The 54,298-nt window shown below is 32.0% G+C and overlaps 2 protein-coding genes across 2 annotated transcripts; one reads left to right on the forward strand and one right to left on the reverse strand.

The window, feature by feature from the left end:
- Positions 1 to 5,490: 5,490 nt before the first annotated feature.
- LOC127719336 (uncharacterized) lies at positions 5,491 to 12,691 on the forward strand. The gene is made up of 4 exons (XM_052225402.1): positions 5,491 to 5,542; positions 6,610 to 7,002; positions 7,517 to 7,629; positions 8,911 to 12,691. The coding sequence occupies exons 2-4, from the start codon at positions 6,610 to 6,612 to the stop codon at positions 10,874 to 10,876; spliced, it is 2,472 nt and encodes an 823-aa protein (XP_052081362.1). The 5' UTR covers positions 5,491 to 5,542; the 3' UTR covers positions 10,877 to 12,691.
- Positions 12,692 to 14,180: 1,489 nt separating this feature from the next.
- LOC127720745 (sialin-like) lies at positions 14,181 to 53,481 on the reverse strand. The gene is made up of 11 exons (XM_052227500.1): positions 53,451 to 53,481; positions 52,872 to 53,020; positions 47,771 to 48,004; positions 46,804 to 46,891; positions 27,587 to 27,682; positions 24,560 to 24,690; positions 24,094 to 24,243; positions 23,359 to 23,491; positions 21,906 to 22,080; positions 19,072 to 19,162; positions 14,181 to 14,870 (listed from the first exon to the last, which is right to left on the reverse strand). Exons 1-11 carry the CDS (start codon positions 53,479 to 53,481, stop codon positions 14,199 to 14,201), a joined length of 1,950 nt encoding a protein of 649 aa, XP_052083460.1. The 3' UTR covers positions 14,181 to 14,198.
- Between the last annotated feature and the right edge of the window lie 817 nt (positions 53,482 to 54,298).

Consider the following 54,298-nt stretch of genomic DNA (forward strand, 5'->3'; position numbering starts at 1 on the left):
AGGAGTGACTGTAATTTACTGAGAGTGATTATGCCCTCAATAGGGAGGACGGTGGAATGACTAATTTAATTCGGTGTTATACGAGGAAAAGAGGACGGTGGAATGACTAATATAATTCGGTGTTATACGGGGAAAAGAGGACGGTGGAATGACTGATATAGTTCGGTGTTATACGAGGAAAAGAGGACGATGGAATGACTAATATAATTCGGTGTTATACGAGGAAAAGAGGACGGCGTAATGACTAATATAATTCGATGTTATACGAGGAAAAGAGGACGGCGGAATGACTAATATAATTCGGTGTTATACGAGGAAAAGAGGACGGTGGAATGACTAATATAATTATAATTGAATAGATCCGTGGTCTTCTGAGACGGTGAACTTACTTATGATGGCGCAAGTACATCATTCGTAAGGGAGATTTACCACTTGGGACCCCTCTTTCAATAATTTTTGTTTGTATTTGTATGTAGCAACCCTATCAAGGAAATCTTGATAGGAAACTCAAGCTTCGGAATATCGCATCAGCTGGGAGATATATAATCCATATGCAGCTGCAGCTTGTTTTGTTTGTACTTCGTGTCTTTTTGTGTTTTCGTTATGAATTATAAGCATTATTAAGTATTCTGATCACTTTGCAACATATTCATCATAAATCACATTCATCAATAAAACAAATTGAAACCATCAAACATTGATTATTTTCTTAAATGCTGAGATTTTACTTTTATGTGGTCTAAACCGTGGTGACTATACAATTCAATGTTTTTATAATGGCTTTGCTGTCCATATCTGTTTTGATTCGGGCTTGGCAACTTCTAGGGGGTACATCTAAACGAGTGTCTGCGTTTTTTCAATACATTAGATATCCTACAGGTCATGAAAAATTTACAGACGTATTTCATCCTCTTTTTGTCTCCGAATGAAATGTCAATTTTATCACCTCGAACATTGGTTCTCAGACATGTATGAGAAATGAGTATGAAATCACTTACATCCCCAATTTGAGGGGTTGGTGCAAATGAAATTCCACTCGATGGCGAAAATGAAATGCACCCAAGTAAACCACTAGACTCTTAGTATACTGTACAGTTATTTATTTAATAACTTTGATGTTAATTCTTGATATAAATGCACTTTTATTAAAATTGATGAATTTATTTAAAAGTTTGACACTCAAAAAAAAAATTCATTTTGATTATTATCAACAAATTTGATGAAACACTTTATGCAACATTTTGTTCAGTTTATTGTCTGTGTTTTTAAGTTCATAAAGTACGTACGTTTATATTTCAATGTGAAACAAAACTAAATACGAGCAAATAAATTGAAATTCCATGTAATTATAAAAAAAATATTATAGAGAAAGAAAACATAAATATATTAAAATACATGATAGACCAATGGGTGAATATTTCTATTTATTTAGAAACAAAGAGATGTTGTATGATTGATTACAATGGACCAAATATAAAGACCAAAGGACAGGGGGTCTGGACAATTATATATTCAATTTCCTTTTTACTTCAAGAATCAATGATTTCAACTATCTGTTCCGGACTAATGAATTTATGTACATAAAAAGATAGGATTTCCTATTGTTCTCAGGGGGCCTATGTGGACAAGTGGTCGAATTATTTAATACTGTATCACTAGCTTGTCAACACTGAGGTTGTGAGTTCAAACCGCACGTGGCCGGTTTCTTGATTCCAGTCTTTACTAGTATTATGAGTGTCAGTTTTTCTGCCACAGGTCAGTAGATCTCTACGGGAACTCCGGCTTCCTCCGTCAAAAAAAAAACCTGACTGTCACGAAATAGCTTACAGTGCTGAATGTGGCGTTCAACACAAATCAATCAATCAATCAGTCTAAACTTCGATAACGTGCACGCAATCATTCGAATTGTATTCGGTTGCACGGCAAGAAAACGTAAGATATCTCATACAACAAATAACTCACTTTGCAAGAAAACGTAAGATATCTCATACAACAAATAACTCACTTTGCAAGAAAACGTAAGATATCTCATACAACAAATAACTCACTTTGCAAGAAAACGTAAGATATCTCATACAACAAATAACTCACTTTGCAAGAAAACGTAAGATATCTCATACAACAAATAACTCACTTTTCATTGATTCGTAAAAGTGTTTCGCCTATCGCAAATTCCCCTATTATATCATATAAAACACATTTTTGAAAACATTATCAAAAACTAATTTGAAGTCTGATTTTGATAAATTTTGCAATATTAAATTCATAAACATGTACAGTTTTTATGTTTATTAAATATTTTTATGACATGTCATTACTTAGAAATCATTATCTGTATACAAATATTGAAATTAAGTCTAATATTTTTCTATATGGCCATGTGATTTTTTCATGCAGAAATTTATATTTGTCTTTCTCAAAAGTGAGTTTCCTAAAAATATAAATTATAAACATATTTCATAGTTTTCAGACGAGACTGTAGACATTTCTGCATTTAATGATAAAAAAATCATCCAATTCGGACAAGATCTTCAACAAATTAAAAACGTGATTTTGAATATATAGTGAGTTTTTAAATGGTGAAACAATTTTGACCGTTATTCTACATTGATTTCTACCGAAATTCATGCCCGTTACTTTACGTTGATGTTTACCAGAATACATGCCCGTTACTTTACGTTGATGTTTACCAGAATACATGCCCGTAACTTTACGTTGATGTTTACCAGAATACATGCCCGTTACTTTACGTCGATGTTTACCGGAATACATGCCCGTTACTTCACGTTGATGTTTACCGGAATATATGCCCGTTACTTCACGTTGATGTTTACCGGAATACATGCCCGTTACTTTACGTTGATGTTTACCGGAATACATGCCCGTTACTTTACGTTGATGTTTACCAGAATACATGCCCGTTACTTTACGTTGATGTTTATCAGAATACATGCCCGTTACTTTACGTTGATGTTTACCGGAATACATGCCCGTTACTTTACGTTGATGTTTACCGGAATACATGCCCGTTACTTTACGTTGATGTTTACCGGAATACATGCTCGTTACTTTACGTTGATTTTCATCAGAAAACATGCCCGTTACTTTACGTTGATGTTTACCAGAATACATGCCCGTTACTTTACGTTGATGTTTACCAGAATACATGCCCGTTACTTTACGTTGATTTTCATCAGAAAACATGCCCGTTACTTTACGTTGATTTAAACCAGATTACTTGGTCATTGCTTTACTTTGATTTTTATCAGAATATATGCCCGTTACTTTACTTTACTTTTTTTCATTATTAATTTCTTTTATTTGAACATGAACATTATAGTTTTATAATTATTTTTATACATAATATTTTAATTCTTGGAAGGAATAATATATTTCTTAGACAAAGTGAATACAACTGTTTTATAGACAATCATCAATTGATCCATAAACTATAATCGACAAACAATATATTTCTTTCTGTCATTGTTGAATTAACTTTCGGGTTTTGGTGCCGAAGCTTACAGACCGTTATCTATTGAAAAACAATCAACACAGAATCATGGAGCACGTGCAACATAAGTTAACAATAAGATGTATGTTTCATTATAATACGTTATTCTGATTGGCTACACTGCAATCTCGCGTTATTCCTTAATCAACTTCATTACACAATAAAATTTATCATTCATGATGACGCGAGGTCCCACAATAAAGTGCACAGGTAAATTAAATAAAAACTTGATAAAAATCGTGTTTTCATGATCCTAGCTAAAAATGTAATTATAAGTATTGAATGCTTCTTTTTGTAACTTCATAGGGTTGTAAAAGCGTTGACCGTGCGCACATTTTTAGAATGAAGCGCTTCCGCGCTTCATACAAAATGTACTTCGGTCAACGCTTTTACACCCCAATGAAGTAACAAAAAGAAGCATTCATTTTCTTAAGAAGATGTTTGTTTCTATTCATATCTTCCATGCGTTCCCATTTGTTAATTAAACTTTGTCATAACAGGTGTTAAATTATTTGGTTTATCCTGCAATCAGCAAAAACTACTGTACAAATAACAGGTACATGAATAAATATTTGCTTTATTTGTACTTGTACAAAGTCTCAGGTTACTCTGCTTCCACGCTGAGCAAACGGTAATGGGAATATTTCTATTTGGGTGACAGTTCATTTTGGGGTCCTGTTCGTGGTCCGCGTTTAAAGTCCGTCAATTTCTTTGAGAAAAATCATCGACAACTTTATGGATTTAAACAACTAAACCGTAAAATGCCGGTGTAAATTACAGACTAAAAACAATATATGTACATTGTCGGAAAATATAAAAATTTATTTGTTTTCGCTACAAAACAGGAGAAAAGCTCTGCGAGCCTCGTTGTTCTTCCTGTTTCTAAAGCTCGTACAAATAAATTTTATATTTCCTGACAATGCACATATATTGTATAAGTCTTAATTGTTTGACTTCAAAATCTATTAATCCAATCTTCTTTCCACCTTTTTTTTTTACCTTTTCTGTCATCACGGTTTTTCCTCGCACTGCATACGGAAAAGCTGTCGGCGAATTAGAGTACGGAAAATCAATAATTAAATAGCAGTACATTTATGAAGATTTGGATAAAATAGAGGATTTTCTTAAAAAGAAAGTCTATGTTTACGTGTTTTTTTAGTAAAACTTAGTCTTTGAGATTTGAAGTGTCATATGACTTCATACCGCCCACTTTCTACAGCCACACCCCTTATCTTTATATAAAACTGATTAATTACCAATCTATATTTCATCATTCTTTCATATATTGCATGAGTTAATTTGAGATTTATATTGAATATTTTGTAAATCTTTCCAATCATCAAATACTTCTTTCCAAAATGGATTTTCAGCTTTTGATACGGACCAAGAAATTGCATTTTCCAAATATTCAAGTTTTCTGAAAAGAGAAATAGTTTATGATAGAATTTGGGAAACTTCATCAGTTACTAATTAGATAGTTGAATAATAAAACAGGTCACTATATTTCAAATCTTAACTTAAATAGTAGCTGTTATCGGACAACCTTGACTTACTCGTCATTCTATATGTTTTATTGATGTCAAATTAAAGATAAAACACATTTATACGACATTTTGTCTCACATATATATATATATGTTACTTGCCTTTAAATAGATAAAGTGTCCGCATGTTTATCAACAACACAATAAGGAACTAAAACTCCTTAATGTAAAATATTAAAATAAACAAACAAACGATTTCATTTGTTTATTTTTCAAATGTACTTAATTTCTTGAATTTTAGTGTAAAATAAAAATTTTGTTATTAAAATCTTGTATTTCATTTTTACCGTTAAAATTCGTGAGCTAGTGCTTGACGTGATGTATTGTACAATTGATTCTGTGGCCAAACAAAAAGCCTCAAATTGACAAAGTGTTTGACTGACGTCATACAAAATAGGTTTGTTTCCTGGTTATATAAATAGACATTGTACATGAAAGGTGTATAAAACCGCTAGAGACGTACCTGATACAATTATATACTTAAAAAGGTAAGAGAAAGTAGCTTATTGTGTTTATATTTTCGGTTATAAGGAAACTCAAGAAGAACATTTAAATATTTATGATTTAAAAATAATAATTAAGAACTAGTCAAATGTAAAATACAACAACAACAAAATTTAACATTAACGTGAAATTACTCTTTAATAAAAACAAAATTTTGTCATTGGTGAAAATATTAATTAAGAATAAGTCAAATAAAGAAAACAGACCCCCCCCCCCCCAAAAAAAAAAAAAAAAAACTAAAAAAAGTAAAAGTTCGCGTGAAATTACTTGGTATTAAAAATAATATTGTAATGGTAAAACTATTTTCATAACAGTTTTATGTCTCCTTATTGGGTGTAAATTATAATGCTGTAAAAATATAACTTGGCAAGCAATTTTTGCCAAAGCCATACATTGCTATTTCATTTAATTTTACACGTGTTTCAACATAAAGACTGGTTGAAGTGTTTAACGCATGACGATAAGGATTATTGAGATTTTGATACACATATGAAAGTTTTATTTGACTACAAATATATCATTACAAAATATAGTCATATGATTAAGTGACTATGTAAATAAAATTACAAAAACAATTATGAACGAGAGAGTCTTTACGTACAAAAACATCTTCAGTATTCAGTCTAGAAATATTGACTTATGGTCAATTGACCGTTTCAGAATCTAAAGGACAATGGTCATTTCATTTTTCGTACCCCTAAAAGAAAATAACGTTACGTTATTGGTTTAATTTCCATTGTTTATAGATATAAGAAGATGTGGTATGAGTGCCAATGAGACAACTCTCCATCCAAGTCAAAATTTATAAAAGTAAACCATTATAGGTCACAGTACGGTCTTCAACACGAAGCCTTGGCTCACACCGAACAGTAAGATATAAAGGGCCCCAAAAAATTACTAGCGTAAAACCATTCAAACGGGAAAACCAACGGTCTAATCTATATAAAAAACGAGAAACGAGAAACACTTATGAACCACATCAACAAACGACAACTACTGAACATTAGTACGTTTCAAACCAATCACAGCAATTGTATTATTTTGTTTTCAGATGTCATTTCTATTTGGAAGTATTTGTATAATACTATTAAGTGCTACAGTAAATGGCCTCATTGAGGACCGGCCTATGCCAAGCTTATTATATGAATGTTTCTTCAACCAAACTAGCAAATATGATATAACTACAAAACCGTCTTACTCTGTGTTCACACATTGTCGAAATTACTACTGGACAAAAACAGCCTCTGACAGATATAGTATCAATATAGATCCAAGTGTCTTTACTTATGTGGAAAGATTAGAAAATAATAATCTGTTTAACAACAGACAGAAGAGACAGACTCGAGGACCATTCCAGAGAAGGATCAGGAAAGAAATTAGAGCTTTATCAGATACAGAGAGACAGGCATTTTTCAATGCTGTTGTACAACTGAAACTTGATACTGTATGTTATAATTGTTTTTACTTCCCTTAATTCCCTGCACATTAATTGATATCTGTTGTCATTCAAACATTTTATCGGAAGGGAAACAGCAGAATTTCATCATTTTGAAAAGGTACCTTAAAATCAATTTTAAAGAGACGAATTAATGACAAAAATACAATCAAAAAGATAAACTGGCAACAAAATGTCATATGTCAGCCTCAGAAGTATCCTTTAATGCGAAACACCAGTACTATGAACTTTACATCATTAAATGTTATGATGACAAAAATACAATCAAAAAGATAAGCTGGCAACAAAATGTCATATGTCAGCCTCAGAGGTATCCTTTAAACACCAGTACTATGAACTATACATCATTAAATGTTATGATTTAGTTATTTGTGTCCTAAATACAAATAAATCCGAAAGAAAAGACAACACACAAAATATATCTGAAGAACTCTTAATTGATACTGATATTTTGAGAAATCGTTTTTGATATGTCAATTAAAAACTGCGCCTTATATTACAGAGTGTTCGACCTAATATATACGACGCCATCGGGGGTCTACATTCAGCTAATGCAGTACAAGGGGCACATTTTGGACCTAATTTCCTTGGATGGCATAGATATTTCTTATATATGTAAGTATAGTCATCTTTCACTCCAATTCACGATACCGTACTTTGAACTTTGAAGCTTTCTTCTGAAAATCTTTAATACTCAGTTTACTATACACAATTTCAAAATCAAAAAATCTGTCAAACTATTGTGAATAAGCAATGTAATTATCAGCCAATGAGACAGCAACAACACAACACGAAAACGAAAGAAATCCATAGATAAACGGGACTAGGGTTGTCAGTTTTCCTGACGAAGGTCGATGGTTCTCACCATGTACGACTCCTACCTCCACTAACAAAAAGTGGCTGTCATGACATCGTAAAGAGCTTGAAGTAGCGTTTAAGCTAATTTACCAACAAACAAACTCAATGAAAGTCAATATAAGTACTAAAAGGGCAGATCTTGTGCCATCATGGCATCGAACATAAATTTTTCAAAATACTATTATTTTAGCAATATTTCTATTTATTTAGTATTATACCATTTTCCCCTGTGTACAGTTTCCTGTTGTTTTTTGTAAGTGATTTGAAAATTTAGATTTTAGTTACTTCCATTATCTTAATTTCATTTGTCCTAATTTAATTTTTATGTGTCATTGGTTATAAGTTCAGTAACATGAACGTGTTTTTAATCATTGATGAATTTGGGAGTTTGGAATTTTAGATTGAAACAATATCCATACCTCTCGTTATTTTGATGGAAAACACTTTGAGAATAATATTCCGAATAAGTTGGGCCGAAATTCATACGCTACAATTTAATAATGCTGTGGTTTATCAAAAAAAATTTCCAACTGATTAGTATATATACATAGGAGATATGGTATGAGGTATGAATACTAATTAAACAAACTATCTCCAATCATTTTCTTATGATTTTTAACTGCGTCATATACATTAATATGGCACAGTGACATACTTAAACTTCAAGGCTAAACAAATAACAAGGCGTTCACCTATAGGATTTTAATTGTTGTGTTTTGACCAGTTTGTGTATCTAAAATTTAGAAAAATTAAATAAAAACTTGCTAGTTGATAAACATATTATTCTGCCACACTTTAAAAAGATCTTGAACAAAGACATTGTAAAAAATAGACATTTTCCATAGAAAAAACAGAGTTTGTCAAATCGTATAGTTACTAAGATATTTTAGATTAAATAGTCAGAACAAAAATATGTTAAATATAATGCTATCTTTGTAATACATAAAATGTGACATCATTTGTCTTACACGATACTGTACTAGAGAATCAAATCCCCAAAGATCCAAATGATATATGATCTTGTTTATTTAATTGAAGATTTGAAGAAGCCTTGAGGACCAAAGATCCAAATGTTGCTCTACCATATTGGGATAGTACAAAGGACTTTAACATGCAGCTTGACGACCCTATTGACTCAATTGTCTGGACGGCCATGTTTTTTGGAAATGGTGATGGAATTGTAGATACTGGACCATTTGCAAACTGGAGAGATCCGACAGAGGCTTTCTTGCAGAGAAACATTGGAAGTCCTGGTTCCCTAATGACACCAGAAGGGATACAGGCCGTTTTGTCTCAAAGGTTCCATAGAGATATATTACAACCGACATCGGGAGCTAATAATGACCTGGAAGGTCACCATAACAACGTTCATGCTTGGATAAATGGTCACATGGGTGGGTTAACAACTAGTGCGTTTGACCCAGTATTTTTTCTACATCATTGCTATATTGATTACGTATGGGAACTTTTTAGAAGACAACAATTTCAACAAGGTCTTAATCCACAATTTGATTACCCAAACACTGGAGTTGACGGTCATTGGCCCTGGTCAAGAATGGTAAATTTAGGAAGAATACGTAATGTTGATGGGTATCATAATGCATTTATGAGGATATATGAATACGAAAGGTCTCCTGCGTGCCCTTCTTGCGGGGGATCACCATTTTTAGAATGTGATTCAACACGACAAGTATGCGTGTCAGTTTCGTCGAGAGCATTCCGAACGACTGGTCCACAATTACCTACCGGAAATTCATTTGGAGCACCAGTTGCATCTATGATGAGAAGCAACGAAAGAATGGCATTTAGCAATGACCCTCAAGAAAAGACACTTGACGTACAGCAAAAGTTTATACCTTCAAAAATAGATCCAAGGACGATTGAAAAACAAGTTAACAGAGTCAAACGTGCAGTATATAACCCAGAACTAGCAGCAGCAAAAGCCGAAATGTTACAATCAGCGGGTAACCATGGTAGGGTAGGCATGTCAGAGAGTAGCATTTCAGTTAGAACTCCTTTTGGTAGAATTAAAACATCAGTGTCAGATGTCAGTGGTACATCTCCAGGATTTAATCATTTAAATGGCGGAAACATTTTTACAGATCCCATTTCTTCCCAAAATAGTAGAAATTATTTTAGCGATGTGAGATCACCTGTTGGTGGTTCGAACATCGAAGGTATACATTCTAACACTGGTCAATCACAGCCAAAAACAGTTTTGTCAACTTCGGAAATGAAGGGATTACCAACAATTGCTAAGAGAAGAGGTTCAGCTTCCGGTACAAACGCCTTTAACATTCTGATAGACAATGAAGATATAGTAGAAAAAAGTAGATTTATCGATTTGCCTATTCAGAATACCTTTGTAATGGATGGGATCCCTGATGTTGGTCGATGGGCTTTCACTCCGGTAAGAATTATACACAAACGTCCACCTGGTTCGTCTTTTGACTGTAAAATCATAAAAAATGGCCGCATTTCGGAAGGCGCCGACTTTTATTCTCCGTCTAATTATCTAAATCTTCAACAGCAATTAGGAACTGGGACACCAGCAACGTATCCTAAAGCAATGAGATCTGGTTCTGGAGCATCGAAAATTTTTGTTCAAGCGGATGGTGTTTCATACGAAGGAAAGTATACTGATTATGCAATCGTAGATGAAAGACAGCCTATATCTGAGACTGTAACATATGTAGCAATTAAACATCCAAAACTAGGATTAAGTCAATCATTTATCACAGCATATGACGCAAACGGACGAATCTGTCAACCACGTTGTTTGATTTCAGGATCAAACCCACCACGCTATAAGATCTGTTCAGGGCTGATTTCCGTTACTGATTCCTTGCCAAAAATGTACGGAGATACATACGGTGATGCAGTAATGAACAGGTATTCATTTGACAGTCAACATTGTCCAACAAACAAAGATGATGATATATTTTTGACATTTTACTGTGATTATGAAAACCAGTGGCCATGGGTTGGATATCCACATCTGTAAAATATCTTTCAAGTGAAAAGGGATGAAGTGAGCTTTTACGTTACTATCCAAAATGGTAGACAAGGATTAGTATTTGCGATTTGCTTTACATCGTGTCCCCTATTTCTTGAAGTAAACACCAAGTGGAGCTGTTTGGCTGAAACTTAAAGCATGAATTACCTTCATTTACGGTACCAGTTAAAATCTACAAAACAGGTCAACCAGCTGTTAAAGATGACTTCTCAAATCACCAAATAAATTCCTTTCAACTTTATTCATTACTTTTATTACAATACAATTGGACAACCCTCTAGGTGTTGATCCATGCTTTAAACATACTACTTCTATTTAACTCATGTCATATTTTGTGTATAAGTTGACATTCAATATACTTTGTATAAGTTGACCTTCAATATAATTTCATATTTTTGTATAAGTTGAAATTCAATATATTTTCATATTTTGTATTGTTTTATTGTCTATTGAAAAGAGTGGATTACAAAGCAACTAGACGACACAAGAAAATCAAAAGAATTTCTTGATTTCATATACAAGCTCACAAGAGCTAGTGTTATCTATGACTAAAAATAGCAACGATCAACATTCAATCTATCTAGCCGTGGATCAGTTTAAAAAATAAACTGACGCAGTTACTAAATTAAATTATATAAATGCTTAAGAGTGTAATTTTGACACGCCAAATAATTGTTATATATATTCACGCAATATTTCGCTAAACAAATTAGCTTCATCAGGCGCGTGCAGCCATTCAAATAAAATCGAATGATGTTAAGAAATGTTTGAAGTTTATCGTACATGCCCTTTAAATATATATATTTGCAGCTTATAGTACATTGCGTTTAATAGATCAACACAAATACTTGTGTTAGTCAAATAGTATGAAGTTCAAGATTTATTCCTTTGTTTTTTTAAACTGTTTTTTATCTCTCTCATTCAGTCCGTCAGTTTCAAGAGTACGTAGCTGATACACCCCAAAACTCTCTATCTGTTTTCTACTTTGAGTGTCCCAAATTTTCAAATGAATGTCCTGTTCTTAAGCCTGAGGTGTCTCGTAATTGGGCAATTTTCCTTTGGTATAAAATGACCGGTGATTGTTTAGTCTGATGTGGAATTTATACTACGGGCGCGCCTGATGAAGCTAATTTGTTTAGCGAAATATTGCGTGAATATATAAAATATAACAACTATTTTAATAACGCTCATAAGCATGTTAAAGTTACATTCTTAGGCATGTATATATATAAATCTCTCAAATTGAGGTAAATAACAAAAGCTCTCTAAAAAATCCGGAGCTTTCAATCGGTCATGCCGGTCTTCTTCAGCGGAACTTTATTGTAGGACCGACATGATGGTCGAAAGCACCGAATTATTTTAAAGAGTTTTTGTTAATATATTTATTATATACTTTCTTTGATGTAATCTGGAACAGGATTCATGGGAACCTCGTATTATTGAGAATGCCATTTTAGAATGAATAGTTTTTTTTAATATTGTTACGATATATGTTTGATTTAGCTATGGATCTCGTTCCCAATGCATGGTATGAATAATTATTCTTTTTTTGTTTTATTTAACAACAATATTGCACTTTCGATTAACATGTAGTTTACTAGAACAGCCATACCAGCAAAGGTGCCTTATAATCAGTAAAGATATAGATATTTCATAAGACATTAATCATTAATTTCATTGAAATTCCATCATGTTATGTTTTTATAAATCATTATGTAAATTGTATTTAGTTTTTAATTTATTTATTATTAATTCATGTATTACACTAATGAAAAATTGAAATAAACCAGGAATGAATCCTAATTAGATATAACAAACGTGATCATGAATGGTTAATTATTCGTACATTATACCACATTTGTGTGAAAGAAATGACATATTTGATAGGCCACAATAAAAAATAAAGATCGATTGGTGCAGACACGAATAAATAAGAGCTACTGGCATGCTTATTAACTAGTAGTCAAGTGTTTACAAGAATACAATCTATCTTTCATACATTTTCATCAACAAAAAATAATTTGATGTGGCCTAACTTACAGCTGTAACAGCGCCCATAAATGTCATTGATTATTATCATGTCGATCTTTAATATCAAAATGATAAATGTTTTTATCAGGTGTTAAAAAATGAAAGATTTATAGTCAGCGTGTACATACTTTGGCGGAATAAGTCTGGGTAATACGACGACGAACTAATATTATTTATCATGCCGTTATAGAGTTCAATGTTCTTCCTGCCCTTCCCTCCATGTATGTTCTTTAATAAACCTTATATTAGCCGAGATCAAAGAAGGATGGTGATTAGTTTAGTCCGTAACAAATTCATATGCCTTTTTTCATAGGTCAGGAGCCTTGTTTTCATGTGCCTGTCAGGAGGCTCGTTGGGTAATTTTTCTCTCATTTACTCGAGTAATTCTTTGTTGGAGACTTTGACCTTAGTTGCAAATCTATATTAGTCTCTATTTGATTCACATCTTTTTTTCGACTCAGGGCGATATGGAGTTTAGGAGTTTGTATTGACAGATGTCTATTGTTAAATATTGTAATATGCTTCTCTCTAGATATCTCCAATTAATATGCATTGTTAGATTGCTGTCTAATTGACGTATGCTTTACATCTCCCTAGTTTTTAACAATTGAGGATAAAATTCCCAGAAACTACCAAAGCCCTGCCATCACGATCAGCATCAAAATTTCAACATGCCAGAATGTCAAAGTTAATTTTCTCATCGGCTTGTGTTTGTCTTTAAATTATCAGTCTCATAATCAACGTACTTAATCTTAATGTGGCCATGCGTCTCTTAAAAAAAAATCATTTACTCCTAGATTCAACTGTTGAACTTCTTTCTCTCTTTCTATCAATCGTGCCCTTTTGTTCATATTTCCGCCAAGAAGACATAGCTTCAGTTTTAACATGATATTAATGATGCATCATAGTTCCTACTTGTTGCATAAACATTGCAACAGCAATGAAACCAGTTAAACTGGACTGCGTGCTTGTTCTGGATAGGCTCTTGTTGCTTTCTTACTCACAAAACGATTTATGTATTAGACCTTTAAGATTGTACCCGATGATAGTTATTCTAGAACATGTCATACACAATGAAACTATATCACAGGTAATATTATCCAAAACAAACAAAAAATAATTGAGACAACGATCCGAAAACCTAAGGTTACAGAAATAAAAGTTATTCTTTCTCAAACTAATTAAAAATATTATATTGGATGAGTTTAGTTTTTATTTATTTTAATATCAAAATAAACCATTACACATATTTAGCTTTATGAATTAAGTAACGTGGCTACTATAACCGGGTACTTTTGATGACGTCATTTCTGTTTGGAATGTTTTCGATGACTTCATTTCTGTTTGGAATGTATAGTTTCAGATGTTTTCTATTTAGCAAAGTTTGCGTTCCATTACTATCAGACATTTGGATTGATGACTCATGATGAAATGAGCTTTTATTTCGAATTTCAAATGCTGATTTATCATCAATTTTGATAGGTATTTCAATTTCAACAAATTTTTCTTCTTTGTAAACAATACCGGAAGTATCCAACGGTATCATGTCCTCAATTGTTGGATAATTATTCATAATTGCAAGGTTGGAATCTTGACCTTTTTCATGGTTTGAAATATTTTTTTTTTCATCGTCTTCGGTTGTAAAATTGTGGTTGTCAATACCAATGGTTTCGTCCTTCAATTTGTCTTCTGATTCTAGAGACGCACACCTAGTTTGGTGTGTATTTTCTTGTAATCTTATTCTTATAATGTCATCCTCCATTCTATATCCCTCGTAATTTATACTAGATTGGGATGCGTTCCGAGATGACTGAGGTGTTTTTATTTTGATTTCCTGGTCCTGTGCCCAGGATTGCTCCTCGCCTTGAGCAAAACAGTCAAACAGAATAGTGCCTACAATACCAACTCCGGCACATATAATGAAAACAATCTGCCATTCTTCTTTTGTTCCCTGAAATATGAATGAGTTTGAAAGAGAGGCGAAAGATATCAAAGGGACATTCAAATTCATAAATCGAAAATAAACTAAAAACGTGAAGCTATTAATGATATCCACTTTTAGATAAATAGTTATAAGATACAAGTCTGTGAGATATTTGAACTCTTCCTGTGCGTTTAATCTTTAATCTTGATTTATTTTTATTCAAGCCAGATTTGGCAAATATACAAAATGAATAATGGCTTGTAAGATCATGTTAGTACTGATTAGATTTGTAAAACAACCTTACCACAATTTGCATCAATATATGAATAATAAACACATAAACACTGAATTTTGGCAAATTAAAATGAAATGCTGAGATTTAGAAGTGTGTGCACCGCGGTATTTTGCACTGATGGCAATGAGTAAAATGTAGATCGTATTACATAGTTTGGAAATTTCTTTACCGAAAAAAGGAGGATATTAACCCCTATATTGCAGTGTCTGAACAGAACATGCAATTTGTGAACCGGAATACACATGTGTCGCACACTATTGCTTCTACATAATACCGTATCTCTCTATAGGATCTGTTGTTTCGTTTATAGTTCAGAATATTGTTTAAGTAACCTCGTGTCTTATTTTATGCACGATCATTCGTAAACGCTCATTAATTATTCGGTACGTATACATCCTCGGTTTTCAAAGTATTGGCTTTGAGCGTTCCTAATGAGGCGGAATCCAGAAAAGCGCATCGGACGCAGACAATTTTTAAAGTGCGCCTTTTGAAATTTAATTATGATGAAGGAACGAGCAAAGTTGATTGGTGATGATGCAGAAGTAGCATCAATATATATTATTAGCATGATCTTTTATAGGCTTTATGACAGAAACGTGAATATGCTTTCCAACGAAAGTTGGCTGTTCTGATAGCATTTACAAATACAATAGTTTGATAAATATTTTATGAAAAAAAACTGTAAAAAAATAACAAATTTATATTCAGAACTTGGGAATAGCATATACATCAGCAATACAAAACATCAGTCGAACCAGGACTGAAAACACAATTGTAAAAAGAATATTTAAAGACAAGCACATTATCTACAGTGAACCAAACACTATAAAAAGCTAGTGGCAAGAAACAATCAAATGACAAGAACCATGACTGAAAACACAATTGTAAAAAGAATATTTAAAGACAAGCAAATTATCTACAGTGAACCAAACACTATAAAAAGCTAGTGGCAAGACACAATCAAATGATAAGACACCAGATCATATCATCAATGATGGATACAAGATGAGATTGTAGCTACCAAAAAAAATTAAACATATCCGTGGTCCGTGGTCACTATGATATTTCAACAATGATCAACCATATAATGATGGCGTCCGTAAAGCATTCTAACAGATGACTTCAACTTTATCGTTTAGAAAATTGGTCATGTGACCTCCTTGAAAGCAGGAAATATCTATACAGGAAATCATTATCGAAAAACAAAAAAAGTGACTTTGACATCTACACTATATAGAAAAGGAATATTGGTAATGAGAAAATGATAATAATTTTTGAGGCAATGGTAAGACCTCATCGTCGATATCTAGCAGTAAAAACTCACAAAAGATATCAGGCATATCATTTTGTACTACAGACTCGCGTTTCGTCTGCACAAGACTCAGCAGTGGCATTCGGTCCCAAAAGTTGGAAAATCTTATCAATTACGAAATAGAAAACCCAAATTCCAAAAGATATGCCCTTTTTGGCAAAGAAATGTCTGAGTGTTTCGATTGCTTCAATACTTTATGGACAGTACATTTACAGGGACGTTTTGGTGACAACACATCAACAAGTAATAAACCAAATAAAGGCAACAGTAGTATACCGCTGTTCGAAATTCATAAATCGATTGAGAAAAAAACAAATCCGGGTTACAAACTAAAACTGAGGGAAACACATCAAATATAAGAGGAGAACTCAGTATTTGCCATTTAGGATACTGAGATCACGTCCTAGTTTTGGTGGGGTTCATGTTTCTCAGTCTTTAGTGTTCTATGTTGTGTTTTGTTTACTGTTGTTTGTCTTTTGGTCTTTTTCGTTTTTTACAATGGCGTTCAAAGAATCCTACTAGTTGTAAAATCGAATCAATTAATAAGCTTATGATTATTGAAAACTCCAAAGCGTTGTGCCAAATATATTCCTAGGCGGAAGAACAACCTTAGTGAAAACACAATGTAAAAATGCAGAAAATGCATTGAACAGAATCAATAAATTGAAAAGTTTTACTTTCAATTGTTAAGTATGTTGATAGCATCTTTATCTATACTACTGAAGGAAGAGACCGATTTCATTGAGCCGCAACTCCTCTGAAACCATACAAAGTCGGAAATATTTGTGATATGACGTATAAATGTTGTTTTCTTCTTCTCTTAGTAAATTCCTCCTTTCTCGGAGCACCCGTGTTACTCTAAAAAAAATACTACAAACTCGCACCACTGAAAAAATGTTTTAAATCATCAGAGAGTTCTAGATTGTCTTCTTCTTCTCTGAAATATTTCCTCTGTTCTTGGAACACCCGTATCACACAGAGACAGAACTTGACTCTCATCTTTCGAAAAAAAAAAAAAATACTACAAACTAGCACCACTGAGAAATGTTTTAATCATCAGTGTTCTAGGTTGTCATCTTCTTCTCTGAGTTATTTCCTCCGTTCTACGAGCACCTGTGTAACACCGAGACAGAAGCTACTGACTGGACATTCAAACTCCTATGGAAAAAGAACTGACAAACTAATAAAACTATCAACATAATGCATCAGTGCATAAAAACAGTTTGAGAAACACGAACCCAAGCTGTGTATCACCATAAACATTTCAAGTAGTCTTCAAGCCGCGCTCGCGCGGGTTTTTCTTCTAGTATTGTTAAAGTTAGAGGATAATGGTATCTTTATATCGTATAATAGTATATTTATCTTTATTAAACTTACTGTCTTTATTATCATATAAGTGACTAAAGGAGCGACCAAGGCGGCTATCGTTGCGAAAAGCATTGTAAGACCATTAATTACGCCAGCAAATCTGTATTAAATTAAAGGAGGCAGTAATGAATCTAACTATTTGAATAATTGATAAACAATTTATTTAGTGGATTCTTAGATTCTTTTCAGAGTGACATAAAAAAAGAAGAAAGATGCGATAGGGGCATTTGAAAATAACATGTCCAAAAGTCCAACATACAACACCAACATTACATATACACGTCATATAGGCTATTTCTCTAATCATGTCTTTCACAGTAAAAGATTGTCAATTTCGCACGCCCTTATGACGTCATTTACCAGATAGAAGGCGCGCCAGTATCTCTGCACTATTAAAGTTTCAAGCATTTTCAAAATCGTCATTCTGTGGATAGTCTAGAAATAATTCATGTTCCGTAAGTACGTAATCTGAATTCTCATACAACTGAAGGGCCGGAGGATGACCAACTAATTAGATTTTAATTTCCATGATATTTGGAGCAGTATAGCATCAAACTTTTTCACCCGTTCGCTCATCATGTGTTAGAAGTGACGATGCCTACATTTTGGTCACGTGGTGATAGAAGTCACTTGACAGATTCAACTAACTACCCTATCTCGGAACTGGCGTATTGAATCAACCCACAGTGACAAACATATTCATATAAATGTTTTCAAGTCATGACAAATGACAGCCATTTATCAAACTATAGAACATAAAGAGAACAAATGTAATCAAAGGGAGATAATTTTAACAAGGAGAGATAAATATAAACAAGTATCCTGCATCGGGTCGCCTTAGAAATTGATTTAAGCATATCATTAACAGAGATGAAATAAAACTTTTCTTATGTTTTCCCTGATCAAGGATGTTATGTTAACAAGATATTCGAATATAGCTGTTCATTTTCTACCTTTTACAATTTCTAAATCATCGTTTATGGTTTTAAAGCTGTAAAATCGACAATGTATGGCAAAGTACCACATAGATTTGAATAAACAAATGAAATCACGAAAGCTTCCCAAAAGGATAATGGTCAACCTTCTATTAGGAAAAAACTAGTTATATGTATCATCGAAGAATGATCTTGGTATACACATACTAATGAGATGTAAAATCAAGACATCAAATTTTATTTTATTTACAGAATCATTGACTTCTCCTAGCAATTTACCTTAATCCTCACTAATCTATTACGTCTAATAAAACTTACATTTTTGACAATAGCAGTAGTTATCAATGGAGATACAAGTGAAGCTAATGATGCACATGTCATAGTCATACCATTGAGTACTCCCGCATATCTGAAGAAAATACCAACATAAACCCATAAAACAAAGCAATGGAGATACAAGCGAAGCTAGCGATGCACATGTCATAGTCATACCATTGAGTACTCCCGTATATCTGAAGAAAATACCACAATAAACCCATAAAACAAAGCAATGGAGATATAAGTGAAGCTATCGATGCACATGTTATTTTCATACCATTGTATACTCCCGCATATCTGAAGAAAATACCAACATAAACCGATAAAACAAAGCAATGGAGATACAAGTGAAGCTATCGATGCACATGTTACAGTCATACCATTGAGTACTCCCGTATATCTGAAGAAAATACCACAATAAACCCATAAAATAAAGCAATGGAGATACAAATGAAGCTAGCGATGCACATGTCATAGTCATACCATTGAGTACTCCTGCATATCTGAAGAAAATACCACAATAAACCCATAAAACAAAGCAATGGAGATTCAAGTGGAGCTATACCACAATAAACTCATAAACAAATGGTTCATACGAAATATTCTAATAACGAGCAAGCAAGTGTGTATAAAGAAAATCCCCAAAATAATCAGATAAACAAAAGTAATTTAATGATGTTCTTAACTCGAAGACTCATTCTCAAATCTACAAATCTACAAACCAACAGGGAAATAAACCTTCGTCAATCGCATGAGTTCTAAATAGACATACACCCGTTACATCGACAGTATAAGCATCTCCTATGTATGCACTACCCGACAATCTGGGGAGAATGCACACTACAGATAAACACCATCTTACAGTGTTTATATTTCACAACTCGTTCGCTATGCCCGTGTCTGTTGTGACGTTTTTTATTTTGATTTTTTGTACATAGATTAGGCCGTTAGCTTTCTCGTTTGAATTGTTTTACATTGTCATTTCGGGGCCTTTTATAGCTGACTGTGCGGTATGGGCTTTGCTCATTGTTGAAGGCCGTACGGTGACCTATAGTTGTTAATTTCTGTGTCATTTGGTCTCTTGTGGAGAGTTGTCTTATTGGCAATCATACCACATCTTCTTTTTTATTTATACATAATTTACATTTTATAGTTAAAGCAAGAGGATCCATGAGATCTGAGGAAATATGCCAGCAGGAAACGATAAACACCATGCAAAAGTATCCTGCATATCTGATGAAAACAATATCAAAAAGGTCTTAAAAGTTATTCCGAAAAACATTGCGTTTTATTGTATCTCATTCAATCATTCATAGAAAAAAGTGAAATACATGTTAAGGTGGTACCCAACACCTTGACTAATATTAATTTGGCTCGTTTAATTTTCATAAAATTTGGACAAAATGTTTACTTTGACCCTTTGACAAAAATATAAAAATTTCAAAAAATTTGAACCAACCACTTTATCAGAAAAATTTCATTGGTTATATAGCAGTTTGACAAACACTAATTTTGATCATTGAGAAGCTTAATATTTCTTAACAATACAACGTAATTAAAACGTTTAGCTGATTTTTACAGAGTTATCTCCCTGTGGTGTTAGGTACCACCTTAAACGAACATTACTAAAGAAAAATATACAGTTTATTCACAGATACGGAGTTATGCAAGTAATAAAAGAGGTACAATATTGAATTCTGGATATCCTGTTGGTAATTTCACCTCTCTTTTACAATGGGACAATCAATACCACAAAGAAAAACAGATAGCACTATGACCAAAAGAATGTGTTGACGACTTGGGAAAACTGTAAAATTTGAATCATTTGTTTATAGGTTTTTGCTGATACTGTTCTTCAGATACGACTGTCTACTTTTGGTTTCACTGTAACATGTAAATAACTTGTATATAGGTTTTTGCTGGTATTGTTTTTCAGGTACGATTGTCTACCCCTGGTATGACTTTAACATGTAAGTCACTTGCTTTGAAATGTCTGTCCTAATTCAGGAACCGTATCAGTGATTTCCTTATCTCACACTGTTTTGTTGCTATTACTAGAAATTTAGTAGTGATCGTCAACTGATTGAATTCTAATATATCAATACATGTAAATTGTTATTTTAACACAATATTCAGAAATATTTTATGACATCGTTTCTGTAGAAAACAACCAAAAAGTAATTCGTATAAATACAATTATCCAATAACGATAAAAATGTCGTTACAGGTACATGTAGTTAAATTGCTGACCGTGTCATCTAAGAAAGTTTATCAAGATATCAGCCTTATAAAAACACATAACGATAGATTCGTCGTTAAAAACTCACATATGACATTTGATTCATGAACAATTGGAAAGACAAGACAAGTTCGAATTTTAAAATTAAACATTCCAAAATATCTTTATCTAATCTGGATTAGGACATATCTGTCTAGGAGTAGAATACCAATTAATGTTTAGAACGAATTTTGCATTGATATAAGCGAATATCTTCTAATGTTGGATATTAATTACTACCGGAATCTTAAGTATGCAAAATTTAATATGAATTAAGGATTTATATGTATCAATGTTCAGATTTAGTTTGTAACCCGGATTTGTTTTTTTCTCAATCGATTTATGAATTTCGAACAGCGGTATACTACTGTTGTCTTTACTTTTCCTTGACGTTCTTGTCATACTAAGCTTAATACTTATTCTGCTTTGTATAAACAATATACAATAAAATACAGGCATAAGCATACAGATACTTAATGGGCAAATTTGAAGCTTTATCTTTGGTTAGTATCAAACATACTTTGCCCGTTCTAAGAATGTTATTATTTTATCTTACCTTGGAGCAATATCAAGATGATTTGCCCTGAATCCAGAACTCGATGCACCCTGGACAAACCAGTAGAGTATTAATATAACAACTGCTAGCTCTCTCTGAGTATAATCTAAAAAGCTTAATCCAATAAGGAATGGAGCAGACAAAAACATACCTGAAACAGAGATGGAGCAGTACACTGTTTTTTTTTGTGTGTGACAGATTTGTAATAGTCTCTTACTTAATAATTTTAAACGATTTACTGCGTTATAAAGTAAGACGAGACACAGAAGATACCAAAGGGCTGTTCAAACTCATAAGTCAAGAACAAACTATTTTGTAAACTGTTGTTTATCTTTTGTTCGTTTTTTTCGTTTTTTTGCCATGGCATTGTGGTTTCCTTTTGAACTTTTGAGTTTGAATATCCCTATGTTAATTCCCGCCTGTCTTTTATGATAATATACCTTAATAAAAGGTTTGAACCTTAGAATGAACTTATTTTATGGTCCTATACTAATACATTTTCATGTTCAATTAACCATAAACCGTAGTTTTGTATCTAATATCAAAAGTACACACCAAATAAGCATGTGCAAGTCTCAATTTCATGATAAACAATTTTAGCCAACACCTTTCAACTGATACGGGACGGACAGTTTTTAAGTTAAGCCAATTGCTACTGATTTTACAGTTTGTTCTTATATAGTGCTGTTATACCACTGTAAAGGGTCAGGGGAGGGTTGAGCGCTCACCAACATGTTTATCCCCACCACATTCTTTATTTGCCTGTCTCAAGTTCAGTGAGTGTCGATGGTTCGTGTCTGTCGTATGTGGTTTTCGTAAATGTTTTGGTAATAAATTTGGCCGTTAATTTTCTCAATTGAATTGCATCACTTTTTCATGTCGGGGCCTTTTATAGTCGACTAAACGGAATGGGTTTTTCTCAATGTTGAAGGCCGTACGGTTGCCAATAATTGCTTTCATTCCTTTCATTTGAACTCAGGTGGACAGTTGTCTCATTGGCAATCATACCACATCTCCTTAGATCTCATATCGCGAAGCATAAACACAATGTATGCATTTTTGTCATTAAACATGGTATTATTAATGACGCAATGCCATATCTTGGGTAAGATTTCGTCAGGCTGAAATATAAGTTAGTATTTGCTAACTACACATAAGAACTCATCAAGGATACCAGGCTGATAATTTGGTTTGCCGACGCGCGCTTCGTCAACATAATACTCATTAGTGTGACTCGAATCAAAACAGTTGCAAAGTCAAATATTAAAAGGTAAAGAGCATTAATAACCGTAAATTCAGAAAATTTGCCAAATGCAGCTAAGGCAATCGAAACATGGGATAGAATAACCAGTTTAGACTAATAGGCTGGTGATGCCCTCGAGGACGAAACGTCCACCAGGAGTGTCTACGTTTTAAAGATAACATTAATTAAAGTACGAAACAAAAATCTTACCTATACTTTGAAACAGAATTCTAATACTTCGTGTCGATATTAATCCTGTCACATAAAATTTATCTGCAAAATACCCACTCACCATTGTCCCTAACAACCGACCAATAAACGGTACAGATGAAACAACTCCATTCTGTAAATAAAAACTTTGTAATATGGATTCAAACATTTAGCTATGTGAATATTACAGTATTTCATTTCATGTAAGATGTTTGCTCCATAAAAGAGACAACCAATTCCAAAAGTGATCAGTAAAACGTATTGTATTGTCGAAATAATATATGACAGCTGATTTTTATATGGCACAATTCCCCAGACTAGTACAAAAAATATTTCTGTTAGTAGAGTAGACCAAAATATATCGTTAACACGCATGTGATTAAAAAAAAATTTTAGGTCAGGAAAAAAGGCTCAAAAGTATGTTTGCGTTTAGTAATTTGTATAATTATACTTAAGAAAGTAAGCGATGGTAACATTAGTTATTAAGCCATATGTGAGCACTTTTAATATTTACCATTTCCAGAGGATTCACTAGTGTAAGCATGCATTTCAAAATATTAAGTTAAAAATAATTGTGTATATACAAACAGATACATAAGAGAATAAAATAAACTTTCAGTTTGTTTGTAATAGTGCTATCATTATTGAAGAAACCAGACTCTTTGAAGTATATCTGAACTAATTAAACCATCTTCTTTTATATGACGATATAGAACATTCTTATTAAAAACTCACCATGGTTGTGTCAAATTTCATTATGTCATTCATATATAACGGCAGAAAAGTTCCGAGTGTTGTGAAGATATATCCGAATGATATATGTGCAGACAGTATAGCCCAGAAGGCCGGTGAGGTCAGAATCTTCAACCATGGGGGGTCTGGCATCTAGATGAAAGGAGAAACATCTTTATCACAATACAGTCATGTAAAGTTGCTGTTTATTTTCTTTTTTCAGACCTCTATTTGGTTCTAAAGGTTTGTGCAATACATGGATCAGATTTTTTTCTATTTGCGTTTGGTGTATTTACGTAATACAAGAAATACAATTTCAGAACTGTTGATTCTTTAGTTTTCAACAACAATATTTTCCTGGCGTAATTAATCATAACTTAAAACTACATGTAACTGACTTTTGTGGTTACATTGCCGTTAAGCTTTAATTTGGTAAAACCACATAAAACGACCTTCAACTAGCTCTCACCTTGACATTTGCACTATCACGTCGCCCTCTGGTGATGTACGCTACCTCTGCTTTTGTCATATTTGGATGATCTTCAGGGTGATCGTAAACCACTTTAACCCATACTACCATTATCATGAGATTCAGTGCACCTGTCAATTATATAATTTAATACATAAGTAAACGTGTGTTATTCTATTTCGTCTACATGAAATAAAGGACGTACCATGCACAGAACAAGTTAGTAACAATGTATGTCTCCATTCTGATGAGGAATTTGCCTTATAAAACTCATCAAACCAGGCTTATAATTCGGCACGCAAGACGCGGATTTCGTCAACATTAGCTATTAGCCGCTCGAATCAAAACAGTTGGAAAGCTTGTATGTATATAATGAACCTGACATAACCAGTTATTTCATGTTTCTATCACAATAATACATTTAACTCCGATGTTGCCAAATACATTTCGTCGAAAATAAAATATACCAATCAAGTGCAAATTTTGTACATGAATCTCCTTTTCTGAAAGCATTCACGGACATATATATCTGGTGACCGCACAATAGTTGCCTGTAAAATTTTGGCCTATTACGTATCAAAACAATTTGACCTAGTCTCGAGTCCCATGACAGTGGTGTATCATTCAAAATCAGGAAAAGATAACTCTGTCAACGTAAGCATTCTCGCTTCATTTGCAGTTCATGATATTCCGTCGAGTTTTTCTCTTTGTTCTTGATTTAAGAATGTTGAACATCGGTAAACTTCTGTTGCCTCTTACTGACGATGAAAGTCTCCTGTCTTTATACTGATTCCTAAACTTCACAAAATTTCTTATAAAGAACAACATATAGCCGGGTCGTCATTATTCTCGACTAAACATCTTCCTAAAGTTCTTACCCCCATTATTACTACAGTCAAAGATGGCTTTCAGAAATAGTGTGATGAGGCATATTCAGCCAGTGATGTCAAAGATCAGATATGGAAAATTCTAAAGATCTACTGCAAAATCTTCAATCATAGTCTATACAATTTTGCAGCATTATCAAAACTTTTGTTTTCTATGCTTTACACTTCTATACAGACAACTTTGTGATATAATTACTTTTCTACAACTCTAATTTTATAATGAACCAATATATAGAAAGAGAGAATAATCTTTCAATTAACAGTTATAATTTTATTACTATGTTATCATCGTATAATTGATTATAATGTAATTGATTGCTAGATAGTGATGTTCACATTGGAATGACATTAGCTTGTTTGTTATTCATAGCATTTAAAACATTTGATATATTTTGGGCAACACAGTTCGACATCAAAAACAGCGCCTCATATATTTTCTATTGTATTTCATTCTTTCATAAACCTTAAATTAAGTTCATAACCTTGCTTCATAAGAAATTAACGAATATAATTGGGTATTCAATTTGTTCTATTGATGTTATTGGAAATCTGAGACACTGTTTGGGATAACTGGACAAAGAACTACATGTGCCAAAATCAGACATATTTGGGCACCCATCTAGGAGCTAATTTCAGTGTAAACTTCATTTTCATGTCAAACGTATGTGTCACACTGTAATGAATTAAGATTTTCCTACATGACCTCAATTATTTCAATATATTTCACACATGTATCATGGTGATACTTCAGGATCGCTCGTACATGTTCACACTATACGGACTTCATTCGTAGGGGTGTGCTCTTTACACACAAAAACTGCTCCAACAGATTTATGAGGAACATCAACTTAAATTGACAGTACATAAGTGTTACCGTCATCATCATGAATGTGTTGACCGATACGATATATAAAGGCAACAGTAGTATACCGCTGTTCGAAATTCATAAATCGATTGAGAAAAAAATAAATCCGGGTTACAAACTAAAACTGAGGGAAACACATCAAATATAAGAGGAGAACTACGACACAACAGAAACACAACATAAAAATGTAACACACACAGAAACGAACTATAATATAACAATGGCAATTTGCCTGACTTGGTACAGGACATTTTAAGAAAAAAATGGTGGGTTGAACCTGGTTTTGTGGCTAGCCAAACCTCCCGCTTATATGGCAATGTTAAATATAACATTAAAATGACAACATTACATGAAAGGACTACAATAAAAATAAATAGAACATATAGGAAAGAGAAACACACAAATAATAGCTATCAAATGGTACCAGGTTTATAATTTAATACGCCAGACGCGCGCTTTGTCCACACAAGATTGATTGATTGTTGGTTGCTTAAAGTCCAGTGGCAAACATTTCATGCATATTCAGGACGAGAACAAATTGACAAAAACACAATAGGTAGGTTCTGTAATAGGGGCGTCCGGGGTCAAGGTTGGAGAAATTTAGACTGCCACGGGAAATGAGGGTATATTGGATAGGGACAGAAATTTAGCCTTGCAACAGGTCACCTACGTGCCCATCAAAGAGTTGTTGCAAGGGTTCTGAACGTGCAAAGAGCGTGGCACTCTCTTTACACGAGGCATATGTCTGTATTTCGATTCACAAGCGACATGTTTTCGCAGTCTTTAGATTCCAGAATAGGTGTCTTATCCGTAAGTGTAACGAATGTGTCCTATTTCCCATTGTGACATTTTTAGTGTGAATTCGCTTGGCGGGAGATGCATGCATAGCAGGAGACGCTTACTCTCTCAACGCACCCGGTCTGACTCCTTTTTGGAGAACATGCGATTCACTGAGTTTTTATTTGTTACCTTGATTTGTCTGCCTAATCGATTTATAAGATTCAAACATCGGTAAACTACTGTTGCAATAATCAACGTCAGTGTAAAATAGTATAATATTCGATTTTTGAAGGATGGCAAATGTTATCTAAAATCATGAAATGTCTTTGTTCAGATTCATTGACATAAGAAACCACAAATAGTGTCTGCAATAAGATACACTACATTATTGGTAGGAAGACTGTTGATTTAATATAGTTGACTTTTGCCCTTAGTATCAAAGTTTATAAGTTTTTGTGACGAACAAAGCGTTGCCTGAATTAACAATCTACTCACCAAATATGTAAAAAATAAAAGGCCAACCATTTTGATATGGTATAGAACACATCAAGCCAGAGAAGATAAACGTCACAACATTCCCCATAATTTGTCCTGAAAAAATACATATTATTCTGAAACGTTCTGGTAAGATGGTAAATCAAATTTGGTTATTTTGATTACAAGGTTGTCGAATCAGTAGTTAAATATCAATGTGAATCATAGTTTATATAATTTCTGTTATTAGAATATTTATTGTAATTGTAAAACTGAATCTTCAGAAAACAAAATTAACTGTTTTGTTTTTGTATGAACGCTATTTATACCAATATAATAAAAATCAGACATAAAGCATGCAAACATTTTAGCGTCTTGAGAAGGGTATTATTGGTTACTGAGGGGAAACTCAATGTAAATGGGCTGGTAACTAAGAAGGGTAACTAAATGCAAACGAGCTAGGGAAGCACCATGGAAACTATGAAAAAGTATGATACATCAAAATAAATAAAGCTGTTTAGAATATGTTAATTGGTAGAAACTGAAATTGGAAGCGTACAAGTAAAACAAACTTATGAAATATATATAAATAAGAAGATGTGATATGAGTGCCAATGAGTCAACTCTCCATCCAAGTCACAATGTATAAAAAGTAAACAATTATAGGTCAAAGTACGGCCTTCAACACTGAGCCTTGGCTCACACCGAACAGCCAGCTATAAAGGGCCCCAAAATGACTAGTGTAAAACAATTCAAATAGAAAAACCAACGGTCTAATCTATATAAAAAACGAGAAATGAGAAGCACCTATGAACCACACCAATAAACGACAACCACTGAACAATAGGCTCCTGACTTAGGACAGGTGCATACACATGCTACGGGTTTAAACGTTTTAATAGGCGCCAACCTTCACCCTAACCTGAGACAGTAGTGTAACATTACATAAAAAGACGCACTATAAAATATCAATTAAAATGGCTTAACTCGATCAAAAAGACATTTAAACAAAAACAAGTAAACATACACTGAACGAATAAGTTTGATTATGAAATATGCTTGCTGTTCCACTTTTTAAATTCAAAATTTGCTTTAATTCTTTTACAATTAATCAGTATATCCGTACCATAAAATTATTTAAAGCTTAATTTTACTTCACATATTAAATAAAGTACAATCTTTAAAGGGATGCGAAAAGAGTTATTTCTCTAGCGATCAACTCTGCCTGAGGGAGTTGGAACCGTAGTTTTTTAATAATTATTTTAATTCATCAACGGGGATTTTTAGTAAATATAAAAAAGAAGATGTGGTATGATTGCCAATGAGACAACTCTCCACAAGAGACCAAATGACACAGAAATTAACAACTATAGGTCACCGTATGTATGTTTTATCATGTCAGTATAGAAGCACCGACTGCTGAGCTGATGATACCCTCGGGGACTAACCAGTAGTGGTATCGCACCGTTGCTAGTAAAAGAAATGAACACTTTATACATTTCGTGCGTTTCTACGCGCTTTTCTGGGTGTGTCTTCATCAGGAATGCTGACACCAATAGAAATATTAACAACTGTACCCCAGAAAACTATGCGCTCAGATATATGTTCAAAAACAGGTATACACAAGATGATGCTTTTGTCTACTGAACATGACACAATATCACACACCTATATCCCCCTCCAAAAAAAAAAAAATTTGACCCCCAAAAAATTACCCTCATTTCAAGTAAAAGAGCCCTAAATTTTCATAAAAAAAAAGCAAAAAAAAACGCAAAAACACCAAAATTTTCTTACTCCCAAAAAATTTTTTTTTTTACTTTGGAAAAAAACGTTATTAAAAACACCCAAAAAACAACAAAAAAATTCCAAAAAAAAAATAAATAAAAAAACCGGGAGAACAGGCGAAGAAAGAATTCTGTGGGATTTAAGAGAAAAAATAATTTCCCCAGTGCGCCCCAACCTTGATTTTTAATTAATTTTATCAATATAGTCTAGTAATAAAACGGATCAATACGACTACAACTTCAATTGCTTTTTACATTTGTGAAGTGTTATAGACTAAATCGATCATTGGAAATATTTACATGGTTGTCAAGAGTGTGTTTACATGTTGCCTGGGTGATGTAAACATATAGCAGACGTTTATTGACAGTGGAGAGATTGGAGTATTTCACAAGAAAATCATCTGTAGGTGTTTATTCATTCTATTATTTTGTGTTGTGAATAGATTCCGTTGTAACATTTTATTGGAATTTCGTCAATTTGATCATATACTCAAAAAATGATTGCTACACAAAATTACACATGGACGGATGAACAAAAAGCAACTATTTTAGAACATCAGGCTTTTCATATGAATATGACTAATTTTTTAAATAATGTTGTGATAGAAGGACCAACCAAGACGTTTCCGAGGAAACCAAAGAGTAATTTAAAGCAAGTAATCATGACAAAGAAAACAAAAGGAGTACAAAAACGAAGTCATGAACAACTTCATGCATATTTAGTTGAAAACTTTATAGAAACAAAGAAGACGATAGACAGAGATGTGTTTCTGTTTAAACTTGAGGACATTACCACTGAAGAACAAGCGCTTGAAAAATTAAAAGACGGGTTTAAGCATCTTAAACGTCAAAATGCTCAGACTCTCTTCTTTTTTATTCAATATGGAATGTTGCTCAATGGTGTTTACAAGAAATTTTTCGAACTACGTATTCAAGGGATTATCACTATTACATGGGGTAAGTGGCTTCTTGAAAACATTGGGATTCATCCTTCCTATGCTCGAAGGTTGCGGGAATGTGCAAAATCGTTGGGAGGATACTATAAACTTTATAAAGTTGGACTTTCTTTCACCGAGATCTTCAAGCTTAAGAAAGAACTTGTAGCTTTGTTTAACAGCAGCCCAGAAATGAACACATTTTGGCAAGAAAATCCTGATATGTATTCCACACGAGAAATGGAATCATCTCAAGAAGTCATGACTGCCGACGCTGTAAGAGGATACGCCATTTAAATTATGTATAGTACAATATTTGTTCTTGTTTGTCATGTACAATCCCACTTTACTACCGTAATTCATAACATGGTAACGGTGACACTACAGTAGCGCCGTTGCTAAGGATTTTGTGTTGACTATTAACTGATAATGGATTCTGTATTTCTACATACCTGAGTGACTGTTATATGTACATGGATGATAATGTGTAATTTTGCAAATACTTTTACAAATGAATGTTATAATAAAGATTTAAAACTTAGTCATTTGTAATTCTTGTTCATAGAAAGCACCTGTTATTTCTTCGCCTTTTAAATCAATTATTTTATAAGTAAAAGGAATTGTATTTAAAACTTTTTCAATTACAAATATTTCTTTAGTCCAACGAGTAGTATAACCCTTTTCAAATTTACCCTTTTTTTTTGTTATTCTTACTCTAGCACCTACTTCGAATTTAGGTTTTTTAATTTTCTCTTCCTTTTCTGGATATAAATTTTTATACACTGTTAATTCATTTTTTAATTTACTTGCTTGAACAGGTGTCATTTTAATTGAAGAATGTACTGTATTATTATAATTTTTAACTAATTTATCTAATATATCATAATATTTTAAAGTTTCATTAGCAGTAAAGTATTTATACATATGTTGTTTCATTGTTCCTATCCATCGTTCCACTACACTGGATTTTTCTTCATTCTCAGTTGAATATAACTTTATGTTATTATCTTTTAACAATTCTTTTACTTGTCGATTATAAAATTCGGATCCTTTATCTGACCAAATATATATTGGTTTTCTTTCTTTAAATAATGTTTTAAATGCTTCACTCACTGCTACTCCTGTTTTATTTTTCAATGGAATCAACCAACCATATTTACTAAAAACATCTATAACTGCTAATAAATATTTATAGTGTTTATTTTGTTTTGAATATTGTTGTATATCTATCAAATCAACTGCCCATGTTTGATCTATTGAATTAACATAAACACGTCTTTTAGGAAAAGATTTTATAACTCTATGATGTAATTCATCTGCTAATTTATTTGTTAGATTTGTTTTAGACATTTTTAAGTAACTAAAATGTTTTCTTAAAAAATGGAGGCAAAAAAGGATAAAATTTTATCCAAGCGAGAAGATTCATATAAACTTGTTTTGACAAAAGAATATAAACATAAAGCAAGTATTTATGTATTTAATTATAAAATTAGTCTAAAGGATGAAAAACAAGAAACATTTACAAATGCTTTTGACCACATGGTAGACTATTCCATAAAAGATTACCCTAATGGAAGAATTAAAATAGTACCTATTCATGAAATCATAATTACTAAACATAAAAGCTGGCCTATAAGAACATATAATACAGTTAAAAAGTTATTCATGGATCAAATGGAAAGATTATTAAATAGTGCTGAAGAATTAAATTTAGAAGAAGTTATTTTTGAAGTTACTATTATACCCAATAAAAGAGGAAAAGGTAAAGCTTTAAAAATATTAGATGTCATAAATAAAAGAAGTATTATCAAAATAAAAAATGATGATACAATATGTTTATCAAGGGCAATTGTAACTTTTTTGGCTTCAAATAAGTTATTAAAAGATTTTACAGATTCTCAATTAAAACACATTAAAGAGGGTAGACCATTACAAAAAAGATTAGCTGAAGATTTGCATGAACAATCAGGAGTAGAAATAAAAGAAGAAGGAAATGATTTTGAAGATTTAAAAGTTTTTGAAAATTATCTTAATATTAGGATAATTGTTTTTACATCAAATAGTGCAGAATATATTTTATATAGTGGCAATGAAGAATATAATAAACAAATATATTTATATTATCATTATGAACACTTTGACACTATAACAAATATAACAGGATTTTTAGCTAAACGTAGGTTTTGTAAAGTATGTTTAATTGGTTATACTGAACAACATACATGCAAAGATAATACAGTAACAACTATCAGAAAACAACATATTTGTGATAAATGTAACAAAACATATACAGGTAAAAATCACAAATGTGGTGAAAAAATATGTTTAATATGTTATGAAAAATACACGGAAAGTAATGAAGAACACTTATGTTATATGAAACCATCAGTACCAAAACAAGTAAAAAATAATAAATATATATATTTTGATTTTGAAGCAAATCAAGAAACAGGAATACATATAATGAATTTTTGTATAGCTTACGATTTAGAAAATATTTATTGTTTTAAAAATAACTATGTAAAAGTATTTAAATGTGATTTCAATATTGATAATTTAAACTTGTTAGAATTAGACATAGATGATTGTTTTAGTGATGTAGAAAAAATTAAATATGAAACAAATTCTGTAATAGACAACTTTTGTAAATATTTCATAAGAGATAAATTTAAAGACTACACTTTTATTTCACATTATGGAAAAGGTTATGATATGCAACCGATTTTAGGATACATTGTAAAAAATAAAATTGAACATAACATAATTTCTTCTGGACTAAAATTAACAGCTATATTTATTAAAGGAATAAATTTAAGATTCATAGATTCTATAAATTTTACATTATGTGGATTAGCTGCTTTCCCAAAAACATTTGGATTTGTGGGTAACAAAGGTTATTTTCCACATTATTTTAATACAACAGAAAACCAAAAATATAAGGGAATTTATCCTGATAAAGAATATTTTGGTTATAATACTATGACAATTAAAAATAAAGAATTATTTGATGAATGGTATAATAAAGTTAAAGAAAAAGAATTTAAATTCTATAAAGAAATATTTTATTATTGTCTATTGGATGTTTTAATTCTTGCCAAAGGTTGTACCTTATATAGAAAATTATTTTTAAATATAACCAATAATTGTATCGATCCATTTCAATATATTACAATTGCTCAATGTTGTACAAAAATATTTAAAACATTAATGTTGACAAATGAAACAATTGGAATTCACAAAAAGATGACAATTAAAGAAGTACATTCACAAAAATCAATACAATGGTTAGAGTATATTTCTTTAGAATATAATATAATGATTCAACATGCTAAAAGGGGAGGTGAAAAGAAATTATTCATTAATAATAAATGTTATAAAGTCGATGGTTATTATTATGATAGAGAAAATAAAATGCGTAATGTTTATGAATTTTTTGGATGTTATTGGCATGGATGTACAAAATGTTATAGTCCTGAAGAAATATGTAAAAAAGATAGAAATAAAAAAACTATGAAAGAGTTATATAACCAAACTAAAGAAAGACTTAAAACTATTGAAGATTATCTAAAACCAAATGTAAAAATTCATACAATATGGGAATGTGAGTTTGATCAACAAAAATATCCTGAAGTTGATCCACATTTAAAACCTATTGATAAAAGAGATGCATTTTATGGAGGAAGAACAGAAACTATTCAATTATACAATAATCTTTCTGATTTAAAAGGTAGATATGTAGATTTTTGTTCTCTGTATCCATCAGTAAATAAATATTGTAAATATCCTATAGGGCATCCTATTACATCTACAGATATTTCTGTAGATGATTATATAAAAAATAATTATTTCGGAATAATGAAATGTAAAATATTACCACCTAAAGGATTGTATCACCCTGTTTTACCTTATAAACAATTAACTAGTGATAATACACATAAATTACTTTTTGGATTATGTAGAACATGTATGAATAAAATATCTTTTAAATGTAAACACATAGATTATCCTACTTTAAATAAACATGATAAAATACATGAAATAAAAAGATGTAAAGAATGTAAAAATATTAAAAATGAAAAATGTATACATTCTGATGAGGAAAGAGTTATAGTAGGTACATGGTCTACAATAGAAATAGATAAAGCAATAGAAAAAGGTTATGAATTACAAAAAATATATGAACTAGAACATTTTGAAAAAACATCTACAGATATATTTAAACTTTATGTAGATACGTTTATGAAATATAAACAAGAAGCTTCAGGATGTAAATGTGATCCTAAATATTGTAAAAATGATTGTAAAAACGATAAAGAATGTAAAACAAAAATACAATACATTATAGATAATACTGCTTATGATCTAGATATTGACAAAGTTAAGTACAATTCAGGATTAAGATTTATAGCTAAAATATGTTTAAATAATTTATGGGGACATTTTGGTATGAGAGATAATTTTACACAAAAAGAATATTGTTTTACTTTAGAACATATAACTAAAATAGTATTTAATGAAAAATATAAAGATATAAGTACTATGATATTAGATGAAGATATTGTTTTAACAGAATATAAAAATAAAGAAGAATACTCTAAACCTAATCCAAGTGTAAATGTTTATATAGCTTTGTTTACAACAGCACATGCTAGATTAAAATTATACGAACTATTGGATATTCTTCAAGAAAGAGTTTTATACATGGATACAGATTCTTGTATTTATAATGATGATGGTTCTGAAGCTTGTAAAAAAATAGAAAGTATGATGGGAAATAAATTAGGAGATTTAACAGATGAAATTGTTTCAAAACATAACGCTAATCATATAAAACAATTTATATCTGCGGGTCCAAAAGATTATTCTATGAAACTAGATACAGAAAAACTAGTTAGCTGTTGTAAAGGTTTTAGATTAAATGCTGAAGTAGAAAAAAAGATTACATTAGATAAAAAAATAAAAATAGTTACTGATGAAAATGAAAAATATGAAACTGTAAAATATGACAACATAAAAATAGGAAAAGATCATCAACTTAAAACAGTTAAACAAGTTAAAGCTTATGATTATATGTTTGATAAAAGAATGGTATGTTATGAAAATGAAAATCTAATTAGAAGTTTTCCTTATGGATATTAAAAAATATATAATTTAAATTTTTATTTTAAAAAATAGAAGACTAAAAAATGATTGAAGCTTATACTGAGAAAGATGATCCACATGCTAAAGTTATATTAGGTAAAATAAAATTATCAAATTATCAGATATGTTGTTTAAGAGATGATGGAGAATGTCCTTTAACTTCAAAACAAATGGAAGTAATGGATAAGTATGAAGGTAAAAAGTTATCTAAGTTTCCTCCTGGTTGGGATGCTTTTATTAGACCAGATAAAGTTTATGAATATGTTTTTGAAAAACCATGTCCTGAAATTTAATTTTTTATTTTATTTTATTATTTCTCTATACCCCTTAAAACAAAAAAAGTACAGGAATTAGGGACTCTAATTTTTATCAATTTTTTCTTATTTTTCCAATTTTTCATACAAACGTAAATTGTATTTATTTTTTATTTTAATTTCCAAACAATAAAACCAGTTAATACCATACCACCAACAACAAATGCAATCTCTCTATTTTTCTGGTATTCTGATGGAGTATAAAAATCACTTAATGTAGGTTTAGGTGATAATGAAGTTAATTTTTTATTCGTGACACGATAGTATAGTTTCATTGCTTGGTCAACATCATCAAAAGTCTGAACCGCATGATGTTCCTTTTGTAATTGTTCATTTATAAAATCTAATCTTTGTATTCTTTTTTTATTCCATTCTGATTGTGCTTTTTCTAATTTTTCTATAGCTTTATCATGTCTTATTTTCTCTTCATTTGCATTACTACCCATATGTGAAAATAAATAATTACTCCCTGAAAATGCAAAAGCATTTGTTATTGCCCCACCAAGCATCATTGTTAAAGCACTTGCCATTTTATAAAAACAAAAATTACTTCATGATATCAGCAGGTATAATACCTTGCTTAATCAACATATCTTTTGTTGCTATCGCAAGTAATATATCAATGGATAACATTACAACATCATTCATATTAAAATCCACTTTTGGTGCTGGCCTCCTTAATACCTTTTTACCTATTTCTGCATATCCAACTGTTAACAATGTTTCCACTCCAGCATGATATAACATATTTGCTATTTGTTTTCCGTCTTTTTGGGTTGTCATTTTAATGTACTAAATTTAATTAAATTCAAAAGGATCAATTTCTTTCTTTTGTTTTTCTGGTTTTGTTATTTCTTTAATCATTCTTTCTGGTTTCTTACTTTGGTTGTAAAAAAACAATCCCAATCCAACAATACTTATAGGAAAAAGTACAAATTTGTAATCAACTAGGGAACTGGAGTGTTTTTTGACAGAAGGGATATGTTCGTTTGATTCATAATCTGTTTCTGTATCAGAATCTTTTGTTATTTGTTTGATTTTTGAATTTTCTTTTTTTAATTTTTCCACTTCTTTTTTTCTCAATTCTGCATTTCTTATTCTTACTTCTGCACCTTTCTTACCAGCAGCTACTCTTTTTGGGTCTTTTGGTTTGGGTTTTTTAAATACTTCTTTTTTTTCTTCTTTGTTTTCTTTTTGTTCAGGATTTTCATTCATCATTTTTTATGTCATTATTTTCATCTTTTTTTCGGAAATCGAGCGAAGCGAGTGGTTCAATATGTCTTGCTGTTGTTAATATTGCAGTAAAAGGAGCAAGATACATTCCATATCTATAGTACAGTTCACAACATGTATTAGTTAAAGCATTATTGATAAAAGGATCTTCCTCTAAGTCTTGTATTAAAATTGGTGGATTAACAACTTTGAAAAACTTTGATACACCCATGACATATAAATTTATAAAAGAGTTTCCTAATGTCTTGGTCATACTAGCTCCCAATCTTGCTTCATATTTACAGTATAGTTTGTTTATTTGTTCTGTTGTCATTTTATCAATATCTGACAGTTGTAATTCTTTGCCCAGATATTGTTTACTACTCCCACCAGCAACAACGGATGATAATCTTTCGCGTTTTTTTTCTTGAAGGGAACCGTTCACTTCGCTCGCTTCATCATCAATATTTATGTTTTCCACAATTTGCTCGCTTAATAATTCTTCAGCATTCATTTTATACGTTTCAAAAAACGGATATAATTTATTTTTAACTTTAAAAAAATTAAATACAACATATCCAACCAATGATAAGACTGCAGTGTTTGTTGCAATTGTTAGTATTTCCAACAGCATTGCTTTTTTTTATTGCTTATTTTGGTTAAATTACTTAAGAATTACTTATTTTGGTTAAATTACTTAAGAATTACTTAAGCATTACTTAAGCATTATTTTGCTTATTTTGGTTAAATTACTTAAGAATTACTTATTTTGGTTAAATTACTTAAGAATTACTTAAGCATTACTTAAGCATTACTTAAGCATTACTTAAGCATTACTTGAGAATTGCTAAAAAAATCAATTAAGTAACCAATAATCAGTAGGTTGATCTGTCTTTAATATTAATTTACGATGTTTCTTTTTTTTAAGTTCTTCCTTTATTCTTTGTCTTTCTTCCAAAGTAGGAATAACATCATTTTCTCTTAGGCAATTATCAAAACTATCTCTATCTTTTGTGTAGAACATGCATAACCATTTTGTTTGTTCTCTTAAATCTTTTAAAACAGAGTTGTATCTCTGTGAAATGACCCACACTGATTGTTCCGCATGTCTTCCTGAAAATGCAAGCTCGGACAGCATATCTTTTTTCTTTGTTAGTTCTTTTGTTGCACTGCAGTCATCAATGATATATAATGTTGGATGACCAGCATATTTTTTAAAGAACATTCTTAGTAGTTCTTGTAGCTTCTCTTCTTCATAAAGGGAACCGTTCGCTTCTCTCACTTCAACAATAGGATTAACAATTATTAGATTTTTTGTTTTTGGTTTTCTAACATCACCAATCCATTCACGATTTTTGTATGCTTTGTTCCATTGGATGGTTGGACAAAGTATGACTATATATTTGAAAACTCCACTATATTCTCCTTCTAATAAATCAAGAACAAACTCTGTTTTTCCACATCCTGTTTGTCCACATATAATAGCACAATGGGGATATTTTGGTAATTCATAAAGGGAATCGGAGTGTATCTCGCTCCGCTCGTTTGTTTCCATTTTTTAAGGGGAACCGCTAGTAATTAACTTCTTTAAATCTTCCATCTTCAAAATTAATTTGTGCATCTTGTATAACAAACAGATAAACATTTATTAATTTATTTGCTCCTGCTGTTTTAGTTATTTGGATAGTAATACCTTCAGAAGCATTTTCAATTCTTCTACCTGAACCGTGTAATGAGTTGTCATCTGTTGAACGTAAATCTAACCATAATGCATAATTAGTTGTAAGATATTTTTCTAATGTTGTATAGGATAAATTTAAATCCTTTAAAACTTCTTCTGTTGTTTTATTTCTTTTTGAATTTAAAGCAAAGAATTTATTTATTTCATCCCATTGTTGATATGCTTTCATTCCTTGACTGTATAGTTGATTTGGAACACCTTCTATTGTCATTTCTACTTTTGTTATGTTAGGATTATAATAAGTTTCGGTACTTGTTCTTTCAGGATCTTCGAACAACATTAGAATTCCTTTCATACTTCTAGCTGGAACATTTAAATTTATATTCCACAATGTATCAGATTTGTTTTTGGTTATTTTTCTATGTCTTAGTATTCTATCGTACAAAATAACCATCTTACCATTAACTTGTTGTCTTATCTGTCTTGCTAATTCTGCATCAGTAACCATATCAAATTCTAAACAAATGTTTTTGATTGTATAACTTGCAGATGTATCTGTTGATTTAATAACATTGCTATAATTATTAAATGTAAGTTCATATTCAAGTCTATCACCAAGACCTGCTTGATAAAAAGGCATATGAGTTTCTAATAGTTCAAAATCAAGTGGGATACAAAATCTTGCACCATATGCAGTTGCAATTGCTTCATCACCTATGTCTGATGCTTTATTATCTGCACCAACTCTGTGTTTTAACATGTTTGTTTCACCAATTCCTTGGTATGCCATATTTAAACGTTCAGATGTAGATTTCCATAAATCAACATAACAATGATAAATATCACTATCATCAATTGACATAATTTCATTTCCACTTATACGAATTGTTGTTTTTTTAACTATTGTTCTTCCTATGTTTTGATATATAGTTGCATTGTCGTCTGTAGATGTGAGTTCTATTTCAAATGCCAATCTGGTTGTTCCAGGAACAATAACATCATTATTGCTTAGATTGGGAAATCTCACTAATAGCTGTTGATTTTGATCAATAGTTGAAGGATTATTTGTTATTGATACACTTTGACGAATACCTTTCACACCACGGGGTTCTCTTATTTTTCTGTAAGGATTTAATTTGTTTCCGTATGCCGACATTTTTAAGGATTAAATTTGTTATAAAAATAATTCAATTATCACTGATACTAGAGTATTGATACATGTATAATTATTAGTCATACTAATAAAACTTATTAAATCTCCAGCCTTAACTTCAAAAGGTGTATAAAAGTTATTAAAACCGTGTGTGACACCATTATCCAAACTCATTTTGTAAATAGTTGACTTATCATTAACAATCATCTTAATGGCTATAATATCTGTGCTTGTTCTTAAACTTACTAAACTAATACCCAATATTTGTCCTGGAAAGTTCATTACATAATAACCACCACCAACACCAAAATTAAACTTTTTATTTCCATGTATTGGACCATCAATTCCAGCATATATACTTATTATTTTTCTGTCTGGTTTATTTTTAATATTATCAACTATATTTTCAACATTTAAAACTCTGATGCTTAGGGCAGCGACACTCCGATGTAAATTTTTATCCTTAGTATCCATTGTTTGAAGCTCACTCTTCATATTTAATATTTCTTTTTCTACGTTTTTTTTTTTGACACCAAGTATGCTCATTTTATTAAATAAATTATATAACTTCTAAAACACAATTAATTGGTAAATGATTAATTATCTTGTTATTATTTTCATCTCTTATTTCTAATTTCAATTCTGTTATAACATCATTTACTAAACACTTATATTCCGGATGCTCAAATCTTGCTGTTATAACTTCACCAAACTCTTTATTTTCAACTGGAATAACAGCTAATAATTTACTTGGCTTACCATCAAGATAATTATGAGAAGTGCTAACTTGTTCCAAATGGATATATAATGATTTATGGATAGCAAAATCCACAAATTTGTTTCCATAATGTAATTCATTAGGTTCGAATTTACGTTTATTATTAAACCCTAACATATTTCCCAAACCCTTACTTATCCTTAACTCAGTAGTAGTGTTTAATGAAGCGATACCATTTGCTTCATTTACGGATAATACAATATTTTCTTTTTGAAATTCATCCACTATTTGTTGAAAACTATAATAACCATTCATAATCCTTTGCTGTTCCTCTCCGGTTTTTGTTATAAACCCATGATAAACATTATACCAACCTATGCTGTATCTTATAAATTTCAAACCAATACGTTTATTTCCATTTCTGTTATTTATGTATTGTTCTAAGTTTATTGTATTATCAATATTTGAAATAGTATGAAACATTTTTAATATAAAAAAATGATAACAAAAGAATTTAAATATAATCCTAATGTTTCATATAATCCAGGTATTAAATATTCTGAAAAAGATCATCAATTAAAAACAAATCTTGTAAATCAAACGATATTTGTAAATCAAAAAGAGAACTTTAAAACAGCTTTTCCTGATTTATTTCAAAACTATCAAAACCCATCAATACACACTAACGAACCATGGAATGCCTGGATTCATTCTTCATTTGATTGGTGGCAATGTCAGTTAAATTTTGCAGTTTGGTGTGCAAGTACAGGATGTGGTGTTTCTTATAATGATCATATACAAAATACTTCAAATCTTACAAAGTCTTTTTATATGTTTCATTTATATTATTGTATTGCCAGAATTTTAAAAGAACTTAAATCACCTTTACCAACAGATTCTTCTTTCTGTTATTACAAGAACCCATATGACAAAGCTGCATATCAGAAATTATGTGATGAATTTAATATTTCTCCAAATACAAATTGGAGACAAAAACTAGAATCATCATGTCAAGGATTAGGAAGTTTTGAGCAATATTATAAACCAAGTGGAGAATATAGACAAAGAAATAAAATTAAAGGACCGTTCTTTAGTACTCATGATACTATTAAGCATGAAAAAGATATAAGTATGGCTTGGACAACATTTATTTTAGATAACTCTAATGGGTTTACACAAGCAGGTATTGAACGTATTAATGAAAGTATTAAAATTTATGTATGGGCTTTGTTAGGTGCACAATCTCAAACAAAAACAAAAATTTTAAAAGTAGGAACAGGATTTGATGCACAAAAACAATTCTTAGCAAATGTACAAGATGTAATAAATAGTCCTATCGATTTACCCACCCAGATATCGAATTATGAAAATGTTTTAAAATATGCAAGAAGTAAAGTTGATTATGCTTATGGACTTGGTTTATATATGTCTCCCAGTGATATGGTTTTACAAATTGGAAGTATTGTTGGTTATAATAATAAAATTATAATTGCAACACAAAATCAAACACTTGGGTTAAATGATGATTTAAATAATAAAAATTTTGATCATGTTGATTTTAAACCAAAAGAACCTGTAAAACCACAAGAACCTATAAAACCTGAAAAGCCTAAAGAACCAAAAATAGATCCAATAAAAAAAATTGAACATGAAGATCATGAAGATAATAAACAAGCAATAATATTTGTAAGTATTGTAATAGGATTTACAGCACTTTATTTTTTCAAATAATCTCTAGCAGCAGTAAACAATAAACTAACAACTAAAATAAGCAATGCCCATAAGTTGTTTGCAAACCAATTTACTACGTCTTTTGTTGCAGACAATAACCAAGAAACAATAGAACCTATAATACCTGGTAATGCAGCTGCTAATTTTCCTGCAAGAAAAGATAATAATTTTCCAAGATTTTTTAATTGTTTTTTTATCCAGTCTTGTACACCACCACCTTTTGATGGAGGAGAAGGAGAAGGAGAAGGAGAAGTAGTTCCACCAGTAAATGCTTCAACAATAACACCAATAATCATTCCAAAAGCAGTTAAAACACTAACTATTGTTATTCCTTGTTCTCTGAATAATGTTCTTATTCTTTCACCTAATGTTTTGTCTTCGTTTAACATTTTATGTATTGTTTGTTTAAATCTGTTTACTTGACTACGTAGTTTTTCTTTATTAATATTAATTACTTCTAGTCTTGCACTTCTCTCAGATTCCAACTCTCTTATTCGACTACTTATTCTATCTATTTGAAATTCATCATTGTATTCTTTAGCTTGTTCTAATTTGGCATTTTCTTTTGCTAAGTCTTTATTTGTTTCATTCAGTTTTGCTAAATTATTTGCAATCTCATCTTCCGCTGTTGTAAATGCTTTTATTATACCATCCATCTCTCTTTTTGTCATTTTTGTTTGTGTTTCTTCATTTATTAAAGATGTTCCTTGTTCAATAAATGAAGTTTCTATTTCTTTCACATATGTTTCTGCATTACTTGCTGTTTCTAATAATTCTTGTCCTTCTTCTTGTGTAGATATTTCTTGTAATGGAATTTCTATATTATCGAGTTCATTTAACATTCTCTGAAACCCTGCTCTACCTTCTCTTAAATTATCAGATATTTTATAATCATCTACACCTAAAACATCCCTGACAAAATTAACACCGTATTCTCTTTGAAGAGTGCTAAATTTATAAAACTTTAATACTCCTTTTTGGTAATATGTTAATGCAATATCATTACCTTTTTCATCTTTTACATATAAGATTTGTCTTCCCTTATGATTTTCCCCAACAAAAAAAACCTTTTCATTACGTATAGTTTCACCATTTTTTTTATAAAATTGTTTAATCATTTTTTTTGTAGTTTCTTTTTTACGAATTTTAACATCATTTTCTGATAAATCTCTTGATATTTCAAATTCCTTATTTATATTATTTTGAAACTCTTCATCATCTTGAAAAGACGTTTCTTCTTCTTCATAATCATCATCATAATCATTATTTTTAAACACAGGATTATCAAACTCATAACCTCCTTCAGCCATTTTATTCATCTAAAATATTAGATAATAAACAATAAAAAGAACCTGTTAAAAACAACTTAAGATAAAAATAATTAAATTTTTTATTTAACATTATTTTTACATTTTTTACTAATTTTTCTTTTGTTTCTTCATCCATTTATTTAATTAAAAATTGATTCATAGTTTGGTGGATTTCCGTTATCAACTAAAATTATTTTATTAAAGAAAATCAAAGATTTTCCATTTTTTTTTTTAATTCGTTTTTTACTCTATTTTCTGTTTCCTCAATTAGTTTTTTTCTTTCATTATCATTCATTACTGTTTGTGTTTGTTTTGTTCGTATATTTTCTTTCATTTTGTTGTATTTTTCTAATTCATCTAAAATAAGTTTAAATTCATCTGCACTTATCTGTCCGTCAGTTAAAGATTTTGATATTAAATCTTTTATGCTGTTTAACTTGCATTCTGCCATTGTTTTAATTTCATAATGTTTTTTTGATTTTGTTGTCAACTTTCTTCTAATTAATTTAACTAGACCTCCTAAACTTCCACATACAACAGCTGCAATTTGTATGGGAAGTAAGATAGGAAAAGCTATTCCTATACCAGCTAAAACAACAGATGTCGAAATTAAACTTGTATCAACACCATCAGTAACATTAACTCCGCGTTTATATTTTTTGTATAGTGATTTACGTTTATCTCTCTCATTTATTAATGTTTTTTCTATTTCTGTTATTTTTTGTAGTCTATAATTTTGTCCATCTTCTATAGGTAATTCTGGATATAAATCAGGAGCTGTAGGTTGTTTCATTTTTTAAAGTAAAAATTGATTTTTTTTTTTTTTCTCTTAAATCCCACAGAATTCTTTCTTCGCCTGTTCTCCCGGTTTTTTTATTTATTTTTTTTTTGGAATTTTTTTGTTGTTTTTTGGGTGTTTTTAATAACGTTTTTTTCCAAAGTAAAAAAAAAAATTTTTTGGGAGTAAGAAAATTTTGGTGTTTTTGCGTTTTTTTTTGCTTTTTTTTTATGAAAATTTAGGGCTCTTTTACTTGAAATGAGGGTAATTTTTTGGGGGTCAAATTTTTTTTTTTTTGGAGGGGGATATAGGTGTGTGATATTGTGTAACATGATTTTGGAAGCATTTGTTTCTGTTTTGAAGAAAAGGAAATAAATCATCAGTTGAAATGGCAAATGACAAACATGTCTTAACAATTGCTGTTGTGATTTGATTTGTCTCGAACTCGAACAATCATATCAGATATTGTATTACCTGCTACTATTACTAGTGTTAAATTCCTATATATTTTTACACAAACTGTGCAAAGTTATATGTCGTCAGGAAAGAAAGTTCTTGGGAAACCCATTATAACATGTAACGTCACAGTACCCGAATTGCACCGAGTACCAAAATTGCATCCATTTAGCAAAAATAGCAGTGGAAATCTTACAAGTTTTCATAGAGACTTAACAATTTTTTTTTATGATTTGACATTATGCACGTCTTTCAACATAGCTAAATATATTTAAACACACATAAAACGTTTACAGTATATACCAACATATAAAGTTTTCACTGGAAAGTAAAATCTTCGGAAACGTCGCCATGCGACGTCCACAAAAAGTCAACTTTTGAAAATGAGCAATAGAAATATGTTACAGGCATCCATTTCTTGAAAAATGAATAATAAGCATGAACTATTGTCAAATTGTTCTAACTATTTGGAGAAATAAGACAAAACAGCATCGATTTTTACGGATGTGATTTTAAGCATGGATGCAATTTGGGTATTCCTCATTACACATGTTACAGAATCATGGATAGTTGGAGGTCGGTTCACACCCATTTTTCTATAATTCAATATGGAATCAAAATACAATTGGTGGAACTACATAAAACATAAGGATACATCTAAAAAAATAAACACAGAACGGAAACTTTTGTCTAGATCATAAATAAACATAGGTCTAAAACTGTCAAAATAGGTGCAATTTGGTTACCCTCACGTTATACGAAAAGTGGCAATAACAAGTAGAAAAATTTTGTGACAAATAAAAATGCAATCCCTACAATTTTTAGTATTAAAATATATACCTGCCATAGCTGTGGCTATTATTTGTGATTTTTCAAAAAGCGGTGTCCATTTAGATAAAATCTGCATAATACAAGGCATAATACCACCCTGAAATAAGGAATGGAATGATTAATGGGAACAGCACAGAACTACAGCACAGGAACGGAATGATCAGTGAGATCAGTATAGAACTACAGCACATGAATGGTTATAATGAAGCATTCGGCTGGCGAAAGTATGAAAAAATGCAAGAAAAATGTGAAAGATCTTATTAAATGCTTCTGGCTAAATCATTAAGTCAACAACATCAATGTAGAAAGCTCTGAGTATACATGCATCTATGACAATATACCCTTTGTCGATATGGATTTTAGGAGTTTGTCAAAATGTTCATGTGATGTCTTTATAGACTTTTAGAGTATGTTTGTTTTAAATTCATGAATTAGAAAAGACAAGAAATCAGATTGTTATATTTGAGACATTGTTCAAAAGTATTATGTAAACTACAAATTAAAAAGAGCACGTTTTGTCTTTACATCAATGTGTGGAACATTCAATAGATGGAGAAGTCTGCAAATGAGGAATAGATCGTCGACAGTAGTCTGCAAATATTTGAATTAATGTCATTTTTTTTTAAATTGAACTGATTAATATACTAATTTGTTCTTGATTCGAATCTAACCTCTACTAAATAATAGTATTAGATGCAAAATTGGGTGCCTTTGTTCAATGTTTTGGCATTGTGTGATAAAAAGAAAATGCCCTTTGGAGTAATACTGTTCAGCACAGTTTAGAGTAAAAGTTTTTATTAAAATCTTTATCAAAATAAATTAGAATTGTTCACTACAGTTATGACACAGGATAAGATAAATGAAGAAAAAAAAAAACCAGACTTAGAATCAGTGGTTGAATTTAGTGTATTAAGGAACTATAACATATTTGTGAGCGGTACATCGCAATAACTATAAAGAGTGCTCCATGCAAATTAAATAAAGGTTAGAAAAAAGGGATTAACTTTCAAAAAGCAACAAAATAAATTTCGTCTTCAGTCCAAATCCATTCCAAATAATTCAAATATTCAACATGTACATGATCACAATTAGAACACATTTTAGAGGATAATTATTAGTAGACTAAAATAACGCATCATCTTCCTCCTAATTTGTAAGTTAAAAGCACAGTTTGGGAAAAGCTGACGCAATACCTCCAATAGCAGTTGATATCATTTGTGATCGTTCAACGACTGGTGCCCATTTAGATATAATTGTCATCATGCTTGGCTCTAAACCACCCTACAAGAAATCGGAATGATCCAACCATCTGAATTTTTGTAGAAATCAGTAAGACACCCAATATTCATCATTTGTAGGGATATGGATATTTTTAATACATTGTTTGATTATATATTTTTTGGGGGAAACTGTTTTAGAAAGGGAATTGAGAATGAGAAAAAAAATTTAGTCTAACGAAAACTATTCTTGTGTGCTATTGAGTTTTTGCTATTTGATTAATTAAAAAAAAGGTTCACCCGAGACACCCCCTAAACACACAAAAGATGAGTGATCGGTACCTTCCTGATGAAGGTAAATCCAGAAAAGCGCTTCGGACGCATGAAATTATTTAACGTGTTGTTTTCAATTTTTTATATCTCTATCTGTTACTTATATGACAGTTATTTTCAATTCGTTTTGTTTGTTGATACAGTCGAGCGTTTTGTCAGGTTTCATGGACTTCAATCTTTTTGAATTTACCTTGTAGTTCGACATTTTTTGTTGTATTTTTGTTTAATCACACACAGTTATGCGGGTGATACTCCTAATGACAAAACTGTTCGATGGATAAGTGGATAGCAGTACGAAATCACATTAAGTGATATCTGACAAAATAATCCGTAGCATCATAACAATATAATTAATGTCTCTCTCTCTCTCTCTCTCTCTCTCTCTCTCTCTCTCTCTCAAATGTCATACTAGCATAGCAATTCTCCGTAGAACCCAAAGAAATATACGGCCTCACTTATTAAACTATGGATTAGCACGCCTTTTGGATTTCATCAGATACTCTCAGTTTTTATCCTTCTTAGGGATTTATGACTCAGATTTGAACTTAGAAAAATAATATTGCTTTATTAATACAATACTAACATAAAATATATGTAAGGTCATACTCACCGATGCCAGACCGACAATGATCCGTATCACCATAACGATATATGGACTTGTAATAGCTGCATAAGGGATTCCAATCGAAGCAACAGCCAACGTTGTCATCATGATAATCATGATTATTTTCCCGCCGTATTTACCAGCAACATAACCGCCAAGTACGCAGAAGAAAGGAAACCCATAGAAATATGATGAAAGAACTTGACCCTGTGTGTCACTGTCCCAGTCAACAAGCCATTCCTGAAAAAGGAAACCTATAGTAATATGATGATAGAACTTGTCCTTGTGTGTCGCTGTCCAAGTCAACAAGCCATCCTGAAAAAGGAAACCAATAGTTATATGTTGATAGAACTTGGCCTTGTGCGTCACTGTTCCAGTAAACAAGCCATTCCCGAACAATGGAAACACATAGTAATATGATGAAAGAATTTGACTCTGTGTGTCACTGTCCCAATCAACTAGCCATTCCTGAAAAAGGAAACTCGTAGTAATATGATGATTGAACTTGTCCTTGTGTGTCACTGGCCCAGTCAATAAGCCATTCCTGAAAAAGGAAACTCGTAGTAATTACTGACTTATACTCTTCATCCCCAATGGGAAATAAGGCCACTACAAACTGCCTCCACTTCTCTCTGCCCTTAGCCATTTACTGGGCTTGACCCAAGGTGTGACCCATTGCTTCCAGTTCTGCTGTTACAGTTCTTCGCCAGGTGATTCTTGGTTTCCCTGGTTTCTTTTTTTCTTGGTGGTGTCCAATATAGAGCTGTTTAAGCGTGCTGTGTTGTGGCATTCTCAGCACATGGCCTAACCATCTAAATCTTCGTTGTTTGATTTCTGCTGTTATGTTCTTAACATAACATTTCTTCAGCACTTGTTGCTGATCTTATTTGGACAAAATATTCTATTGATCTTTCTTAGGCAGCTAGTATGGAATGCATCTACTTTTTGAAGGTCGCTTACTAAAACACGCCAAGTTTCTGAACCATGCAGTGTAACAGATTTTACATTGCTGTTGTACATTCGCAGTTTGGTCCTTAAACTGTACTGGTTGGACTTCCAGATTGTATGAAGTCTTGCAAATGTTGCACGTACCTTAGATAGTCTTGCCTTTATATCCTTACCTGCCCCATTATCTACACTTATGATGCTTCCAAAGTAAGTGAAGTTTTCAACACTATCTACTGGCAGATCACTGATTGTAATTGTTGTTGTATTTCTGGTGTTTATTGACATTACCTTGGTATTCTTGGCATTTACATTCAGACCAGTTTGCTTTGCATAGTTGTTAAGTGTGGTGGTCTTCTCTTGTAGGTGATCGCTTGTTGTTGATAATATGGCTATGTCATCAGCAAAATCAAGGTCTTCTAGCTGATTAAACATGGTCCACTGGATACCCCTTCTCTTGTCTAAAATTGTTTGCCTTTGTATCCAGTCAATGGCCAATTATATAAACAGGATGGGTGACATAATTAATCCCTGTCTTACACCAGATTTAACTTCAAATGAGTCTGAGATAGAGCTATCAAGGATGACACTGCATTCAAAGCTGTTGTAGAAAGCTTTTATAAGCATCACAATTTTAGGTGGAATTCCATATGATTTTACAATTCTCCAAAGAGTTTATCTATGTATAATTTTTTGAAGTCAATAAAATTAATGAAAAGGGGTGTGTTCCATTCTATGCATTGCTCAATGGCGTTCCTGCGTGTGAATATTTGGTCAATGCATCCTCTCCCTCTGATCTTCTTAAGCCTGCTTGTTCTTCTCTAAGCTTTTCATCCACGATTTTATCAATTCTTTTTAGAAGAATTTTGCAGAATACTTTACTAGGGACAGAAAGTAATGTAATCCCTCGCCAGTTGTCACAGTTGCGTAGATTACCTTTCTTTGGTAATTTCACAATGAGGACTTTGCTCCAGTCTGGTGGTATGTGCCCTTCTTTCCATATGACAAGGAAAAAATTGTGAAGTACTTTGGATGATGTATCTAAGTCTGCCTTTAACATCTCTGCGTAGATGGAATCAATGACTGGTGCCTTGCCTGTTTTCAATGATTTCATAGCATTTCTTACTTCTGCTATAGTGTGGTTCTGTGTTGATGTTTAAAATCATCTTCCGATGGTTCAGGATTAGCTATGACATCAGGCTCAGTGCAGTTTAATACCTCTTTGAAAGGTTGGACGCACCTTTCTGCTTGTTTCTGTTCTGTTTTCAATGAATTGCCATTTTTGTCTTTTACATGTGCTGTCTGGGCATTTGATGTTCCACAAAGCTGTTTGGTGATTTTGTAAACTGTACCCAATTCTCTCTTTTCTGCTGCTTTTGCGAGGTCCTCCAGATATTGTCTTTTATCTTCTCTAGCACTTCTTTTAACTTCTTTGTATTTTGTTCTGTATGTTACTTGTAGTTGATCTTGTAACCTTTTGGATTTTGCATTTACTATTTTCTGTTTTATAGTTTTTCTTTCTTCAATTGTTTGCCAGGTTTCCGGTGTTAGCCATCTTTGTTCTTTTTTGTCTTGTGACCAACTGTCTTTTCTGTAGTTTTTACATAAATATCTTAAAAGTTTGATGTTATCCCCCTTCTCTTGTAAACTGCCTTCTCCATCATCAGAGTTGTCTAGCACACTAATCCGATTTTTCAATTCTAAGCAAAATGTTTTCGTGACATTTGGTGACTTCAGCCTTGCTGTGTCTAGTCTCTTAATTTCTGTTCTAATTTTCATTTGGTGCCTTTCTAAGTGTTAATTTGATGGTGGCTTTCAGTAGGTAGTGATCACTATTTACGTCTGCACCCCTGAGTACTCGTACATCTCTTAATGGTCTACGCCAATTGTTTGTCACAATATGTGGTCAATCTGGTTTACTGTTCTTCCATCCGGTGATATCCATGTTAGTTTATGGATGTTTTTATGAGGAAAGATGGTCCCTCCTATAAATTTTTTTTTTGCAAAGACAAAGACCGATTGTACGTTCCCCATTCTCATCCGCCCCCACGCAACCATGCCTGCCCATGACATTTTTAGCATAGTGTTGTCTGCGTTAAGATCTCCCATTATTACCAGCATGTCGTGTTCAGGTACTTTAGAAATGGTAGTCTGCAGATGTTCGTAAAAATCATCCTTGGTCTCATCTTCAGCATCATTTGTCGGTGCGTAACACTGTATGATAGAAAGCTTACATTAGTCTGAATTAAATCTTGCTGTTATTAATCTTTCACTGATTGGTTCCCATTCTAATAGTGTTTTTGCCTTTTCTTTGCATATAATTATTGCTACACCATTAGGATGATGTTGCCAATATTTGTTCTGGTCTTTGCTGAGCCAGTCTAACGACATTCGCTCACGCCAAGAATGTCCAACCTGTAGTGCTGCATTTCCTTGATGACCTGTGCTGTCGTTGATGTTTCATACATGGTTCGAACATTACAGGCTCCTATATGTATTTGTGCTTTAGGCCCTAGAAGAATCGTATTCATTTTCCTAATTTCCACAATAGAAGTCATTCCGCTGTTGTTTGAGTCCCCTGTTGGACCTAATTTCATTTGTTGTTATTTTTGTAACTGTGATAGTTTTTAAAGGATGAGGGAGTTAACCCCATGCCCAACACTCCAACCTGGAGGGACAGGGAATTTGTGGTCAAGGTTTCCATCCTCTAGAAAAGCTGCTGTCCAGAGCTAATGAATACGTTCTATCCAGGTTTGTTTTCGAAGTTTACCATCTCCTAGATTAGTTGCCTTACTGGGCTACGACTCTCATCTAACCCATAGCTGGGACAAAGGTTGATGAGTGCTAGGGCATGCCCATACACCGGTGGGCCTACACACTGCATCTCTAGGACCGTTGCTGCTCCGAGATCTCCTGCAGTTAGTCTGAGGTACTAGACCCCAGTTTACGTGCACTGTCGCGGGAAGGCACTGCAATAGTCTTGGTAGTGTAGATGCTATGTACTGGCAGGAAAGACTTACACAATCGGCTCTCTTTTCAAACAGCAAGTATGCTAGCCAGCGGTGTTTAACTAATCATAGACTTGCTAACACACATAGTAATATGATGATTGAACTTGTCCCTGTGTGTCACTGTCCAAGTCAACAAGCCATTCCTGAAAAAGGAAACCAATAATAATATGATGATTGAACTTGTCCATGTGTGTCACTGTCCAAGTCAACAAGCCATTCCTGAAAAAGGAAACCAATAATAATATGATGATTGAACTTGTCCATGTGTGTCACTGTCCAAGTCAACAAGCCATTCCTGAAAAAGGAAACCAATAATAATATGATGATTGAACTTGTCCCTGTGTGTCACTGTCCAAGTCAACAAGCCATTCCTGAAAAAAGGAAACCTATAGTAATATGATGATAGAACTTGTCCCTGTGTGTCACTGTCCAAGTCAACAAGCCATTCCTGAAAAAGGAAACCTATAGTAATATGATGATTGAACTTGTCCATGTGTGGCACTGTCCCAGTCAACAAGCCATTCCTGAAAAAGGAAACCCATAGAAATATGATGATTGAACTTGTCCCTGTGTGTCACTGTCCAAGTCAACAAGCCATTCCTGAAAAAAGGAAACCTATAGTAATATGATGATAGAACTTATCCCTGTGTGTCACTGTCCAAGACAACAAGCCATTCCTGAAAAAGGAAATCAATAGTTATATGTTGATAAACTTGGCCCTGTTTGTGACTGTCCACGTCAATTATCCATATTTAGTCCCAGTAAATAAACCATTCCTGAAAATAGATAAAACTATTTCTTGCCATCTAAATTGTCGTTTTTTACCACTTCTATCTAAGCTAAAAAAATGTCTCTTAATGCCAGTAATATATTCGTTCTTTTTTTCTCTTACATCTTATATGTCAATATAACTAAATTCTTTATTTTGGTCAGCCACTCACCTCGTCATGACGCGTAGATGATAAGCTTTCTGATTGGTTGAAGGGTCTAGTTTCGTTGTTATTCTTTGGCTTAACCATGCACACGATTGCCATACTCATTCCCATCCTCAAGGTCAAGGACAGAGTAATCACTGTAAAAGCCAAAAAGGTAATTCCCCAACGTTTTGATGTATACATTTCTATAAGGGATGGTCTTTGAAGAGAACTAACTTCAGGTATAGAATCGGATGATATCGTTGCAGATTTAACATTATCAGAAAAAGAAACCATGTGTTTTTCTGAAGTTTGAACTCCATTTTGTTCTTGGTTGTGATTAAATGTTCCATTATACTGAGCACATCTATTCTGCGTAGACTTTCCTTCAATAAAAAATATATAATAGATTTTCTTTTGCAGAAAAATGGAATCAATTATTTTTTTTTTTTACATTTTCATCAAAGTATTCAGTTTGATAAAAATAAAACCAGCACTCGAATACTATTTTTGTATTAAAGTAAACGAGAACAATACCGGGACATAAAAGTATCTGCTAGGTAGAAAGACAAATATAAAAACAAATATATAATATCTTGACTCACGTCTAGAAATTTACAATTAGGGTCATTTGAGAACAAAACTTTACGACAAAAGAGATGATTTCAGCTTCCCAATTTTGAACATTCATTTCTACGTTCGAAAAGCGCCTGCATATCAGTACATATGCCCCAGTTGATACGATATTCCAGAGCTTGCATTTCCTATCATGAATTCCTTGAAAGAGATTTGATGCTTACAATAAAGCTATAGCACCATGGGTTCCAAGTGGTGAAGTTGAAGTCATTTTTTCGAAAATGAATAATACGGACGCCATCACGAGTTGGTTGACCGTTATGGAATATCTGTTTCACAAATGACGACGGATATGTTCCAATTGTTCTACCCACAATCCCGTACTCCTTTCCTCGAATGTGACATCACATGAATCTGTACGTATATGAGCCTATGAAGCAGGATCTGCTTACCCTTTCGGATCATCTGAGATCACTTCCGGTTTTTTGTAAGGTTCGTGCTGTTCAGTCTTTAGTTTCGCATGTTGTGTTTTAAAGACTGTCTTTTGGTCGTTTTTCGTTTGTTGCCATGGCATTATAAATTTGTCTTCGAATTATGAAGTTTGAATATTCCTTTGGTATCTTGCGCCTATCTTTTAGATTGATAATAATTAATAGTTTATTATAAAGACCTTCCAGCAACTGTCGTGTTCAAGAGCAGAAACATTTGTAAGTCATCCTTTGTGATGATCTAAAATTCCCCTAATGTCTCTTACAAATGCAAAAAATATTACTTTTTGTATTAATAGTCTAATTTTAGATGTTGTTTATTTGCAGTGTCACATACGGACTATAGTATATCTGCATCTGTATGACTTAGAGCGAGGACCAAATTTCCTTGAGTTTATTTCTCATGTTCAATAAGTATTTCAATCTTTAATTTTACAATCACAGTATCCCAACCAATTGTGTGTATAAAAGGTATTTAACAATATTATAGAGTATTTCTAAAAAGATCACCTACTTATAAAGTTGACAATAGAAAGCACCGAAACCGTAAATTTGACAGATGTTGACAAATGTTGAGTAATTATCCCAAAAATATATAAA

This window comes from Mytilus californianus, unplaced genomic scaffold, assembly GCF_021869535.1.
Source record: "Mytilus californianus isolate M0D057914Y unplaced genomic scaffold, xbMytCali1.0.p SCAF_11, whole genome shotgun sequence".
NCBI classification, from domain to species: Eukaryota; Metazoa; Mollusca; class Bivalvia; order Mytilida; family Mytilidae; genus Mytilus; species Mytilus californianus.

What these genes read in the sequence shown, in the direction of transcription:
- LOC127720745 (XM_052227500.1), bottom strand. Translation starts at nt 53,481, where the DNA reads ATGACTTCAACTTCACCACTTGGAACCCATG. An exon ending in GATATCAACTGCTATTGGAG is followed by an intron (nt 27,683 to 46,803) that starts GTATTGCGTCAG and finishes GTATTTTTTCAG; the next exon opens with GACAAATTATGGGGAATGTT. An exon ending in TGAAATTTGACACAACCATG is followed by an intron (nt 23,492 to 24,093) that starts GTGAGTTTTTAA and finishes TTTTATTTACAG; the next exon opens with AATGGAGTTGTTTCATCTGT.
- LOC127719336 (XM_052225402.1), top strand. Translation starts at nt 6,610, where the DNA reads ATGTCATTTCTATTTGGAAGTATTTGTATAATACTATTAAGTGCTACA. An exon ending in TACAACTGAAACTTGATACT is followed by an intron (nt 7,003 to 7,516) that starts GTATGTTATAAT and finishes CTTATATTACAG; the next exon opens with AGTGTTCGACCTAATATATA. An exon ending in CATAGATATTTCTTATATAT is followed by an intron (nt 7,630 to 8,910) that starts GTAAGTATAGTC and finishes ATTTAATTGAAG; the next exon opens with ATTTGAAGAAGCCTTGAGGA.